Source organism: Homarus americanus, unplaced genomic scaffold (genome assembly GCF_018991925.1).
Source record: "Homarus americanus isolate GMGI-L3 unplaced genomic scaffold, GMGI_Hamer_2.0 scaffold31037, whole genome shotgun sequence".
Taxonomy (NCBI): domain Eukaryota; kingdom Metazoa; phylum Arthropoda; class Malacostraca; order Decapoda; family Nephropidae; genus Homarus; species Homarus americanus.
Window position 1 is genome coordinate 17,051,537 of NW_024722227.1, and position 58,056 is coordinate 17,109,592.

Consider the following 58,056-nt stretch of genomic DNA (forward strand, 5'->3'; position numbering starts at 1 on the left):
AATTGAGTGTATAAGCATCTCAAGGGCACTACTCAGTCAGTGTCCTTACTTGGAGCTGGCGGACGATCACCCCTGAGGGTCACAGCTCAAGATTGAAGAAGTCGCAAGTTCAGAAAACTTTAGCCGAGGGCAAACTTTTTCGGAGTGAGAGTTGTGAACTCTTGGAACAATCTACCAGAAAGTGTTGTGATGGCACCGAGTGTGAACTCTTTCAAGACAAGACTTGACCAACACTGGAGCGGGTTCAGGTACATTCAGGGCTGGTGCATGCCCAGTACTTGCCAGGTACGTAACAGAGACGTGACCGATCGCCCAAGCGGCTAACAGGCCGATCAGTGTTGAAGGATAAAAGTAAAAAGTAACTCGGTTGCTGTACATTTAACTATGAAACTCAGTACCATGGATCAGGTGAATTCCTTGCGTCTATTTTTATAGTCTAATCAGAGATTGAGCTTGCCAGGAAAAAGTGAAAATTGACATCAAATACACACGCTGTTAACACTAATTTTACAAACTCAGCAAGGCTGCGAACAAGGAACTAATCACAGGGATATGTTAGATTTTGGAGATTATACAGGTTGACAGAATAGTTCAGGAGATTAATGACTTTCTTAAATAGACAACTGCAGTGCCGGATTAACCATGAGGCACTTGAGGCACTTGAGGCACTGGCCTCATGCCCCCCGACTCTAAGGGGCCCCCAAATCCAAACATTCTCGAAGTTGAAGCATATAAAACATGGACTTCGTTCAGCGATGTCCTAGCAATGTCTCAATTTTCTGTCTCTTATGAACATTGAATGTGTTATTTTGCAGAAGCTTAATATTGATGAAATCATTTATAAATTTTGGTATATTTTGTTATTGCTATATTATACCTTGAGGGTAGGGGGCCCCAAGTTGATTTGTGCCTCAGGCCCCTATTAAGCTTAATCCAGCCCTGGACAACTGACACTAACTAAACTACAAATATCAGATTCTCTGATGTTTATGCATCAAAATAATCTAACTTCAGTAGCAATTGGAAATTCATTGCTATTGTAGTGGATATTTCCCCTACAACTGCAACTGCAGTTTGTCGCTGACCAGCCGATCCCTTGTTGAGTTCCCCAGCCAATGCCTCGTGGTCTAACAAAGCGGAGTCGGCTATCAAGCCGATCCCTTGTTGAGTTCCCCAGCCAATGCCTCGTGGTCTAACAAAGTGAGTTTACACAAGCCACGCCTACCTCGCTATATAAGCTCTCAACTCGCTGTGAGCACCCCTGTGGATAAGTGGGATGTTTGGGTTCACACTCAGGATGGGATGGAGAAAGGAAACTCACAATGTGCTCTCTGTATACATATTGTATTGGATGTACAATGCAGCTTGGTGCTGGGAAGTGGCAGCGTGGTTACAAGCGTGATGTAGAGAGAGCTGGTTGGTGAGGATGCTCAGAGGAGGACAGCTTGTGGGTCGCCATGCTCGCTGGCGGTAGCGAGGGCTGCCAGGCAGCGGCGGAGGAGGTGGTGTTGCTTGGTTACGGCTGTAGCTTGAAGAAGAGAGAGGTCGATACGATATGATACGGAGTCTTTAGTTATGAGGTGAAAGAAGATTATTAGGGGTTGAAGGAAAAGTGGTGAAACTGAAATACAGTAGGAGTAGAAAGAATCTGGGCTCAACCAGATCGCTTCATCTTTCTTATTGGTGTTTTATCTTTGTTCTGCTCCCTTGGGTCGTCAGACCTTTGTATTAATATTGGTTTATTTATATAATGCTGCTTAATATTATTTTTTATTATTGTTGGAGTTAGTGAGCCCGCCCAGGTCCTTGTGTAACTGGGAGGGTAGTCACATTTTTTTTTTGAGGTGTTAGTTAAGTGTTAGTTGTGTTAGTCTAAAGGTACACTGTATGGAGAGGCCTGCCAGGTTCTTAGTGGAGCTGGTAGGTCACTCTCATCTTTTATTTTCTCTATTAATGTTTTATGTGTATACGTGTATATTGGGGCAGGAGGTGGTTCAATTACTTCTTCCTGGCTGATGTAGCTGGGAGAGTAATCACATTATTATTAATATTATTATTATTATTTTTTTTTTTTGAGTTAGTGAGCCCTAGGTCCTGTGTAGCTGGGAGGTAGTCACTTTTTTTTTTTTTACTAAGATGTTAGTTCAATGTTAAATGTTAAATGTTAAATATTAGTTATGTTAGTCTAAAGGTACACTGTATGGAGGCCTGCCAGGTTCTTTGTGGAGCTGGTAGGTCACTCTCATCTTTATTTCTCTATTAATGTTTTTATATGTATATTAGCAGGAGATGGTTCAATTACTTTCTTCCTGGCTGATTTAAACCAACTGTGTTCTTGGAATTCTTCGTTGTCTATATTATTTATCCAGGCCTTAAATAGCGGGGGTAGGCGTGGCTTAGTAGTTGACCTCCATGATGTATGGCGGCGCTGGTTGACCCAGACCACGAGGCATACACTGGGGAATTCGCGGGGTCGGCTACTCAGCGACAAACAGCGTTTGTAGGGGAGAAATCCACTACACCCCCTTCTACCTAGAGTCAAGTAGCACGCAACACCTCCTCTGAGCAAGGTCCTCACCAACCAGCTCTCTCTACTCCACGCTCCCGCACCAACAAGTCCTCTCAACGAGTTCCTCATCCAACACCTCCTCTCAGCAAGCTCCTAACCACGCAGCAACTTCCCAGCATCAAACTGCACTGTACATTCAATATATTTATATACAGAAAAAGCATTGTGAGTTTCCTTTCTCCAACCCATCCTGAGTGTGAGACCACATCACGAAACCCCACACTATCCCCCCCCATAGACAATATCATGGGATGCCATTTGTACTGGCAAACTCGACACTCACTTACTTAACAAGTGTTACGGACAATAAAGACATTTAAAGCTTTCAACATCACTCACAAAGGATCTTGTATTATTTAACTGTAATCAAACATCTCTAAGTTGACTAAAAATAATGGTGTTCTCTCCCACATTCAAATTCACTTTATAGAGAGGTTGGTTTCAGGAAGTCTGAGAAAATGGACGGCAACCAAGCTTGGGAGCGATGAGAAAACGGTCGCCTCAGATGGGAGACTCAATAAAGAAGGCATAGCTGCATGTTTTGTGGGCTAAAGGCTATTGAGCATAATGTGAATCGTCTCATTTTACGTTAATTAACATGCACGACTGTGGTCATTACAGCACAACAATTATCTTTAGTTGTTACTAGGCTTCTGCTTCACCTTATATACATCATCAGATGATCCTAGAACACCCTAACACAACCCAGGCAAGTCTGGGAAGTTCTAGTAAGGTCTACTCTGATAAAAGTTTACAATATGAAGTAAATCATAAAAAAATTATTCAATATTTTCAAGAAAATTATTTCTTAGGTAATACATTAATATACTGTATATAAGAAAATCTCTCTAAACTTGCCAAAATAACTGGTGCTTGCAATAGAAAATAATCAAAACACCTAGTTTACAAACGTTATAATACCAAATTGTGCCTCGGCATAACAATATGTTCAATTTCTTAGCTTTAGCTATGATGAAAAGAGTTACTCGTGAAACTATAATCATTTTCTATGATTAACATTTTTTTTTTACCCCAAACCGTTCTCTATAAGAGCTCTCTGAGTAGTACACTCACTCAGTAACAGGTGATATTGTAGTAAAATTCTGGGACCTTTCAGAAATAATGGGAATGCGTGTCAGTTGAGCTTCCTTACTAGATATTCCTTGGTTTTCATGAGTTCTGTCGGGGGGGGGGTCGTCTGTCTTTACGAAACGCAATCGCCTATGGATGCAGCGATTTGTGGTTATTTGGGAACTTTTTCACTTTATTCTTAGGCTATATTAGCTCTTGCTTCTATATACTTTCACTTTCAACTGTCTATATGTCATTTTAAAATTTCAATATATTCTAAATAGCTGTAATAAGGATCATTACTGGCTGTTGTTGGACACTGACTAAGTTTGATGAAGGTCTTGAGGACCTCATGACACATGTTCCATGTCTGCCATGCAGATTTCTTCCCTTTACCACATCACATTCAGTGAATACATAAGAGAATGGCATCCCAATGGCTTTCTCTGGTCCTGTTACATCAATTATCTTATGAACTGGGATCCATTGAGTATTGGCTCGGCCAAAGGCAATCTACATTTCCTTCAGAGCCCAGAGAGAGGATCATGGCAACCACAATCAGTGTCATTGGCTTTTATTAAGAGTGTCTTTTTTCCCTCCCCTGTGGCATGTTTGGCATGTACGCTCGGTAAAAAAACTATTTTTACAAATCTTGTTCGAAACAAAATGACACCACGAGATAAAGTTTTTGATGAAGACCCATGAGGAATACTTCGCATCGGTAGCCCTCATGAAATATATATATTTTTTACGAAGTGTACCAATAGCTGTGTCTCTTTCTCTTCATTAGAAACCACCCCTGGTTACTAATGACGCCTCCTCCCTGTGTTCATTGTATGTGCTTCACACCTTTTGTCTGCAAGGAAATGGAATAGTTCAGTTTTGTTTTCATCTTACAGGAAGCTTATCCAATTTGACGGAGGAGAATTTGGCAGCCAAGTTGAAAATTGGCCGCCATGATGGATTTTCAAATGCCCAATCGGATAGATCTGAAAAGGGACCTATAGAGACTAGCCATGCCAAATTTCATGGAAGATGCTTACAAGTACAGTTATCTGCTCCACTATGATTCTGTGACGTGAACTCCACAAAACGGGTACGTCACAGAACTCCTGCCACTAAAAGTATAAGAGCGGGCAACAACAGTTGCCACCCTTTAAGGGCTTGGCACTCTTATGACAACTTTTACTTTAATACTTCAACCTTTGGTAGAGTGACATGAGAGTGACCCGAAATTAGGGTAATAAGACCCCCTTTAGGATAGTGTTTAAGGTAATGCACATTCTAGGGTAATCAAGGTCTCGTTTTATTTAATTTCCAAATATTTCACAATATCTGTTTAAAGTACTGTACAAGATCAAGAATAATATCTTATTCTTCCCTAAAAACAAAGAAATGTAAAATAAAATAGATTAAAAAGCCACACTTTTAAAAATATAGGAAACAGAACACAAACAACGTTCAAATGCCCCGCCATTCCGCCAAGAGGGGTGTGGTTATCTATGCTAGGCAAGACCTTAGAGCCAGCCATGCGAGGATACAGGGAGAAGATGTTTTTGAAGAATCAAAGTGGTGTAAAATTAAGTTTAAGGGAAGAGATGTACTTATTGTCGGGTGCATCTACAGATACCCAAACTGCAGCTTAACAAACTAAAGGAACTTAAGAGCCTTAATTGACAACTCAGTGAGGCTCAACCCAAGCCACCTCCTTATCATGGGGGACTTTAACTTTAACTATGGCGACATCGACTGGAGAAATGAGCATACACCAAATGACCTAAATAACCCTGCTACTCTTTTTGTAGAAACTCTGAGAGAAAATTTTCTGTTCCAGCATGTGAAAGACCCGACGCATTACAGAGGGAAGTAATCACCCAAGCCACTGGACCTCATTATAACAAACGAGGAGGGTATGGTGGCCAAACTGGAACATCTAGCCCCAGTTGGGACCAGCCACCATGTAATGCTGTCTTTCAGGTTCAATTGTTATTCGGTGCACGACATAACCAAGCCAAGGTGCAAATATTACAAGGGTAATTATGAAGGGATGCGGGAGGAGGTGAGGGGTATCCACTGGCCTGACTCATTAAGGTATAAGGACGCAGACACTACACTAAATATCATAGCCAGTAAAGTAAATCATTTGATCGAGAAATACATACCCAAGACCAAACCCAGTGTCTCTAGAAATACAAGGAGACCGCTTCACAGGAACCATGCGGCGATCGACAAAGTTAAGAAGAAAACCCAGAAATTCAAGACATGGGTCAGGTCGAACGATGAGCTGGACAGGAGGATGCATGCAAGAGCCAGGAACTAAGCAAAGGCAGAGTGTAGAAGGGCTGAAAAGGAGTTCCAGAGGCGGGTTGCAAGCGAGGTCAGGACAAACCCAAAGCCGTTTTACTGCTATGCAAAGTCAAAATTAAAAACATGAGTAGGAGTATCGGACCTGAGGCTTGAAGATGGTAGGTACGCAGAGTTTGATCAGGACAAAGCCGAGGCATTGGACAGCTTCTTTTCCTCGGTGATCACAAGAGAGGATGCGAATAATCTTCCTGTGTTTGAGGATGGGATGTACGACACAGCACTGACCCACATTGTGTTCACATAAGAAATTATAAGAAATAGACTGTCAACGCTAAAGGTTCATAAGAGTCCCGGACCAGACATGGCGCATCCCAGAGAGCTAAGAGAGTTGTGCAACGAGCGAGCTGAACCCCTGAAGATCCTGTTCAGTAAATGCCTGGATGAACAAAAAGTCCCCAGTGATTGGAAATGGCTTTTGAGAGTCCTATCGTCAAGAAAGGCGATCGTCACTCCTCAAATAACTATAGACCAGTGAGCCTAGCTGTCATGGTCACAATGGTACTGTTGGTCTGTTTGAAACCTGATGATTCATATTATGCTCCACGCCTGCAAAACATGTGGATAACTGGTGAGTTATCCCTAGGAAGAAACGTGTTTTTTCTGGTTTAGGTGCTGTCCATTTTCTCTGACTTCCTGAAACCGACCTCTCTGTAAAGTAAATTTGAATGTGAGAGAGAACACCATTGCTTTGAGTCAACTTAGATATGTTTGATTACGGTTAAAGCATTCAAGATCCTTTGTGATTAATGTTGAAAGCTTCAACTGTCTTTTTTGTAAGTGAGTGTCGAGTCTGCCAGTACGAATGGCATCCCATGATATTGTCCCTGGGTGGATAGCAATGAATTTCCAATTGTTACTGAAGTTAGATTATTTTGATGCTTAAACATCAGAGAATCTTATATTTGTAGTTTAGTTAGTGTCAGTTGTCTATTTAAGCAAGTCATTAATCTTCTGAACTCAGTGTTGTACGTTGACGCCATTAATTTAACGCTGTCAATGGACGGCGGCAACTTTTTGTTAACGCTGACGCTGACGCCCTCAATTTTTGAGCAGGTGACGCTACAGGTGACGCAGTCAACTTTTCACCCGAGCGAAGCGTCAAGCGTCAATTTGTTCGTCAACTTCTAAAATTTTCGATTTTTTCAAGTTCGATTTTCAATTATCTTGTTATAAAGACGACCGGGAAAAAGTTTGCCCGGCCTGCCGCCCGCGCACTCTGCGCAGCTTTCTACAGATTTCAATTTTCAAGACAGGAAAAAGGCCACTAACCAGCTGTCCAGGTTGGTGGAGAAGTCCATGCACGAGACTGAGAACAGCAGCAGCAGTGAGGGAGACGACAAAAACCTTGACGTGGAGGACGAACTGTTCCAGGCCCTGTACGAGACTGTAGCATACTGTATGTGGCCAGTTGTCAAGTTTCTCTATGTTTGTCTATTTTCTCTTTGATAGGCTCATATACATACGTACACGTAGGAGATCTAGCACTGAGGATGGAAGTAAGAAGTGAAACTCACAATGCGTTCTCCGTACACACACACACATATATATATATATATATATATATGCTGATAACCACAAGGAAAGAAGAAAACACGAAGTTCCCAAGCGCTTTCGTGTAATTCACACGAAAGCGCTTGGGACCTTCGTGTTTTCTTCTTTCCTTGTGGTTATCAGCATATACCTAGATCACGCGCACCTACAGTGATTTACTTGCATATATATATATATATATATATATATATATATATATATATATATATATATATATATATATATATATATATATATATATATATCTTGATAAAATCACACGGGAAAATGGAAACAACGGAGTACCTTAGCTTTCGTCTTTATTCAAGACATCTTCAGAGGCAACTGGATTACATGGACAGAGAGAGGCTTAAATATACAGGGTGACCTAAAAACATGAGGTCAGGTCATAATGATGACATCCACTAATCCCCACACCAACACACACGTAGAGGAGCTTAAGAGAAGGGTGGTGACGTGACTCGCCAGGTCAGGTCAGAAAAAAGGGACCCACAAAATAACTATCATACATCTAGATCAAAGGTTTTCAAAGCATTTTTAACCTTGGGCCATGATATGCTTATCATGAGAAATGGCCAAAACTATAAATTTAAGGTATATAGAAAGCCCACACAGGTAGACAGTTTCATTCACTTTTTATCGAATCACCTTGAGTCTACCAAAATGTCAGTTTTTTCTGCTATGTTCCTAAGATGTCTGCGTATTTGTGACTCTGAATTTATCAAGAAATGGAAGGGATTCATTTATTTCTCTTTCAATTTTGAAAGAGAAATAAATGAATCCCTTCCATTTCTTGATATGCTTATCATGAGAAATGGCCAAAACTATAAATTTAAGGTATATAGAAAGCCCACACAGGTAGACAGTTTCATTCACTTTTTATCCAATCACCTTGAGTCTACCAAAATGTCAGTTTTTTCTGCTATGTTCCTACGATGTCTGCGTATTTGTGACTCTGAATTTATTGACGATGAATTGAAACACATTCGTTCTATTGCACAGAAACTTGGGTACCCTTCTGTGTTTGTTGATCGTTGTTTTAAAAGGGCTAAAAAATCCTTTCGTTCCTCTCAAACCAGACAAGTTCCTACACTTAAGAATATTTTGACTCTGCCCTATCGTAATGAATTTGTCCCGTTAGTTCGGTCCCTCAAGCTTCTAAATATTAATGTTGTTTTCAAGTATGACTCAACCATTACCAATATGTTAATAAGGAATAGCCCAAGTTTGAATGTAAATGGAAGTGTTTATTGTATTCCATGTAGCAAATGTAATTGTAATTATGTAGGTCAGACAGGAAAAACACTGCAGCTCAGAATCAAACAACATAAGTATAATATCAGAACTGCATCTGAAAGCAGTGCCTTGTTCGTTCATGCTAGGAATAATAATCACCCCATTGCTTGGGAAAAAAGCTTAGAAGTATTCAAATCATCTTGTGTCACAGAAAGACTTCTGGTTGAAGCTAGTTTGATTAAGGAATTAAAATCAATAAACCTCAGTGATGGTCAGTTCAAAACTGATAATATGTTACATAAATTTATTTGTCAGTGGCCCAAGGTTAAAAATGCTTTGAAAACCTTTGATCTAGATGTATGATAGTTATTTTGTGGGTCCCTTTTTTCTGACCTGACCTGGCTAATCACGTCACCACCCTTCTCTTAAGCTCCTCTACGTGTGTGTTGGTGTGGGGATTAGTGGATGTCATCATTATGACCTGACCTCATGTTTTTAGGTCACCCTGTATATTTAAGCCTCTCTCTGTCCATGTAATCCAGTTGCCTCTGAAGATGTCTTGAATAAAGACGAAAGCTAAGGTACTCCGTTGTTTCCATTTTCCCGTGTCAAGATCTTTATCAAGATATATATATATATATATATATATATATATATATATATATATATATATATATATATATATATATATATATATATATATATATATATATATATATATATATATTGTTACGAGTTGGGGATTTAGAACATAGTTAAAAGTCTACCCAGATCCCAACAGGCAACAACAATAAAAAAACAAAGACAATCTGACTATAAAAGGGTAGACAAAGGATGCGAGTTTTTGTTGTGTATAATAAAGTACCATCAATTCCTTAACAAAATATTCAGCTTCTTATAAATTCCCCTTAACCATACTTAACCTAAACATATGCAACATTGGCTTAACAGTATATACATATTTATACAACATTCGGAAGCAAGTGGACGTGGGGAGGCAATATAAGATTACAAAATACTCAAGTGCAGTGCTGGGATGGCTGACGAGTAAGGCTGAGTATTGAAGAAGATGGTAGGTAGTCACTGTGCCGTAGGTTTCCAGGATGGGTGATCCTAGTGTGGTCACTTCCCAGAGTGAACTGAACTCTCCTCGAACTGGAGCTGATGAGGAAGACTTGGAGGAGGTGACTCAACAACCAGGATATGGAGAAAGGAAACCCCGGAGTGGTAACTAAGACTAGTCATACTCGGGTTTCGTCCCTAGATGGCTTTGCTAGGGGTGCTGGGTAGGTAGATCAGGACAATAGATGGCGTGGTTCGTAGTGCTGGGTAGGTAGATCAGGACAATAGATGGCGTGGTTCGTAGTGCTGGGTAGGTAGATCATGACAATTGATGGCGTGGTTCGTAGTGCTGGGTAGGTAGATCATGACAATTGATGGCGTGGTTCGTAACAATATATATATATATATATACACATATATATATATGCAGGTAAATCACTGTAGGTGCGCGTGATCTAGGTATATCCTTGTGTTTATCAGCATATACATATATATATATATATATATATATATATATATATATATATATATATATATATATATATATATATATATATATATATATATATATATATATATATATATATATATATATATATATATATATATATATATATATATATATATATATATATATATATATATATATATATATATATATATATATATATATATATATATATATATATATATACACACTAGCAGAAACTCCGCCCTCCGGGCGGCTCATTCACTAGGGCACGGTAGGACGCCACCCTCCGGGAGGCTCCACATTGTCTCACTGTTCGGTCCCCAAAACTTCTTCTTCCATCAATAGTTCATTAACAGTGTATGTAAGTTCCACCATGTTTTTCCCTACAACGGTACAGCAAAATATATTTGTTTAGCATTAAACTGCTATTATTTTATTGTCTAATCATCACTACATAGAACACCACCCATCATCACTACATATAACACCATCCATCATCACTACATATAACACCATCCATCATCACTACATATAACACCACCCGTCATCACTACATATAACAACATCCATCATCACTACAGTACATATAACATCATCCATCATCACTACATATAACACCATCCATCATCACTACATATAACAACATCCATAATCACTACATATAACATCATCCATCATCACTACATATAACACCATCCATCATCACTACATATAACACCACCCATCATCACTACATATAACACCATCCATCATCACTACATATAACAACATCCATCATCACTACAGTACATATAACATCATCCATCATCACTACATATAACACCATCCATCATCACTACATATAACAACATCCATAATCACTACATATAACATCATCCATCATCACTACATATAACACCATCCATCATCACTACATATAACACCATCCATCATCACTACATATAACACCATCCATCATCACTACATATAACAACATCCATCATCACTACAGTACATATAACATCATCCATCATCACTACATATAACACCATCCATCATCACTACATATAACAACATCCATAATCACTACATATAACATCATCCATCATCACTACATATGACACCATCCATCATCACTACATATAACACCATCCATCATCACTATATATAACACCATCCATCATCACTACATATAACAACATCCATCATCACTACAGTACATATAACATCATCCATCATCACTACATATAACACCATCCATCATCACTACATATAACACCATCCATCATCACTACATATAACACCACCCATCATCACTACATATAACAACATCCATCATCACTACAGTACATATAACACCATCCATGGTTCTGTTTCTTTGGGGTATTTAACATAGCCGTAGGATTTAATTTTCGTTAGGTTAGGTTAGGGTACCGAAGTGCATCACGATGGATCTGAGTTATCTCCCTTGTTCACGAACTCTTTGGAATTTAGCGTCCGCCAATACTGAAAGTTTTTCGCTGTTTATTATTTCATCTTACAAATTATTTTTACAAAATTACACTAAAAATATTATTAGACATGTTTTGTGTATGTATAACAGATATTCGCTAAGATTTTACCCTGATTTAATATACTTTTGGGTACTTTTGGGTACATTTTGGTACTTTTGGGTAATTCCTTGGACCCGCACCAAGAGGTCGCCCGAGCTCAAAGGGGACAGGAGGGGGGCTAAGCTAGCTAGCAAGGAGTTGTTTGTTATTGTGTTCGTTGGAGAGGTCTACTAGGTCCTTGTGTAACTAGTAGAATACTCTCATCTTGTATTTTTAATATTATGGTCGAAAATAAGGTGTCACTGGCGTCAAGAAGTTATTTATGCTGTAGTGTATAATAAGTCTGGCTCTAGGGTGCTTGTTAGTGTTGGTCAAAAGGAGGTGTAGATAAGGATGTGTTATTTGTTTACTGTTTAGTGTACAGTAGTTCTCGTTCTTGAGGGTTATTGAGAAGGTTTTTAGGCCACCAGTTGTGTGATCTTGTGGTGTCCTCTGTTTTTAGTTGAGTATATATTTCGTCTTCCATGACTTCTAGTTTGTACCATACTGCCTGTGCTTGTCTGTATGTTCTTATGTTCAGTGGTAAGATGTTGTATTTTTCGTGAAGCTCTTTAATTTTGGTTATGTATGGGGGACGTTCTTTGGAGGCTCTGCAGATGGCTTTGTTTTGTGTTGCCTGGAGTTTTAATTGGTAGGTACGGCTGATCGTGTTTAATGGTATTGGCGGGTATTCAAGATGGGGGCGGACAAGTGCTTTAAATAGGTGTAGTTGTATTTTCTCTTCCATTTTACCGAATCATCTTAGTTTTGTAAGCTTTATTTGGGCTAGTCTATTACGTTCTGTTATGTGTTTATTTATTCCTGTTCTTGTTATTGTTAGCCCCAGTATTTTTCCTTCGTTTGAGTATTGTATTTCTTCGTTGTTTACTGTGATTGGTGCTGGGTTTATCCTTGAAAGTGTATGATTTTCAGTTTCTGTGTATTAGTTTTTATTTTCCATTTCTTCTCGTAATTATTGATTTGTATTATGGCGCGAGCTGTTTTTATTGACATCATCTGTTTGGCCTTGCCTGGATGGCGGATGATCTGGGTGACATCATCAGCATATGCAATGTATTCACCGTGAAATGGTGGCGGCATGTCTGAAGTGTAGATTGTGTAAAGAATTGGGGATAAGTTACTTCCTTGTGGTACTCCACTATAAAGTCTGAAGCTTGGGCCTTTGTGATTGCCTATTATAATGTGTGCTTCTCTATGGTCTAAGAAATTACAAAAAAGAGAGGTGAAGTTGTTAGGGAGTTCTTGATTGGTTATTTTATATTTAAGTCCTAGGTGCCAGACCTTATCGAACGCTTTTGCCACGTCACTTAAAACTACGTTGCACTGTTCTTTATTATGCATTGCGTGTTTGCAATACTTTCGTATGTAAGGGCTATGGCTGTGTTTGTTCCACTGTGTTTCCTAAATCTGTGTTGTCTAGGGTTGTATATGTATTCTAGTTCCAGGTGTGTCCTTAATCGGTGGTTAATTATTTTTTTTTCCCGGAGTTTCTAATAGAGAGGTTGGTATGTAGTTTGCTACTGCTGTGGGGGCTTTTCCTGGTTTTGGCATCAGTCTGATAATTGCTGTCTTAAATTTCTTTGGGTAGTGGCCTGAAGCTATGGATGCATTGAATATATTTCTTGGTAGAAGTACCATGTTGTTTGGTAATTGCTGTAAAATGAGTTTATTTTTTACGGACTCCAGGAGCCTTGTTCTTAAAACTGTTGATTGTTCTCACTATTTCATCCACTGTGATTGGTTTGATTAGTGGGGACATGTCATGCTATGTATTCAGGTCGATCGTGGGGCTCGGTTGCCAAATATGGGTTATTTGCGACATATGGTTGGATACTTCCCTCTCTGTGGTCATGCAAAAGTTTAAGTTTTCTTCGTTGGTTATTTGAAAATCTAACTCCAGAAAGATCTAAATTCCGGTTCTTGTTCGGTTGGATCTGTTAATTTGACTTGATTTCTGTTTATTATATAGTTTGACTCGTTGCTTGAGGTTACCATTAAGTGCTTTATTTTCTGCCAGAACTGGTTCGGTTTATGGTAGTTTCCTTCCGTTTCTGAAATCAGCTTCTGCATGTTCCTGTTGTATGCTTCTTTTGAAATGTTTTTTTTAGCTGTTCGTGTATTATGTTGTATATCCGTCTGCGTTCTGGTGTCCATCCTTGTAGTGTGATTAGTTTAATTAGGTTGCTAAATTGTGTCAGTATGATTCTTGATTGGTGTTAGTATTGAGGGTGTGGTAATAGGGTGTGTCATAGGAGGGAAGATCAGCTAAAACTAATGGCCCATCACTTTTTTGGTAGATTTTAGTGTATATAAACAGAAAATAATTTCAGTTTCAATATTTTGCAACCTTTTGCTAGGTAAATTTTAGCGTGAAATTTATCGAAAATCTAAAGTACAGCTGCATTAGTGCATTACAATTAAATAGTGAACATTGCTTTCTGACTTCATTCTTTAACAACCCAACTAACAATATGTTTTTCTGTTTCAGATTCTGATGCATTTATAAGTTGATAATATTTGCGATGGCTGCTTGTGTCAGGACGAGGAACCAAAAATCCAGCCATCTCAGTCACTATCTTGGGTCTGGGAGAGAGCTCCTGAAGTCGGAGTTGCCTACATTGAGAGATGCTTTGAGATACGGTGTTTTAATCAGGCAAATCAGTGAAAAGAACCAAAGAACTTACACAAACAAAGACATTGCCAGTGATATGACCAAAGCTGTCTTAGCACAGTACACTCTGGCTAACGCTCAGTTCAAGCCTCCAGTCATAACAAGTCAGAAGAAGATTAGTGAGAGACTGCTAGCCAGTTGGGAAAAGGCAAGAGATATCTCTCTTGGGAGAGGAAAACTTGCAGTTAAGGACAGCTTTGCCAAGCAACTGGACCAGTTATTTGACATAATTACTTGCAAGTGCCCAATTGTTCTCTGTCCTGAGTTTGGATGCGATCGTGACTGTAAATCCGAGGCCCACATCTCCTGTATTTGCAAGCGTGAACTGAAGATTCCTGTGATCGAACTGGCATTTGTCAAAGCACAGAGAGAGAAGACTGGCAGTATAGGGGCTCTCATGATTTCTAGCCAAGATATTCCGGAGTCCAAGAGACAGGAGGCTGCCACAGAGAGACAGAAGAGGAGAAGAGTTGCCGAGGAAAAGAGACTTGAGAAGGCCCAGGGTGAGGTAAAAAAGGCCGATGATTGGAGTCAAGCTGATTCAGAGTTTAATGACTTCCCCATGGCTGATCCGAGTGCTGACCAGGAGAATGGTGACTTTGTCCCTAACCCAGAAAATAATGATCCCAAACCTTCCAGGCATAAGATTCGAAATAGGAAAGATATCCCGAGCATAGCTCTGGCCAGCATGCGACACCACACTGGTCTCAGAGAAACTGCAGAGATAGCAACAGCTGCCTGGATTGACGGTGGTTTGATAACACCTGATGATGTTCACCTGGTGATAGATCATAACAAAGTAAGGAGAGCTCAGGAGAAACTTGTCAGTAACCTAGAAGAGGAGTTTGATAAGGGGATAAGAGAAAATGGAATCAATTGTTTGTTCTTTGATGGGAGAAGGGATGACACTAAAGTGTTCATGAAAGTTGGAGATTCTGACAAGTTGTTCCCTGCCATGGTGAAGGAGGAACACTACTCCTGCTGCAGTGAACCAGGAGGGAAGTATTTGTGGCATTTCACTTCAGAGAAAGATGACATCAGAAAACCAGCTGAGATAGTGGCAGATAACATTGTGAACTGGCTCACAGAGAGGAACGTAGACCAGACCCTCCAGGCCATTGGAGGGGACAGCACCAACACGAACACAGGGTGGCAAGGGGGGGGTCATACAGTGGATAGAACGGAAGATTGGGAGGAAGCTGGTCTGGATTGTTTGTGACCTCCACACCAACAGGTGCCGCTCCAGACATGATCCAGGAGCTGGGATGGCCAGGAACTCTCTTTCAAACAGAATGGTCTGGTCCTCTTGGCAAGATGCTGGACTCTGCCACCTAGTTAGAAATAAATCTCAGAGCTTTAGAAAAAATCACAGTTGGCCCTCCACTCGTTGAGCTTGCACATACTGTCATTGACGACCTGAGTACTGACCAGTACTATGGTTACATGATTTGCAGTGCCATCAAAACTGGGGTCATGCCTGATAGACTTGCTTACCTGCAGATAGGTTCAGTCTCACATTCTAGGTGGCTCACAACGGCTCTCAGGTTCTGCAGAATTTGGGTCGCTCATCATAAACTGAAATGGAACCAGCTTCACAACCTGAGACTTATTGTCCAATTCATCGTGAGTGTCTACTTGCCAAATTGGTTCAACACCAAGGTCAAGTCATCGTTCTCCGAAGGTCCGAGGCATGTTCTCTTCCAGCTTGAGCTCCTGAGGAGTCAGCCAAGGAAGGTTGTTCAGATTGTGGCGCAGACTGTGAGGAGATCTTCTTGGTATGCTCATCCCGAGGCAGTTCTGCAGACAATGCTCTGCAGTAAGGATGAGGAGGAGAGAAGAGTGGCAGTCAAAAATATCTTGGATATGAGACTTATGAGAGGATCTGGGCATGACAGATCAATTTGGTGACAGTTCCTTCCGGGTCCAGGAAGACTCCTAAAGTCAATCAGGTGCCAAGACCCTCACTGATCTCATAGATCTGGATAACATCAGGCTGGCAGTGAGCCCCCCTCTTACCTGCGACTCACCATGTTCAGTCAGAGCTTTCTGGACAACACCATGCATATCCTGCCTGGCCTCGCACACCCAGGTATGGGCGTTGTGTACAGCAAGTGACAGGGCCAGCAGTCACGTGTACAGCCAGGAGAGGAGGGAAGGCTACATTCGAGCTCAGGTGGTCAGCAGGGAGGTGATGAGTAGAAACAGAAGCAAGAAAGACATGTTCTCTATGGTGTGCAGCAACACCGGGTCGTAGTAGTAAAACCGGTTTTTGTATTTGATGATTTTGTTTTCTAAAGGAATATTAAATTTAATAAATGTGTCAAGATCATTCGTTTCACTATTCTGGATCATTTTCATCATAATAAATTAACCTGATACATTTACTTTACTTTAAATAAGCTATTTAGTGGTGTTGGCAAAAGGGTGGGAATACTGAATTTTCATAAGATTTCAAGTTAAAATTTACCTAGCAAAAAATAAAAACTTTTCAAATCTGAAGATATCACATGATTCTGCACATAGAACTACATCATTAATACCATGGGCCGATTTTTCAAACTCAAAAAAAAAAAATTCGCCTCCGTATGACACACCCTAGTGTGGTAATGTTCGGTTTGTGGTCTTGGGTATGTTGTGTTCCATGGCCTGGCTAACGTGCTCGTACCGTGTGTCCAGTGATTGGTCTATTAGAGAAGTGTGCCTGTTGTGTAATTGTATGGGTTGCGGGTTGTTTAATTCTTGTTTGAAGTTTTCCCAGTTAGCCCGGTTATAGTTGAATCTTAGCCTGGCCGGGATGTGTATTGGGGCTGTGGAGAGTGAGACTATGATAAGGAGATGATCACTTGTGGATATTGGGCCGGGTTCGAGTAATATGTTTAAGTGGTGGTGTTGATTTGTTAAAACGATATCTGGGTATCCTGTGTGGCCTGCTCTAATGTACGTGGGGAATTCCGGTCCGAGGTGTACCACGTTGCCATGGCTCACTAGTGTGTTCAGGACCTGGCCTACTGCGTTGTTGGTATGGTGTCCTAGTATGCGGTGTCTAGCGTTGAGATCGCCCAGAAAGTATGCAGGTATGTTCCTCCTCATCAATCTGAGCATGTCTGCTTTTGGAAAGATAGGTCGTCTTGGAGGGAGGTAGCAGGTGCCGATTATGATTGGACCTGTGGTGCTGTTAATTTCAATTGCCAGAAAGTTTTCTTGAAATGTATCATGGATTTTATGTTTCATACTTTTTTTTAATTGTTATGGTTATTCCATCTTGTAACGGATTTTGGCAGTTTTTTTTGATATACTGTGTAATTGAATATCTTGATATTTGGATTGCTCCACCTTTTCTATTGTTATATTTGGTCAGGATTCTTCCACTCTTTATTAATGTTTCTATGTGGTGATCTTCCAGATTCTTATCCGTATATGTATATTTTACTTTTCTTTCCCTTATCTCTGTCAGTAGTCTCTCGGTTGAGACTATTTGGGGGGCTGAGCAGGTGTAAATCCTAATATCGGTTTCCTCACCGAGTTCCTGATTCTCAGTCATTTTTCTTTGTGACGGTGGTGGTGCCACGTTTCCCATTTTGTTCTTTTTAGGGGTGCAATATATGATCGCTTGTTCAGGTTGTCCTGTTCCTCTTCGTCTTCTTCCATCCCCTCTTCACTACTTTCTGGTTGTGGGGGTTTGTCGGAAGTGGCTTGAGATTGGGTGGCATGCGCCCGACTGGTGGTTTCCGCTGGTTTGTAGATCAGGTTGAAGATTTCCGAGGAGGGAACGTCGTTGGGGAATTCCATGTCTGGGAGGTTATTTGCCGCGAACATTTCCTTTACCCTTTTAGCAAAACATCCTGGTTTGGCTATATTCAAGAGGTGGGCGTGTATTATTGCCGTCATGATTTTAACCGACAGGTTGAGCACTATAGGTTGTTGGGCTGGGGATTGTGAGGCTACCTTTTCAAGGACTTAATTTGTTTCCTTTGTTAATTTGGATACAGCCGAATAGGTCCTGTTTTGCTTTTCCTGTGCTCTTTCCTTTTCAATTTCCCTCCTTTCTTTTACTATCTCTCTCCTTACTGGACAGCGTGCTGCCAGTGTTCTGTGGTCTCCTTGGCAGTTCAGGCACCTAGGAATTTCTCTACTCTTGCACTCCCAGAATGTATGTCCCACTTCCTCACGTTCGAAGCAATATTTAGTGTTTTTGTTAGGGCAGTCCTTGGCTAAGTGGGTATATTTGTAACAGTTCCAGCAAGGCGTGATGGGAAAAAATTCTTCCTGTTCAACTTGATTGCTACCTATATGGTAGTAGGAGAGACAGAATCCTTCCCGTATTGCTTTTTGTGCCATTCCTATGTCCTGAAACCTAATTATCAGCATAGATGGTAGTTTAGGTAGTTTAACTACCTCCTCTACTTTGTCCAATTGGTTTCTTTGTTCCAGGTCTAATTTCAGTTGTTGTTCACTAGTTTCTTCTGTGATGGTCCTGTCCAGTCTTTCAACTACTACTGTCTTCCTGGCTCTTAGTTGTGGTCGGATTACGACTTCGAATCGCTGCTTCTTCAGATGCTTTATGCTGTCGGTAGATAACAGGGTGTCAACGTCTTCTTCAGTCAGGCAGAGGGAGATGAATGAATCCTTGGTAGTAATGAGGCTCGTAATCTTTATGAGTAGTTGTGCCCCGAGCAGTTCGGCTAGTGAGTTTTTCCGTGGTTCGGCTACATCCCCGTCAAGGGAGCGTATCCTTACCCTATGTGCCCTCATTGTAGAGGGGGTAAGGTGGACAAGCCACCTTTTGAAATACAATAGGTAGCCTACCTAGTCTGGGTGAGTTAACCTACCACAGGAATTACAACACCTACCACCGCCTCTTGTCGGTCGAGTGGTCGAAAGGTGGTTCCTGTGTCTCTCTCCCAGAGCCCCGTCAGGGGAGCCTACTTCCCTAGTGCTCATATAATCTGCTCACTTATAAACGTGAGCCCGAGTGTGCCTACTGGGATGGGAGGGGGATGCGAGATATGCGACCCCCTTGCCGGGTGGACCCGCACGATCACGGTTACCCAGGAAGGCTCGGCGGAGGGATGGGTTCCGCTTCTTCTCCCTTTCGTGTTCACAAACTCCTGGGAGGGAGGTGAACAGTTACAGGGAGGACCCAAGGGCGAATACACCTCTAGGATGCAGGTCCCTAGGCCAGAGCGAAATAGAAGGAAGATTAAAGGAAGAATAGCCACTGGTGCAAGAAACACCAGTGGGATCGCGGCACAACTCCGCTGCAGGAAGCTGTTAAAGAGCACCCAATCTGGGCCGCCCCTGAACAGGAGACACCCCTGATCAGTGGGGGAGACACAGAGAGGGCGTTGTCTGGAGCGAGCTTCCCGGATGTTTGGGTGGTGGTTAGTGGCGTCAAGTAATGATCATTTGCGTTCCAACGGTAGTCAACAGTTTTGGACAAAGGCTGGCTGGCTGGCTGGCTTTGGCAGTGAAGGGTCTTGAGAGAGGTCCGTTCACGGCGAAGGCTGGCTGGCGAATGAGTGAGCGAGTGTAAAATTAGTGAGTGACCTCCACGGCTGTTGTTGTTGTTGAGATTATCGGACCGTAGTCCGACAGGGGCCTTTGCCTGTAGGCGGCCCGTTTGGTGGTTCCGACTGGAGCTCCTGGAGCAGCCAGACCGGATTTGGGATTGGAGGTTGTCCTACCTGCAGATATGGAAGGATACTGCAGGTTGCAAGTGTGAGCGGACCCTCGGTCAGTGAACGCTTACCACCAACTCCCACTCTTGGACGTGGTCAGTTTCGGAGTGGCGCGCCCCCCGAACTGGGGTCATCACTTGCTGGGGGAGGATACTTCCTGAGCTATCTAGGTGGTGGGTATCGTGGAATGACCCGTAGAAGGTGGTGAATGTGGTTTGTTTGGGCCTCTCGGGTTAGAGTGGCCGCTGGTGTTGTGTGTTCTTGGAAGTTGCGAATTTTGTTTCGGAGACCTTGTGTGACTTTGCAGTCGAGGAGATAGTGTTCCAGTGGGTTGGCTGCTGGCTCCTGACAGTAAATGCATTCCCTGACGACATTTCCGATCGTCTGCCAAGTGCACTTGTACCCTAGTCGTAGTCGATGAAGGCTAACTTGGATTTGTCTTGATGTTTTCTTGTCCGCGAAAGGTGGTTCCCCTTCTGTAGCCGCCAGGTATCATTTGGCTGATTGGGAACCAGCGTTGAATGCGTGAAGGAAGCTCTTTTGGATGTGGAGCTTGGTAGTCTTTCTGAGATGATTCTTGATATGTTGCATGCTTGCTGGAACTTAAATGTGTACGCTTCTAGAACGTGTGGCTGCCTTGGCTGCTTCGTCTGCCACGTCGTTTCCTCCGATCCCTACATGACTGAGAATCCAGTATAAGACGACTGGGCGATTTTGTCTTTGGAAGTCTTGTAGTTGTGCGAGGATCGAGGTTATGATGTGGACGTTGTCTCTTGGTTGACTGTGTTGCAGCGCCTGCATGGCCGTTTTCGAGTCCGTGTGAATTATGATGGGCTTGTTGTGTTGTGTTGCAGCGTGTTGTAGGGCCTTTGAGATTGCTACCAACTCTGTTTGTAGGGTGGAGCAGTCATTAGAAAGTCTCCATCGGAGGGTCTGACCGTGGGTGTAGAAGGCTGCTCTGGATGTATGATGTTTTGGGTCCACCGAGCCGTCTGTGAAGTATGATGCTGCATCAGCCGGTGTCTCGGTGGCTATGGCTTCTAGAGTTATTCTTTTGAGGTCCTCACTCTGGAGGTTGGCTTTTGCTATCACCCAGTTCGGTAATTTTGAATGTGGTTGGTGGAGGGCTCCATGGTGGAGGAACTACGTAATTATTGTTTCGTATGTCTTGGTTGTTCTTGACGAGTGTTTCTGCTTGCAGGTGCCTGATGACCTCGCTTGCCTCGTGCGACCAGGTGGCCCCTCGCACTCTGTGGTCAAGGTGGAGGGAGGCACTGATTCGCGTTTTGGCAGCTGTGGGCTTATCTGATCTACAGATTTTGGCGAGGAGACCGGCTGCCATCTGCTTGACTCGTACTGCCAGGGGTGGTAGTTCAGTTTCCATTTGCAAATTGCAAATTCTGGTCCACATGGGTGCTCCAAGCATGGTCCTGAGAGCATTATTTTGGATAACTTCTAGCTTAGCTATCTGGTCTTCTCTCAGTCCAATGAGTGCTGGAGCACTGTAATCTACCAGCGATCTGATGGCTTTGAGCACGTGTATGTTCGCTCCTGCGGTTGTGCTGGTGAGAGACCTCATTATATTGTGTCTGCTCTTCGTCCTGTGCCTGAGATACTCGAGATGCGGCTTGAAAGTGAGTTTCTGGTCGAACCAGATTCCAAGACACTGGTGGGTGTTGGTCCAGACTACCGGCGTGTTTTGTAAGGAGAGCATCATGTCTGGTGTGTCTGTGCAGATGGCCATCGCTTTCGACTTGGCTGGATTTATCTTGAGTCCAAGTCTGTTACACTCCTCTTCTATAATTTGGAGTGCGTGTTGCGTGTTGGCTAGTCTGTTTGCTCCTCTTACTATGAGCTGTAAGTCGTCTGCATAGCAGAGGAGCTTGGCTGTTTGTCTGAAAGGAAGTTTGACTAGATTTTCCATTAGGACATTGAACAGCGTTGGACTAAGGATGCCTCCTTGTGGGGTTCCGTTTTCATGGACCCTGTAGCTTGAGGTTGCTCCCTGAAAGCGTACTCTTGCTTCTCTCTGTGTGAGGTAGTTCTGGATCCACCCCAGCAACCTTTCTTTGACGCCTTCTATGAGTATGAATCATACGCATCATCCGGTGTGGTGCTTACGCGCCGTCGGCTATATCAAGAGTATTTGAATGTGATAAATTGTAGATGATGTGATATCATACTGTATGATATCACTTCATCTACAATTTATCACATTCAAATACTCTTGATATAGCCGACGGCGCGTAAGCACCACACCGGATGATGCGTATGATTCATACTCATAGAGACTACATTTTGTATTCATTGTTTTTTCCAGAAACTTTATTGTGTAGAAGAATTTGAATTAATTAAACATGGCCTCCTTGTTTTCCCAAGAAACAAGTTTTGTGACAGTGAGTGAACTTCAACAACTTAAATTTTCACAGTTGTCTCTTCATGAGAAAGTTGCTATTAAGACAAGAAGCCGTACCACACCTGATATTCAAATATCTCAGCCAGGAATAAGCAACAGTAAGAGGTATATTCGTATCTTTCATTCAGAATGGTACCAAAGGAAAATTTGGCTCTGTGGTTGTGAAGTAAAAAATACATTATTTTGTTTTCCGTGTTTGTTGTTTGGAATTGGAAGCGATGTAACTTGGACAAAAGACGGCTTTAAAAATATAAACAAAATGAAAGAAAAAACTGAAAAATATGAAAAGTCAAAGAAGCATATTGAAAGCGTGGTTTCACTATCACCTTTAGGAAGCGTAAATATTAAAGAAAAACTTAGTTAAGCCTATAGACTTTCGACCAATGAGCATAACAGGAAGGTTACCAAGAACCGTGAAATTTTAACCAAGATAATAGACTGCATTACATTTTGTGGAAACTTTGAAATTCCTTTACGTGGACATGATGAAAAAGATGATTCAGTAAATCCATGTGTATTTAGGGGATTAATAAATTTTGCATCTAAATTAGACCCAGATTTAAAGAACCATTTATAAACAAGTACAGTCTTCACAGGTGTTTCTAAGACTATTCAGAATGAGATACTTGACTGCCTGCTGCAGATATACCATGATGAGATAAAGAAAGAGATTAAAGAAGCTTCATTTGTAGCTGTCATGGCTGATGACACAACAGATGTTTCAGAACACACTCAAATGGTAATTGTTCTACGGTACGTGCTGAATGAAGAAATATTTGAGCGTTTTTGGGGATTCTTTATTCCAGAAAATCAAACTGAATGGCATATCAAACTGCAGGTGGCATATCAAAATGTATTTTAGAGCAGTTAGATATAATCCTTCAAGGAAATAGACAAAGACTGGTAGCTCAGACATTTGATGGTGCAAATGTCATGAAAGGCAAAAAAGGGGGCGTTCAGGCAAAAATAAAAGCAGTTTATAATAATGCACATGGCATTCACTGTTATGCGCACCAACTGAATCTGATAATGAGAAATGCAGCAAGTATTACGCGGGACTCAAGAATATTTTTCTCTAACGTTTTGGCTACACCAACATTGCAACCTTTAAAAAGCTGCCTTGCTGAAATCCAGTCGACGGTAAATGCAAATCGAACCATTTCAGAAGCAACGGGAATTTTGCACTACCTGAATAATGAAAAATTCATGTTCTGGTTGGAGCTTTTTCATCAGATCATGCCTCATGTTGAAGTAATTTACAACCAAATGCAGTCTCGAGAAATTGATGTGTTTAAAGTACATGAATATATAACAAATTTAAAAACTGCTATTTTAGAAATAAGAAACTCGAAGTACTGTATGAATCCTTCAAAGACGCTCATGGCTGAAGCAAAGGAAGTATGTGACTGCATATGTGTTGATATAGTGGAGAGATATTCTTTCACTAAACAATTATTAGCTGCTAAATTATTCAACAAGAAAAGCTTCACTAGTTTTAAGAATAAACTGCCTACAGAAGAGATAGGATTGACCACTGAAGCATATCCCATGATTGACAAAGAAAAATTTGAAACTGAACTTAGAGTATTCTACAGTAGGTCCGATATGCATGAATATTACGAAGCTGATAAAAATCCTCTTGACAATTCCCATGACTACATGAGAGCCTGAACGCTGCTTTTCAACATTAAAAAGAATAAAAACTTTTCTGAGGAGCACTATGAATCAGGAAAGGCTAAATGCACTTGCAATGATTTCAACGGAGAAAATTTTCTTTAACAGTCATCCAAACATCAATGAGAAAGTTGTTGACCTTTTCGCTCAAAAGAACATAAGAAGAATGGATTTTAGTTTTAAATAAACTTGGATCAAGCTAGACTGGAGTATTTTATCTGTAAGTGTTAAATGTTTTTTTTAGTATTTTTACCATTACTTTTAGTATTTTATTATTTTTATCATTATATATATATATATATATATATATATATATATATATATATATATATATATATATATATATATATATATATATATATATATATATATATATATATATATATATATATATATATACTTCATGTAGATCTTGATAAAATCACACGGGAAAAGGAAAACAACGGAGCACCTTAGCTTTCGTCTTTATTCAAGACATCTTCAGAGACAACTGGATTACATGACTAGACTAGTATTACTGGCCACTTCGCCTTTGGGCCGGAGCTGATGTCTTCTTTCTTCTTCTTGAGGTTTCTTCTTCTAATCTTGGTCTTCTTTCTTGCTACAACTAATCTGATGTTCTTGTTTCTTCTTTTCTTGTTATTCTTGTGTTCTTCTTGTTCTTGGTATTTTGGTTTCTTCTTTCTTCTTCTTGTTTTATTTGGGATGAATTATGGTATGAGTGAGTGATATGATAGTGAGTTACTGACAGACCAGATGAAATGGCCGGTCAGGTGACTAGTTTCTCTGTGATTTTTTTTTTTTTAAATGCCTTTTGTAGCCCGTGTCTTTTTGTTTGAATATGTGTTGGTAGGTGTCAGTTTTACTTGGTATATGTGCGTGTTGTATGTAATGGAAAGGTTTGTGATATGTCTCTCATGTTGTATGTTTAATTTTTGTTTTATTCATTTTTATTTGCTTTAGGGCATGGTTACATACATATATATAAAAAGAGTTCATGCGTGTGTCATTCACAACATGCCGATAAGACGGGTCTCCTTGAGGAAGATTATTACAGCGTCACTTATGGTGACATCATCTTGCAATATATTGGGTACAGTCAGCACGAAGCCTCGCTTGGCAGCTAGCATCACCAGCTGCCGGCGTTCTGGTTCGTACTGGCTGCACTCCGTCAGAATGTGTCGAATGGAAAGAATTTTGTTGCACGTGGCACAGATAGGTGGAAAGGAGTTGTCTAAATAAGCTTTTAGGTGGGTCAAATAGGTACAATTTAACCTTAGTCTGGCGAGAACCACCTCTTCCCTCCTATTCTTTCGGTATGCTGAAAGCCAGTTTCCTATGTTAGTCTTCCAGTTGTTGCGAAGATCTAACCTCGTCCAATCAAGTTGCCACTTCCCTGTTGTATATGTCTTCCCCAAGGAGAGACACGACTGACGCTCCCAGGGTACATTGGTTGTCTCCCTGAGACCCACAGTCGCTTTTGCTAGTTTGTCTGCCTGTTCATTGCCCCAAATGTTGCAATGCCCAGGGACCCATATCAGCACAATATTCTTGGCACACTCATGTAGTTTATTAATAATGTTGCCCTGTATCTCATTGCTGGTAGTGTCACCACATTGAATTGCTTTAAGAGCTGACTTAGAATCTGAAATGATAGCAACATCATTGACATCGCTTGTTATTGCAATGTCAATGGCTCTACTTATTGCGAACATTTCTGCAGAGAATATGGTTGTATGCCGCGGCAGGCGGGAGCTCCACTCCCCGTCTCTGCTCCAGATACCGGCTCCAACGTTGTCGTCAGTCTTGGACCCGTCGGTGTACACGTGAGTATAGGCGCTATATCCTTCTAGAAATTGATAGAAAAGTTGCCTCAGGAGCTCAGGATGTAGGTCATTCTTCCCTCCTGGAAGCCACGATGTTTCCACATGGAAGTTGGGGTTCTCCCATGGCGAACACAACTGTGGAACGTATCTATCAACGTCTTCGAAGTGGATACCAGCACCCTGGCACAAGGTCTGGAGGCGGACAACCGAGGACGGGGACCTACGCAGCTGCAGGAAACGGAATTTAGCAACAGCACACCAACCTGGGTGGCCCGTGCCGCGCCTCCTAGCCGCACTCAACCCGTACCTTAGCGTCAACATGTCCCTCCTGATGTGGAGTGGAGGGACATGGGCCTCAACCTCTAGTTTTCCTACACGTGTACACCTGTAAGCACCCAGACATAGACGAAGGCATCGGTTCTGTATTCTGGTCAGCTTTGCGAGTGTGGTGTCGCATGCAGAAGCATACAACTGGCATCCATAATCAAGTTTCGATCTGATCAGGGTCTTATACACCATTAATGAAGATTTCCTATCGGCTCCCCATGTAGTACCTGATAAAACTTTCAGGATGTTTGGGACTTTAAGACATCTACTTTCAAGCTCGTTAATGTGGTTTTTCCACGTTAATTTCCGGTCAAAATGAACACCGAGAAATTTTACTGAAGTCTGAAATTTAATAGGAGTATCATTTAATTTTAATACTGGATTATTAATGTTACGTTTCTTCGTGAAGACTACTCCTACTGTCTTCTCAACTGAAAACCTAAATCCCCATTGTATTGCCCACTGTTCAGCGGCTTTTAGGCCGGCTTGCACCCTTTGTGCAGATTGTCTCTCGACCCGAGAGGAGCGCCAGATTGCGCAATCGTCAGCAAACAAGGAGAATTTGAGGTCACTTAAGCTGGGTGCTGGTGATAGGAAATCATTAATCATTATGAGAAATAATATTGGGCCCAAAACGCTGCCTTGTAGAACTCCGTTTTCTAGGACAAATGTGTCTGACTTTACGTTACCTTTTAATTTGACGGAAAAGTTCTGTCTTGCAAACAATTTCTAATGAAAATTGGCAAATTACCTCTCAGACCCAAGGCCTGGAGCTTCATCATGAGGCCAGTCCGCCATGTCATGTCGAAAGCTTTTTCTATGTCTAGGAATACTGCAATTAGTGTTTCAAGACTTATTAAATGATCTAGTGTGCTTCTATCTTGGCGGAAACCACACTGTCGATCACTCAATAAGTTGTTACTTTCCAAAAAATACATTAGCCTACGTTTTATCATACGTTCCATGACCTTACACAGATAGTTTGTGAGTGAAATCGGACGGAATGAGTTGGTGTTAGTAGGGCATTTGTCCCTCTTCGGGATCGGTACGACATGGGCAAAGTGCCATGAGTTTGGAAACTTTCTGGACGTCCAGATCTCATTGTACACTTCTAGCAATTTGTCCAGGTTTCCCTGGTCAAGGTGTTTAATCATCTCGTACCGTATACCGTCAGGTCCAGGAGTAGAGCCCTTGCCTTTTTTTTAAAGCAAAAGAAAGTTCCTCTGGGGGAAAATGCTCGGTTGAAGTCTTGTTCGTCCCCGTTCTCGAAGTCGAGATGCACGAGCTCGGCACGATCACGGAACACGCCGAAGCGTGGATCATGATTGGTGGAGCTACTGGCATCTGCGAACTTCTGGCCTAGGGCGTTGGCAATGGCCTGGGGTTCATCGAGAAGCCGCCCTCCACTACTCACCTGTGGGATAAAAGTCCTTCCTCTGTTTGATCTGACCCGGTTTATAGCCGACCATACCTCAGAGGAAGGAGTATCCTTGTTAATACAGGAGACGAATGCCCGCCAAGACTCTCTCTTGCACTCCCTGATAACCTTCCTAGTCTTAGCTCTAGCTTTTTTTATATTCTATGAGGTTTTCAATAGATGGAGCTCTGTTGAATAAACGGCATCGCCTATTGCGCTCACAAACCACTCGTCGGCAGTCTGGTGTCCACCATGGAACTCCAGGCCCGTGGGTAGTTGCATAAGTCTTAGGAATTGTTAAATCTGCTGCGTGTATTATGGCTTGTTCTATGTGTGACATTTTGGTGTTGATATCTTCTCCAATGGTGTCTATACGAACGGCTCTTGAGTATGCCCCCCAGTCTGCTTTCCTAAGGTTGTAGCGCACCTCGGGAGTAGCCGTTGGGGCGTCACACTCATAAGAAATGCAGATCGGAAAATGGTCGCTTCCCAGGGAGTCGTCGTATGTAGAAAATTTACAGTCTAATAACAAGGAAGCATCAACTATAGAGAGATCTATAGCTGTCGCTGAGCCAATTCGTTCGTCCACTCGAGTCGCACTACCGTCATTCAGAAGAGACAAGTTGGAGTTGAATATAGTTGCAGCCACCTGCTGTCCCCTCCCGTCATTCCGGACACCGCCCCACCGCAAATGGTGAGCATTGAGGTCTCCGAGGATCATTTTTTTCCTGGTAGTTGGTTAAATAGCTCCTCAAGCTCACCCGCGGCAATGAGCCCGTCCGGCGGACAGTATAGTGAGCAGACGGCCATATAGTCAGACCGAAACTTGACTCTGTACGCCACAGCCTGCAGGTTCACGCTCAGGTTGACTCTCTGTTGAGCGAATTCACTCCTAATATATAGGGCTACCCCCCTTAGATTGTCTCCTCTGTACGACGTGTAGTTGTCAAATACAGGTGGGTCGTCCTGACCCGCAAGTAGCGTCTCTTGTTGGCAAAAAACGTCTGGCCGAAATAATGACTTTAGTAAATGAAATTGAGCATTTTTATTCCTAGCACCTCTGCAATTCCACTGGATGATATTGAATTTTAAGTCTGAGAGTTGATATGGTCAGCGTTTTGGGTTTTGTTTTTCTTTGCTCTTGTTTCTGGGGGGGAATTGTGTGCCGGGGTATGTCCCCTCGTATTTCGTGAGCAGTCCGGTGGCTCCATAAAGCCAGTTCTCTGCTCGGCAGGGGCTCCCAGCCCCCGGTGTGTTTCAACAATGCGAAACAATGGTTGTGGTGAAGAGTCTCTTGTCATGCTTTCGACAGATAGCGACCTTCTCCTTACTTGGGGGTAGACAAGGTCGACAGTCTGCTTAAGTTTTGTGGTCTCGTTTAAGTTGTTTGTAGTTTTAGTCTCGTTAGTAGTCATAGTTGTCTTTGAGTTTTCGTCGTTGGCGTCTGTGGTTGGTCGGTGAGCGTGGAGTCAGTTTGTGTTGCAATGGACCTGGTCTCAGTCTGTGTTCCAGTGGTGCACATTTTGGGAGGTGAGGTGTTTTTGGTTACAGCGGATGCGAAGGACATTCCAGGTGTTGGTGTCTGCAAGGACATCTCCACCTGCTTCCTAGCCTCCCTGTAGTCCAAATTAGTCTCTGCTCTCACCCTACTGATTTCATACTCCCTCAGGTAGGAAGGGCACTTCTTGTCTGAGGCAGCATGTTGACCCGAACAGTGGTAGCATTTTCCTCAGTTTGTGTGCAGTCATCTTCCCTGTGTCCGCTTTGAGCACATTTACAGCATACCTGGGTGTTACGGCAGGCCTTACCAGTGTGTCCAAACCTTTGGTAGTTGAAGCATCGCATGGGAAATGGAATGTATGTTTTTGTTTGGACTCTCTCATATCCTACCAATACATGGGTGACCTAACAAGTCCAACAAAGTCAGTACAGCTGTGGTTGAACACGTTTCCTTTCTCCTCTACGGTCCCCTATTAAGACAGAAGGCATCGACATCCTTGATCTTTCAGTGGTACACGATATCGTCATTACTCATTTCCTGGAATTCGTAGCTGTTAACTACAGCCTTACAGGTATTGAGAAATGCTGGGATATACGGTTCCACTTTGGTTGTATGGAAGATTTTCAGATTCAAGGCGTCTCTCATTTGCTTTTCATCTTTAACAATAACATGGAGTTGGCCATTTCTTGTCTTTCGGACTTTCTCCACGTCCCCTATTTGATCTTTAATGGCCTTCTGGATAATGAAGCCATTAATTTTGTCAAACGAGGTGGACGTGTCAACAATCCGAAAGTGGATTACTCTGGCATTATCTGGTGTAATTTCAATAATTCGTCTTTGTGGATTGCTGCTGTCATTGGTCGATTCCTGGTCTTTGTCTGTCAGTGGTCTTGGCTTTCTTAGGTCATCTTGTTTCATCTCCCGCCTCTGCTTGTCCCTGCCTGAACGAGTAAGGGGGTTTGTTCAACCCCTCCCAGGAGGGAACTTCATGGTTGGGAGCTGGGAACCACACCTTAGGAACAGGTGATTTCCTTTGTACATGTACTGTATGTTATATGGTGTGCCTAAGGTTATTGTAGGCCCTTAGTACCTTAAAAAACCTCTTTCTAAGGGGCGACCGCCTTGCAGTGGTGTGTCTGCACTCTCACGGACATCACTGCTGGGTGGCCCAGGTTTTTCCCCGACCCCCTGGTCACACACATCCCACTCTGTGAGGTGTGCACCTCTGGGGGCTCTAGCACGAATACTGAAGTATTAAAAATCAGCAAGTGCCTCGGCCAGGGTAAGTAATGGAAAAATAATAAAATAATGTGAAAAGAGAAAGCCCTCTTACCACGTCAGGAAGGACAACAGTTAGCGCTTCCTCCGCTTCCTCCGCAGTTGTGTGGGTCACTTACACTGTCTGGCAGTGAAGGAAGGCTAGCGTCCTGTGCGTTCGTGAGGTGTCAAAAATATATGGAAAGTGAGCTGTGTCACATTTATATATATATATATATATATATATATATATATATGCTCATATATATATGCTTAATAACGCCGCGCCGCCGCCGCCTGCTATACTCTTTCTGCCGCCGCCTTGCGCCTTACTTGCTGCCTGCCGCCCTGCCGCCGCCGCCTGCTGCTATACTGCTGCTGCCTGCCCTGCAATGCTGTTTAACAGCCTTTCTGGGAGTGGTTTGGTTGAGAATTCAAGTTTGGTATCTCCGGGAATCAGTGCATGTGTACAGGGATCCGGGAAGATAGTGGCGTTTTGGCCGCTCGCTGTTTGAACGGTGGAATGTGTAACGGTCCACCCTTACGGGTCAGTTGCTGTTCCCGTTAGTTGGTCCATCCCCTCCGGTGTTCAGTCGGCGTCTCATGTCTCGGAATGAATGAATGAATGAATAAAAGCTAGTGACAGGGGGGGAAAGAGATTCAGGGGAAGGATAAAGGGAGGATTGAAGTGAATTTTAGAAGGAGAGAATAGGTGCAGGGGCTAAACTCCGCTTGCGTGAGGGGGTAGGCAATGTGCCAGGATGGTGTAACAGTCACAATCAGGACGAAGCAGAGGGGGGGGGGGCGGGAGCAGGATCGGGCAGGCAAAGGGCCAACGCGGGTGCTCTGGTTGTCGTCTTAGCTCAGGCAGTGTTGGCAAAGCGGAGGAAGAACCGCCCCGCCACGGCAGCGGCGCAAGCAGAGAAGCGCAGGTGGACGGACACACAGGCACACTCGGTCAAAGTAACAGGGAAGATGAAAATGGAAATGTAGCTAGTCGTAGGGTTGTTTGGAGAAAGATGAAGGTAAAGTGTTTGAGCTATGTCAAAGAGGAACGGAGCGAGTTGGAGGAAGAATTTTGAATCTTTGAGCTTGAAATGTCAGAGTATTCGTACTAAGGAAGGATGAGCGAATCGTAGAAGAGTTTTTTAGTAATAGCAGGAGACAGATTTGAGCTTTTTTGTCAAATTATGAACGGAGATGAGAATGAGATATAGGTTGGTTGGTTTCAGTCTTGAGTTAGGTAGATTTTATTGAGAGTGGTTGTCACAGAGGTTGGGTATGTTTGATTTGGTTCTAGAGAGTTGTAGTATTTATGTAAGGCTTTGTCTGGGGGTGAGGGGGGTGTTTGGAGATTGGTTGTGGGGAGGTGGTATGTTGATTTGTGCTGAATTAGGATTGCTAAGGGGGGTTGTTGTGTATGTGTGTGTGTGTGTGTGTGTGTGTGTGTGTGAGTCGATATAGTAAGGGTGTTGGGGGGGGGAGGATATTGTTAGTAAGGTCAGGTATGGTGAGTTGTTGAGAGGATTTGGGTGTTTTTTTGGGGGGAGGGGGGGCTTTGGAGGTACTTAAGTTGATTTATGGTATAGTAGGATTTCAGGGGGGATTTGATTTGTGTGTTATTGAATAGTTGTATTGAGTTAAATGTACATATATATTTTTCATATATATATATATATATATATATATATATATATATATATATATATATATATATATATATATATATATATATATATATATATATATATATATATATATATATATATATATATATATATTTTTTTTTTTTTATAGGGGGTGGAAGGGGTTGTTAGAAAGGTCGTGTATATTAAGTTTTTGTTTGGGAGGATTATGGAGTTGATTAGTGGCTGGATAAGTTGAGTTAATTTTTTTTGGGGGGATTGCGGCGTAAGATTGGGTGGATTAAGTTTTTGTTTTGGGAGGATTGTAGGTTTTGTTAGTGGTTGGCATTATTATTGCTTTTTTTTTTCTTTTTTTTTTGGCTTATAAAGGTCTTCTGCAATTTGCATGGAGGGCTTTTGCAGGTATTGTGCATTCCTGGTCCCATTTTTTGAGGGAGAGGGTTTGTGTACAGGTACTATGCACCCCTCCCCGACCTTATTGGATAAGGGAGGCGTCCACATCATCTGTATGTTAGTATCATTCTTTGTAAGGCACCCCTCCCCGACCTTATTGGCTAAGGGAGGCGTCCATGTCAACAGTGTGTTAGTATCATTCTTTGAGGGAAAGGGCTTGTGTACAGGTGCTATGCACCCCTCCCCGACCTTATTGGCTAAGGGAGGCGTACACGTCATCTGTGTTAGTATGGGATAGGTAAGTTAGGTTTTTGTTTTGAGAGGAATGGTAGGGTGTGGTTAGTGAATGGTTGAATTGGGTTGTTTTTTATTTTGGGTGGGATTGCTAGTAAAGGCTGGGTTTGTTAGGTTCTTATTTTGGGGGGAATGTTAGGGGTTTTTTTGTGGGGGGGTGTTAGGTCAGGTTGAGTGAGTTAGTTTTTTTCTTTTTTTTTTTTAGATTGGATGAGTAGGGCTTTACTCGGGTGTGATGTCTGGGTGTGAGTTTGGGGGCGTGGGGTTTTGATTGAGGGGGGTGAGGAGGGAGGTGGTTATTCTGTATAGCTGGGGCAGGGTCAGGTTAATGAATAGTTGTATGAGTTAGATTTACTTATATACAATTTTTTTTTAACAGAGGTTGGGTAAGTGAGGTAAGGCTATGTTAGGTTAGGTTAGGTTAGGTTAGGTTAGGTTAGGTTAGGTTAGGTTAGGGTAGGTTAGGTTAGGTTAGGTTAAGTTAGGTTAGGGAGAAGTTGTTGGGTATGGTTACAGGGAAGTTGGAGTTTGACTAATATAAGGGAGGTGGGAGGGGTGTGTTTGGTCTGTTTAGTATGGAGGGATTCCTGTTTCTGAATCTGTGTGGGCGTATGATGTTGTCGAAGTATTCCTGCCATTGAGGGTAAGTAGTGAGGATAGATTTTATTTGCTTGTCTCCTAGTTGTCTCCAGTAGATGTTGAGTGGGGGGAGGAAGCTGAGTTCGTGTAGATGTCTATTTGGGGTGAAGGATGACCAGTGTTTGTTATGGATGAATATTAGTGCTTTGTTTTGTATGAATTGAAGTTTCTTGGCATTTGGTGGTGTTGCTAGCTGGAGTGTGTTAGGTGCAAAAGTCAATAGTGGGCGTATGAGGGCTTTGAATAGGTGTGTTTTGGTTTTGATTGATGCGGTTCTGAATCTGTGTATATTTCCGAGTGCTTTGTTTGCGATCAATGACTTCATCTTGGCGTGGATTGTCATGGTGAGGGTGTCGTTAAATGTGACTCCTAGGATTGTGTTTGTTCGTTTGACAGTTATGGGTGTAGGGTTGTCGATGTAAGGGTTTAGGTAAATGTGACGTGGTTGGCGTCTTTTGGTGCCGAAGTAGGTGATTAGTGCTTTGTTAGGGTTGGTTTGTATTCGCCAAAGGAGTTCCCATTGGGTAACTTGTTCTAGCTCCCTGTGTACTTTGTCTGTTAGATGGTCAAGATTTGTGTAGTGTCTGACATAAGAACATAAGAATGGAGGAAACTGCAGCGGGCCTATTGGCCCATACTGGGCAGTCCCGTTTACACCCAACCCCTATTGCTCATATGAGCATCCAACCTATGTTTGAAGCAATTCAGCGTATTCTAGTTAATGATGATATTTGGTAACTTGTTCCATTCATCCACTACTCTGTTTCCAAACCAGTGTTTACCTATTTCACGCCTAAATCTAAATTTGTCTAATTTAAAACCATTGTTATGAGTTCGCTCCTGGTTGGATAGTTTGAGTACCTTTGTAATGTCCCCTTTGTTTAGCCCTGCCTTCCACTTATACACCTCTATCAGGTCGCCCCTCGCTCTACGTCTCTCAAGGGAGTGCAAATTAAGATGCTTTAACCTGTCTCTATACTCAAGGTTCCAAATGCCCGGGATTAGTCTTGTCATTCTCCTCTGAATTCTTTCCAAGGATTCTATATCCATCTGTAATACGGTGACCAGAACTGAACTGCGTAATCCAAGTGTGGTCTCACAAGAGCAAGATACAGTTTTAGGATGACCTCGCTAGTCTTGTAACTAACACTCCTTTGTATGAACCCAAGTACTTTATTAGCCTTGTTACGAGCAAAAACACATTGTTTACTTGGCTTAAGGTTCCTACTTATCATTACTCCTAAATCTCTCTCGCAGTCGGATTTCTCTATGGCATCGTTGTTCATCTGGTATCTGGTTTCCCTGTTTACATCTCCTATACTGAGTACTTTACATTTGTTGACGTTGAATTTCATCTGCCATTTTTCAGACCATTCGAAAAATTTGTTTAGATCTTCCTGTAGTTTTGCCGAGTCCTCGTCAGATTTGATAACACGTCTTATTTTAGTGTCATCAGCAAATTTACTTATGTTGCTGTCAATGCCGATATCTATGTCGTTTATGTATATAATAAATAATAATGGTCCAAGTACTGAGCCTTGGGGAACTCCACTTGTGACGTTGCTCCAATGGGACTTAGTGCCGTTAATGCTCACTCGCTGTTTCCTGTCCTGTAACCACGCCTAATCCATTTAAGGATGTCACCTTTGATGCCATGAGCTTCTACCTTTCTAATTAGTCTTTCGTGGGGGACTCTGTCGAAGGCTTTGCTAAAGTCGAGATATACCACATCATAATTGTGCCCCTCGTCCACCGATTCGAAAACTGATGAAAAGAATGCTTGTGAAGCCATGCTGGGAATCATTGATCAATCGGTGCTTCTCCAGGTGATTTCGAATAGAGTTTGAAATGATTGCTTCCAGTAATTTGCCTACTATTGATGTTAGACTGATTGGGCGGTAGTTAGAGGATAGTGATCTATCCCCCTTCTTGAAAATCGGTATTACATTCGCTATCCTCCAGGATTCTGGTACTACACCTGTTTTTAAGGACATATTAAACAACTTTGCTAAGGGCATACTAAGCTCTTCCTTACATTCCTTTAATACTCTGGCAAATATCTCATCGGGACCAGGTGACTTATTAGGCTTTAGTTTGTCTATTTGCTTACTAACATCGTTACTAGTCACTACTATCTCACTTAATTTGTTTTCTTCACTATCTCTGAATAGAGTCGGTGCCTCGGGTATCATGTTTAAATTTTCGGTGGTGAAAACTGTTGAAAAATAATTATTCAAATTATTGCTCATTTCTCCGTCGTTATCAGTGAGCTCGCCGGAGTCTGACCGTATTGGTCCAATCTTTTCTCGTGTTTTAGTTTGATACATTTGGTAGAATCCTTTGGGGTTTGTCTTCGCCTCCCTTGCTATCCTTACCTCATTATTCCTCTTTGCTTTCCTTATCTCGGTTTTAACCCTACTCGCCAATACCCTATAATAGTCCCGGAGGTGAATTTCGCCACGATTTATCCTTCTACCTATAGCCTTAACAGGGGGGAGGAGGATAATGTAACGTGTTAACAGGGGAAGGAGGATAATGTAACGTGTTAACAGGGGAAGGAGGATAATGTACGTGTTAACAGGGGACGGAGGATAATATACAGTACGTGTTAACAGGGGGAAGGAGGATAATGTAACGCCAATACCCTATAATAGTCCCGGAGGTGAATTTCGCCACGATTTATCCTTCTACCTATAGCCTTCCTTTGGCCAATGATGCTCTTTAAATAATTATTTACCCATTTAGGGTCATTGTTGTCTGATCTGAGTTTTTTGTATGGTATGTTCTGCCTTTGTGCATTAAGTAACTCACTATTTAAATTGTCGTGGAACTCGGCAATCTCAGATCTCGTTATCAGGTCGGTGTCATCTGTCAGGTTCACAGCCAAGCGCGACACCCCCTCTCTCAGCTGCCTCTTTAAACTGTCAAAGTTTGCCCTTCTGAAATCTGGTACTTTAGTGGAATTTTCCTTACGTCTGCCCTGAAAATCTAACTGGAATCGAATTTCTTTGTGATCCCTGTTTGCAAGTTCGTTCCCTACCTCGACATTGCTAATTAGGTTTTCTTTGTTTGACAGAACTAAGTCCAGTATATTATTACCCCGTGTGGGTTCGGTTATATGTTGACTTAGGAAACAGTCCTGGATGGTCTCGAGAAAATCCTGAGATTCTGAGTTACCGGTAAGGTCAGTCCAATCTATTTGGCCAAGGTTAAAGTCGCCTACTATACAGACTTTGTTGTGTATGGAAGCCCTGCGTATTTCATCCCAGATAAGTCGCTCATTGACGCTATCAAGATTGGGGGGTCTTTATATTACTCCTGTGATTAATTTTTCCCGACCATCGCTTAATTCTATCCAAATTGTTTCTGTATTCCTCTCAGTTTTTATTTCCTTATTTATTTCACACTTCAGATTATCCCTAACATAGATTGCTACTCCGCCTCCTTTCCTGGTCTGCCTATCGGTATGGAACAGTTTGTAACCCGCAATTTGGTATTCGACTGGTAACTCACGTGTGTCTAGGTTGATCCATGCTTCAGTGAATGTCGGCGTACTGTATTGTCAGAGAGTGGATGTGTAAGGGGTCAGGTAAGTCATTTTTGTAAAGAATGTATAGAGTTGGGAACAGGACTGATCCTTGTGGGACTCCTGCTTGCAGTGTGAAGTGGTCAGAGTAGGCAGGTGTGAATTTTATCCTCATTTTTCTGTCTGTTAGGAAGTTGCATAGTAATTGTTGTGATTTTTGAGGGAGGATAAAATTGGTGCATATCTTATACTTTAGTCCGTCGTGCCAAACTGTGTCGAAGGCTTTTTGTACGTCTTTTGTGATGAGTGCTGTCTTGTATGCTCCTTTGTTCATGTGAAGGTAGTTTGTCATTATGTTGAGTGCGTCTTGAGTTGAGTGGTGTGCCCTGAATCCGAACTGCTTGTAGGACAGTAGTTGTTCATCTTCAAGGTGGTATCTAAGGCGAGTGTTGTATAGTCTTTCAAAAGTTTTGCCTTAGACTTCTAGTATGCTGATCGGTCTGTAGTTTTGTAGGTCTGTTGGGTTTTTGTTTGGTTTAGGTATCATGATGGCTGTGGCTGTTTTAAAGAGTTTTGGGAAGTATCCTGTAGCCAGTTGGGTGTTGTAGAGGTATGTAATGGCTGTGATTGTTTCTGGGGGCAGGTGCTTAAGGATTGCTTGACCTATATTGCTGTCGCCTGGTGTTTTCTTTTTGATTCTGTCTAGTGCTTGTTTGATTTCTGTTGGAGTGAAAGGAGCAGTGAGGATGTGGTTCCGTGTAAGTGTGGAGGTATCTATTGTGTTGTCAGGAGTTGTTCTGTCATGTAGTGTTTGCATTTGTGTGGTGATGTTGTTTATGTGGTTTAAGTTGTGCCTTTGTTGTGTGGGGGGGGGTGTGGGTGGAAAATGTGTTCCCAGTGTTGTTTTAGTGTTTGCGCTACGACAGCTGGCTCATTGATTTTCCTACCGTTTACTAGTAGGTGATCGAAGGGGGGTTTTGTTGTTCCTCTCAGCTTGGCGATCCTTTGCCAAAATTCTCGGGGGTTATGTGTTCTGTGTTCCTGGGCAGCCTCTTCGAGTTTTGCCCAGTGAACGTCATAGTCTTGTCGGAGGCTGTGGATGATGTGTGTTCTTAGTGTGGAGATGTCTGCGTAAACTGGTGCTAGGTTAAGTTTGTTTAGTTCGAATCATGACCTGTAGCAGTGAAGTTGGCGTTGAGTTCTTATGGAGGGTGTGAAGGAGTATTTTCTCTTGAACTGGTGTTTTGGAATGTGGGTATCTGCTATGGCGGTGATAGTGTTGAAGAGGTGTGTCCAGGTGACTGTGAGCGTGGTCTGTGTGTGGTATATGTAGGTGAGGGATGGGCTGTTACGTAATTGTGTGTGGGGGAGTTGGGGGAGTGTGCTAGGTTCGTGTCGGGGTTGTTTCCTGTTTCCTTTGAGGTAGTGCCGAATAGATTTAGTTTGATTATAGATTTTGTTGGATGTGTGTATTGTATAATTCTTTTGCTGTCAGGTGTGTAGGAAGAAAGGGGAGAGGTGTTCTTCCTCTTTGGTCTCGGGGTCTTTACTACTAGTTCTGTGGGGGAATGGGCTGCCATTTTCTTTTTGGGTGTCTGAGGTGGTCCGGAAGTTCATGGTAGTCATGTGAGAACAGTCAGGTGTAGGCAAGGTCGAGGAGGAGGGGCCGGGAGGTTTTGGACTGTGTGGGCATGGCAGAAGTGGAGGGGCGGAGGGGGATTGTAGTGGTTTCTCTGGGGGTGGGGGGGCATGATGGTCTCGGGGTTGGGGGGTGGAAAAAGTCAGGTCGGAGATGGGGGCAGTGGGGAAGGTGAGGTCGGGTCCGGTTCTGAAGGAATCAGGAATGTGTATGGTAGGGAGGCCGTTGGCCTTCAAACCTTCAATTGCTAGTTTCAGAAAAAGCGACCTGTTTCCGTTGCTTAGGGTGTGTGACAAATGTATGATGGTAGTGATTTTAGCGTCAGTGTCGGGGGAGGGTTGGGGGGCGGTCAGGTTGTTGGTCCAGCAAGTGCGGGTTGGGTGGGTAGTGGGTGTAGGGAGTGAGTGGTGGGGAGGTGGAGGTGGTGCTGTGGGAGGTGAAGGTCGGCGGGGAGGGAGTGGTGTTGTGCTGTTGTCTAGTCTGATTTGACATTTATTGCTGATGGCAGAGTGTGGGCCTTTACAGTTGCTGCATTTTGTTTCAGTGGACGTGCAGTTTCGGTGGGAGTGGCCTTTGTTGGCTCACTTGGAGCAAGTTTGTGTGTTATTGCACCGGTTAGTGTTGTGTCCGAATTGATAACATTTGCAACATTGGTGAACTTTGTTGAAGTGTTGAAATTCTATGTCCCGTGAGGGGAAGATGTTGTTGCTGATTTTTATGCCATTTGATTTTAATGCAATGGCATCTGTTTGTGTAGCTGTGGTGATTTTAAACATGGAAAGGGTTCCCATCCTGGTTGCTGATGTCATTTGGTTAGTGTTGTGAGAGTTCAGTTCAGTGAGGAGATTAGGGTTTTCTAGGATGGGAGGGATGACTTTCCTGCATATCAGGCGTGCATTTTGCACTGTACTCAGCTGAGCTGAGGACCGTGAAGCCATTGTCTTTGAGTTTCTTAATCACTGCTGGGGAGTGGAATTTGTCAGCATCTTCGTCAGTCTGTACAAAGATTTTGATTATATCGTCATTCATGAAAGATCGGATCTGAAAAATCAAGGTTAGCTGGAAGATGAGTGAGGCCAGGTCTGAGCATAGATGGAGGGTGCGGTCTACTTTAACTTTTATGGAGAGCATGTTTATTACTTTAGAGTGGATATTTATGGGGATCTCCCCTGACAATGTCCCTAATTTCCTGCGCCCCTCACTTAGGGGAGACTTTGCACTATCAAAGAGGTCCCCAGGTGAATCGGCAGGCTGTGCTGACCCTCTACACGTCACACTAACACGCTCTAGCGAGGTGTGGGGACAGAGGGCGTTTCCAGACGAATACTCCCCTGTGCGTCAACTGACAGGGGAGTAGGTCCTTTCACGGCACGGAAGAGAAGAATTAGAGTGGTAGAAAAAGGTCTGAAAACTCACTGATGATTCTCTCTTCACACCAGGCCCCTCAGCAGCATTCGGGTTCCTAAGGGAGGTCCGATACTGTAGGAGAGGCCCAATATGTCGATTGAACCAACAGATTTGTCAGATGTAGAGACTGGAATGTCAGATGTGTGTTTTTCAGGGGCAGTGTGACAGTGGAAGAGGTCCAGGGTCTAGCTTTATCAGCTGTGTCTGTTCCCTCGTCCGTTGTCCCCGTCAGCTGGTCCGTCCCCTCCGGTGTCCGGTCAGCGTCTGATGATGATGTCTCGAATCGATTCGATGGGTGAAGTAAAGTATGAAGAGATCTTGATGCTGGTGCGTAGATTGGCGGTGCGGGAACTGGACTTGAAGAACGATGGTGGAATTTGGAGGGACTTGGGGTTGGTGGATAGTGCAAGAAGAAAAGCGAGGAAATTGGAAAATAGTAGTAGAATGCTAGGTCTTGGGGCTCAACCCAAGTGCTTCTGTTTTCTCATTTTTGTGTTTCTGCTAATTTTCGTCATAGGTGTTATATTCATGTCAGGTGTTCGTATGTTTAGCAAATATTGCAATTTTATGCCTTACATTTTCGGGTCTTGTGTCCTAGCCAATGGTGGGTAGTCTAGTGCAGGTACTTGTGTTGTAAGTGGTAGGGCTGCCAAGGTTGTCACTGGGGTAACGTTGCATTTTTCAATAGAGTGGAGTTGGTGTGGGTTCTAGGGCTCTTCTTTTACTGCGAGGGAACCACGAGTGTTCTCTTTTTCCTTCTTCTGTCTCTTCCATCCATTCTATGATTGGTCCTGCCTCGTTTTCTTCTAAATTTCTCCATGTTCTTTTTGATTGTTGGTGTAGGTAAACGTTTAGGGGTTGTATTTGCGCTCGTTGGTGTAGTTGACAGTTGGTGACTATGTCGGGATATCTGATGTTGTATACATCCCTCAGGGCTAAGTTTTGAATTGTCTGCAGTTTCTTTATGTTTGTTTGTTTTATTGCATGTAGGGGAATTGGTGGATATACTAGTCGGGATTGGACAAAGGCTCTATATAACTTTAACTTATTTTTTGGTTTTTTGGTTTTTGCAAGTTTTTCGGTGATGAATGTTCTGTAGCCTTTTGTTGTTATCTTCAGCCCTAGGACAGTGCCTTCCATGGCATATGGAATTACTTTGTTGTCTACTATAATGGGGTCTTTTTTCCTTTTAGCGATTGGTATTATTTTGAACTTGTTGGTGTTCGTTTGTATCTTCCACTTTTTTCGTACTGGTTGATGTTCTCTATTGCGTTGGCAGTATGTTGTGCCATTATTGCTGTTGATTTGCCGGGGTATGTGATGATTTGTGCGATATCGTCTGTGGTATGTTCTGGTAGGTCTGCAGAGATATACAATTCATGGATCAGATCTGGGGCAAAGTAGCGAGGTGACCAATCACAGCGGCTCCAGCGTAAGGTGTGAAACGCTCTGATCCTGAACTGGAGGTTGATGGTCGAGACTAGGTCGGCGATCGTACCCCTACGTCCTCTGCATAGACCTAGTCTCTCGGCGTAGCTGACCTGCCCCAGATGGAAGGAGGAATGCAGGGTAGCCAAGGGGCTCGTCTTTGAGAAAAAACTGAGCTACAAAGAGGCCCTCCTTGCTGTACGCTCCCAAGAAAAGAAAACCAGCAGCAAAGAAAACCAAGAAAAAGAAAAACTCAACAGAAGCAGCCCAACACATAGGAACTGGTGAACACGATGGCCCAAAGAAGTTCTGATGGTGTGGTGCTGAAGGCTCACGTGGTCAACCTCTCTCTCTGGAATTTTCCACACCATAGAGGACTTAAATACGAGGAGGAAGACGAACAAGAGAATCTGCAAACACAAACGAATGGACAATCTAAGAGGAGCAAGAAGAGAAGGAGAGAGAGAAGAAAATCGACATCAAGCTAAGAAGACCAAGACATCCCTCCACACAAGAAACCAAAACACAATCAAGCCGACCAAGCACTGAACATCCATTGCCCAACCCAACACGCACCTGACGCCTGACCTGACGCCACCGACGCTGACCTTTATCGCCAGCCTGGCCTGGTCTTGTCGCCCAGCGCCGGGTTGTTGCTGCTGCCCCCATCTTATAATCCTCACGCAAGCGGTGCTGAGCAACAATGATCTGTTCTTCCTAAAATTCACTTCAATCCTCCCTTATTTTCCCGAACTCTTCTTGCCAGTATTTTTGTCACGTTTCCCATGACACTCTCCTCAATTATGAACGGTTACGAGTTTGTTAACGCGGCGCGGATACGTCCGGACACGCCGGACCTGCCCCAAGAAAACTAAACCTCCTAGTTCTCCAGAAGTTTTTTCGAAGCTACCGGGATCGTGGGGTCACCAAGGTGGAGCGTCTAAAGCCCATGGTGACATCAAGATCACCTTCGCCGAGAGAAGGGCATGCCTGCTCAACCTGCGGAGATCCCAGACATCAACGGCATTCCTTTTAAAAATGCTTGCCTCATGTGGGACAACTTGAAGCTGGGTACACCTCCCCACGCCGAAATTGCCCACATGGACAAAGCAGAGCTGAGTGAGCTCCTCAAGGAGCAGCAGCTCCAAGTTGTGAAGAAGCTAAACTGGACACCACTGTTCCCTCATATCGGACACCACTCCACCCCTACCTATGAAGCTCAACTGGCGGGTAACTATGCCAGTCAAGTCTCTACTGCAGACCGAAACGGTGTTACAAATGCCAGCACTATGGACACACACACTGTAAACAGCGTGAGGCGCCATATCTGCCCCATGTGTGGCAGCCCTGACACCGCCACGGCTTCCTAAACCAGAGAAAAAAATGCGTTGCTTGTAGGCCTACACCTCCAAGCGACTGACCTGGCCCTAGATGGAAGGAGGAATGCAGGGTGGTGCCAAGGCCTGCCTTGAGAAAAACTGAGCTACAAAGAGGCCCCTCCTCAGGCCACCCCAAGAAAAGAAAAAACCAGCAGTAAAGAAAACCAAGAAAAGAAAACTCAACAGAAGCAGCCCACCACACAGAACCAAGAACGACTGATGGGCCCGTGGTGCCAGCCCACGCGGGCCAGTGGTGCTGAAGCCCACGTGGTCAACTCCTCTCCCTCTCTGGAATTCTTCCACACCCTAAGAGGACTAAAACATGAGGAGGAAGACGAACAAGAAGACCCAAACACAAACGAATGGACAATTCAAGAGAGCAAGAAGAGGAGGAGAGGAGAAGAAAATCGACATCAAGCTAAGAAGACCAAGACATCCCTCCACACAAGAAACCAAAACACATCAAGCCGACTAAGCACTGAACATCCATTGCCCAACCCAACACGCACCACGCCTGACCTGACGCCGACCGACCGCTTGACCTGACGCTAGCCTGGCCTTTGTTCCTTGTCGCCTCCCTGCCGCGTCCAGCCGGGGTTGCTGCTGCTGCCCCCATCTTATAATCCTCACGCAAGCGGTGCTTAGCCACTGCATCTTTCCTCCAAATTCACTTCTAACCTCCCTTTATTCTTCTCCTGAACCTCTCTTCCCCCTGTCACAGGCATTGACGATCACCACAGATACTCTCCCTCACCATGAACGGTTGTATGAGTTTGTTAACGTGGCGCGATACGTCCGGACACGCCGACCTGCCCCAAGAAAACCAAACTCCTAGTTCTCCAGAAGTTTTCAGCTAATGGGATCGTGGGGTCACCAAGGTGGGAGCGTCTGAAGCTCCATGGTGACATCAAGATCACCTTCGCCGAAGGGCATGCCCGCCAACTCGCGGAGACCCAGACTCAACGGCATTCCTTTTTAAAACAGTTTGGCTCACATGTGGGACAACTTGAAGCTGGGTGTAATTCTCCCACGGAAATTGCCCATACATGGACAAAGCAGAGCTGAGGAGTCTCTCAAGGAGCAGAGCCCCAAGCCAGAAGAAGCTGTCCGACACCACTGCCCCCATCGGACACCACTCCACCCTACTCCAAGGAAGCTCAACTGCGGGGTAACTATGCCAGTCAAGCCCACTGCAGACCCTAAATGGTTACAAATGCAGTACTGAGACACATTGTAAACAAGTGTGGAGGCGCAGGAAGACACCTTGCCCATGTGGGTAGCCCTGGGACACTGCCACACGGCCTGCCCCAACACAGAGGAAAAACAGGTTACCTGTGGTGGCCCACACTCCTCCGCCGACCTGGACCTGCCCAGATGGGAGGAATGCAGGGCAGCCAAGGCTCGTCTCGAGAAAAAACTGAGCCACAAAGAGCCCCTCTTGCTGAAAGAAAACCAGCAGCAAAGAAAAAACCAAGAAAAGAAAACTCAACAGAAGCAGCCCACCACACAGAACCAAGAACACCACGTGGCCTGTGATGCTGAAGCCCACGAGGCCTGTGGGTGCTGAAGCCCACGGGTCAACTCTCTCCCCCCTCTGGAATTCTTCCACACCTATGAGGACTTAAAACACGAGGAAGACGAAGAAGAAGAAGACCCCAAACAAACGAATGAATAAATTCAAGAGATACAGTGGAAGGAGGAGAGGAGAAGAAAATCTACATCAAGCTAAGAAGACCAAGACATCCCTCCACACAAGAAACCAAAACACAATCAAGCCGACCAAGCACGAAACATCCATTGCCCAACCGCAACACGCACCCCACGCTTGACCTGACGCTTGACCTGACGCTAGCCTGGCCTTGTCTTGTCGCTCTCCCCTGCCGTCCAGCCAAGGGTTGCCTCATCTATAATCCTCGCCAAGTTGTGTTTAGCCACTGCACTTGTTCTCCTCCTGCAAATTCACTTCAACTCTCCCTTTATTCTCTTTTCTCCTGAACCTCCTCCCTGTCACTAGCATTTTTCGATTCGGCTGCTCTCTCCCTTCAAAATTTCCATCTCATTTATTCTTCTGGAACTCTCTCTGTCACTAGTATTTTCATTCTATTCTAGCCGCACGACGGCTGGGTCAGAGTGCGGCCGGAGCTCAGTTGGAAGTTGTAGGGGAGAGCCACTACAAGTGATTCGACATAATGAAGTTAACCGAACCACTTTTTCCGGTTTGGCATAATGGGTAACACCAGACCCCTGATAAGAGCCCCCCAATTTCACTGTCAACCTCAGTACACAACATCAGGCGTTGCAGTAAACACGGCCCGGTCTCTATCATTGCCAGCGTTCCTATATAATTCACTGAGGATTTAGAGTCCGCCTCTTACAATCATCCACACTGAGCTTCAGTCATTCTTGGAGGTACAGTACAGTGTATAATTACATACAACTACAACAGGTGCTGATCAAATGAAAGTTATATCATGTCCTGTTTCTGGTCGGCGGTCGTCTTCATCTTTATATATCTGCTTCATGACTTGTACAAGTCATTAAACAGTATATATATATATGGAAACCAGCACCAAAAACAAAGTGACGGACTCATCAAGTGTGTGGTAAAATGGATCAGTTTGCGGTGAGCTGTGGAATTGTGCGCTAAATACTGGTCCTGTGAGCGGTAGCGTAAAAAGGACTACAGAGTAGAGGCCACTAAGGGTGTTTATCAGACCCCAGTGACCGTGATTATTATAGCACTAAATGTAACAGAGTATTTCCAGTACATTGTTTGTTTAAGTCGGTACATTGAAGTTTGATCAGGTGCTAAATGCCAAGTGTGGATACAGCCTCGGTATATTAGCTATCTTGCCATCAGATATAAAGTTCGGACATTGCCTACACCAGTGGTCCTCAGCCTGTAGTTCGTCACATTATGGAGCCCTCAAGGGTTTATTAGAAATTTGTGAAATATTTGAGAATTTTTTGTCAGAGTGAAATAAATGAAAATGTGATAAATTCATGCGAAATTATAGAGGGGGGGTGGCGGAAGAGATGAACGTTTGTCCCGAGTCTTTTGTGTATATGACGTATTTCTCACAGACCGGGCCCAGAGATAGAGGGAGTCAGCCTTCTCACTAAAGGGAAACACTTTATATATATATATATATATATATATATATATATATAGCAAGAGGTATATATATATATATATATATATATATATATATATATATATATATATATATATATATATATATATATATATATATATATATATATAATTTTGTTCACATATGCCTGAGGGGCATACTGCCAGAGGTACTTATATTCTAAGCTTAGTCTAGCGGTTACATCTTGTAATCTAGTCATCTTGTTACTTGCCCCATATACATGTTTCACTTGATACATCTCATCATGGTAAACAATGGATTGACTAGTACCTGTTTGTACTTGTCTACTGGCTTCAAATTCATCAAGTTTTTTTCTCGATTACAGTTTGTAATGTTCTGTTTGACACAACTAGATGGTATAAACATTTGTTATTGTTGGCATCAACTTTATCATGTTGACTAATGCCTGAGAGAGGTAGAGGTGCTGTGGCCAGTGGCGGCGCGCTGGGGTCAGTCAATGTGTCAACTCTGGCAATCTGTGTGTGTGTGACCCCCACAGGTGATGGCTGGCCGCTTCCTCAGGTGTGTGCACGGGAAGGAGTTGCTGGCGCTGAAGGAGAGACTAGCAGCCCATCTGCCCAACTCTGCCATTGTGAGTTATCGCCTCTTACCATGTTCTAAAATTACCACAAACATTACACAGCCTATGATGCTAAACCATTGATAAAAATGTGATGGCACGAACCAACCAAATCTAACTTTACCGTCTAGACCTGACCTGACCTAACCTGACCTAACCTAAACTGATACAAAACACACTAAACCCGAGGTGCCAAACTGACAAAGCCCGGGGACAACATTTATACTTTGTGAAAGTCAGAAATTAATTATTTATAAAATAGACATTCGGTCAAGAGAACAAACGATGGACCAGTAGTTGGTCAAATGTACTGAAACTTTAATAGATCTTCTGTGGGGAAAAATGGAGAAGATTTCAATCTAGAAAACGAGAGAAGGTGTTGAAGGTGAAGACTCTGTCATAAGTAGCGTTTGGGGGAGCACCATCACTCCTACAGTAGGGTGTGTCATAGGAGGGAAGATCAGCTAAAACTAATGGCCCATCACTTTTTTGGTAGATTTTAGTGTATATAAACAGAAAATAATTTCAGTTTCAATATTTTGCAACCTTTTGCTAGGTAAATTTTAGCGTGAAATTTATCGAAAATCTAACGTACAGCTGCATTAATACAATTAAATAATAGTGAACATTGCTTTCTTGACTTCATTCTTAACAACCCAACTAACAATATTTTTTCTGTTTCAGATTCTGATGCATTTATAAGTTGATAATATTTGCGATGGCTGCTTGTGTCAGGACGAGGAACCAAAAATCCAGCCATCTCAGTCACTATCTTGGGTCTGGGAGAGAGCTCCTGAAGTCGGAGTTGCCTACATTGAGAGATGCTTTGAGATACGGTGTTTTAATCAGGCTAATCAGTGAAAAGAACCAAAGAACTTATACAAACAAAGACATTGCCAGTGATATGACCAAAGCTGTCTTGGCACAGTACACTCTGGCTAACGCTCAGTTCAAGCCTCCAGTCATAACAAGTCAGAAGAAGATTAGTGAGATCATAGCCAGTTGGGGGAAAAGGCAAGAGATATTCTCTTGGGAGAGGAAAACTGCAGTTAAGGACAGCTTTGCTGCTAACTGGACCAGTTATTTGACATAATTACTTGTGTAAGTGCCCAATTGTTTCGTCCTGAGTTTGATGCGATCGACTAAAACTGAGGCCCACATCTCCTGTATTTGCAAGCGTGAACTGAAGATTCCTGTGATCGAACTGTATTTGTCAAAGCACAGAGAGAGAAGATTGGCATAGGGGCTCTCATGATTTCTAGCCAAGATATTCCGGAGTCCAAGAGACAGGAGGCCACAGAGAGACAGAAGAGGAGAAGAGTTGTTGAGGAAAAGAGGACTTGAGAAGGCCCAGGGTGAGGTAAAAAAGGCCGATGATTGGAGTCAAGCTGATTCAGAGTCAATGATTCTCCCCATGGCTGATCCTGGAAAAGGACCAGGAAGAATGGTGACTTTGTCCCTAACCCAGAAAATAATGATCCCAAACCCAGGCATAAGATTCGAAATAGGAAAGATATCCTGAGCATAGCTCTGGCCAGCATGCGACACCACACTGGTCTCAGAGAAACTGCAGAGATAGCAACAGCTGCCTGGATTGACGGTGGTTTGGTAACACCTGATGATGTTCACCTGGTGATAGATCATAACAAAGTAAGGAGAGCTCAGGAGAAACTTGTCAGTAACCTAGAAGAGGAGTTTGATAAGGGGATAAGAGAAAATGGAATCAATTGTTTGTTCTTTGATGGGAGAAGGATGACACTAAAGTGTTCATGAAAAGTTGGAGATCGACGTTGTTCCCTCGCCATGGTGAAGGAGGAATACTACTCCTGCTGCAGTGAACCAGGAGGGAAGTATTTGTGGCATTTCACCCAGAGAAAGATGACATCAGGAAACCAGCTGGAGATAGTGGCAGATAACATTGTGAACTGGCTCAGAGAGAGGAACGTAGACCAGACCCTGCAGGCCATTGGAGGACAGCACCAACACGAACACAGGGTGGCAAGGGGGGGTCATACAGTGGATAGAGCGAAGATTGGGGAGGAAGCTGGTCTGGATTGTTTGTGACCTCCACACCAAACGAGTTGCCACTCAGACATCTGATCCAGAGCTGATGGCAAGACTCTTTCAAACAAACAGATGGTCTGGTCCTCTTGGCAAGATGCCGGACTCCTGCCACTGAGCGGAAATAAATCCGAGCTTTGAAAAAATCACAGTTGGCCCTCCACTCGTTGAGCTTGCACATACTGTCATTGACGACCTGAGTAATGACCAGTACTATGGTTACATGATTTGCAGTGCCATCAAAACTGGGGTCATGCCTGATAGACTTGCTTACCTGCAGATAGGTCCAGTCTCACATTCTAGGTGGCTCACAACGGCTCTCAGGTTCTGCAGAATTTGGGTCGCTCATCATAAACTGAAAGGGAACCAGCTTCACAACCTGAGACCTATTGTCCAATTCATCGTGAGTGTCTACTTGCCAAATTGGTTCAACACCAAGGTCAAGTCACTGTTCTCCGAAGGTCCGAGGCATGTTCTCTTCCAGCTTGAGCTCCTGAGGAGCCGGTAGCTGGCGAAGGGGTTGTCTAGATTGTGGAGCAGAGACTGTGAGGAGATCTTCCCGGTATGTCATCCTTAGATTCCACCCAGAGTATAGAGCGTTGTGTACAGCAAGTGAGCGAGGCCAGCAGTCACGTGTACAGCCAGGAGAGGAGGGAAGGCTACATCCGAGCTCAGGTGGTCAGCAGGGAGGTGATGAGTAGAAACAGAAGCAAGAAAGACATGTTCTCTATGGTGTGCAGCAACACCGGGTCGTAGTAGTAAAACCGGTTTTTGTATTTGATGATTTTGTTTTCTAAAGGAATATTAAATTTAATAAATGTGTCAAGATCATTCGTTTCACTATTCTGGATCATTTTCATCCTAATAAATTAACCTGATACATTTACTTTACTTTAAATAAGCTATTTAGTGGTGTTGGTAAAAGGGTGGGAATACTGAATTTTCATAAGATTTCAAGTTAAAATTTACCTAGCAAAAAATGAAAACTTTTCAAATCTGAAGATATCACATGATTCTGCACATAGAACTACATCATGGGCCGATTTTTCAAACTCAAAAAAAAAAAATTCGCCTCCGTATGACACACCCTACTCCTACACTATACCACTCATTGTGGCTGCGACTCTCACCACACCATTCACCTTAATGTCTGGGGAAAACATCAGAGGAGACCAAGTCCCGGTAAATACACAACTACTGATTGTGGAAGTGTCTTGTGTTGTGATGACCAAGACAACAATTAAAAGTAGGTGCCTAGACACACTTTTATGTCGATTTTATGTTTTATTCTTCAACCCCGGCAGCTGCACGGGACGGTCGAGACAGGAATACGTTATGGACTAATGGAGAATTTAGGAATAAAGTTGTTTGTCCCAAAACACAGTGGCAGTCTGGTGGTGGCTACCCCAGCCTTCACTACGGTAAGTCTGGTGTGGATATGTTGCCCTCTTATTGTGTATCCATCTGCATGAATATCTGTCTTGATTATGTAAATATATTTCAATGCAAGAGAATGATTCTTGGAAATGCTTTCATACTGAACAGTCCATAACCTCTGTAATTTACTGTACCTCTCCCCTCCACTTATCTTGTATGTATAATAATATTTTAGTCTGTACTGTACTTAAGTCGTGTGTAGCCGCTCTTCTTGTATTTCCATACCAGTTTGCATAATTTGTACATGAAACTTTGTTCCATAGGATCATGGGGGTATGTGTTTCTCATACATTTGGTATTGTGGTGTCCAGAAAAAGGTGCAGAGTTTGTCAGTGTTCTGGAACCCGGAGGAGGAAGACGAGGAGGAGGTGGCGCAGATGATCGGATCGTTGCCTGGCATCGACTGGAGGAAACCTGTGTTCTTCAGTACCAGTTCCAAGACCATCTCCAGCAAGGTAAGTCACCTGTAGCCTTCACTACTCCACAGTCACTCTGCTGTACAGCATGGTAAAAAGCCCGTTCTGTTAGCTGTCTCTACCAAGCCCATTCATACACACACACACACACACACTATACTGTATATACTTTACAGGTGACGAGTATAGGGAATAACCAGCTGGTCGGCGACGGAAACATAGAGGCTCATACGGTCGAAGGTTCATCTATGTACGAAATCCCTCCACAAAAGTCGCATATCCAGTAAGTGACTTAATCCTTGAAACATTCAACTTAATTCATTCTTCTCAGCACGGGTTCACCCAGGGACGTTCTTGTCTCACAAACTTGCTTAGCTCTTTCTCAGAAGTATATGAAGCGGTAGATAATGATAAGTCATATGATATAATTTATTTAGATTTTAGTAAAGCATTCGATAGAGTCCCTCATGAGAGATTGATAAGGAAGGTAGAAGCACATGGAATAGGTGGATCATTATTAAAATGGATTAGGTCATGGTTAACTGGTAGGAACAAAGAGTCAGCATAAATGGATTAAAGTCAGACTGGGGTGCGGTCAAAAGCGGAGTTCCCCAGGGATCTGTATTAGGCCCTCTGCTGTTTGTTATATTCATTAATGATCTTGATTTAGGTATAACTAGTAGGATTAGTAAATTTGCAGATGATACCAAAATGGGGAGAGTGACAAATTCAGACAGTGACTTTGAACACCTTCAAAGAGATCTAGATACCTTACATGAGTGGTCAGTAGATTGGCAAATGAATTTTAATACTGATAAATGCAAGGTACTACAGATAGGGAAGATGAATACAAACGTTAAGTATAAACTAGGTAACACGGAAATAGAAAACTCGGATTGTGAAAAAGATCTAGGTGTATTTGTTAGCAACTACTTGAAACCTAGAAAACAATGTATTAGCGTTCGCAACAAGGCAAACAGGATTCTTGGGTTCATATCTAGGAGTGTGAGTAACAGAACTGCTGACGTTATCTTGAAACTTTACCTAGCATTAGTGAGGCCACACATGGATTATGCGGTTCAATTCTGGTGTCCTTATTATAGAATGGACATAGATTCTTTGGAGAGAGTACAAAGAAGAATGACAAAAATGATCCATAATATTAGAAACCTTCCATATGAAGAAAGACTGAAAAGCTTAGGCTTACATTCATTAGAGAGGCGTAGAGTTAGGGGAGATATGATAGAGGTGTTCAAGTGGGTAAGTGGGATTAACAAGGGTAAAATGGAAGATGTTCTGAAGCTCGGTAATAACGAAATAACTAGAACAAATGGCTTTAAATTAGATAAATTCAGATTCAGAAAAGATATAGGCAAGCACTGGTTTGGTAATAGAGTTGTGGATATGTGGAATAGGCTACCGAGTGCTATAGTAGGATCGGGGACGCTAGGGAGCTTCAAGACGAAGTTGGATAGGCACATGGAAGTGCTGGGATGGGTGTGAAAGGGATCTGCCCTGTATGGGCCAGTCGGCCTCCTGCAGTATCCCACTTTCTTATGTTCTTATGTTCTTTCGTCTTTATTCAAGACATCTTCAGAGGCAACTAAATTACATGGACCGAGAGAGGCTTAAGTACACAGGGTGACCTTACTAAACATGAGGTCAGGTCATAAACATGACATCCTCTAATCCGCACACCAACAACACCACACACGCAGAGGAGCTAAAGAGAAAGGGCGACGTGACAGGTCAAAATATGGGACCCACTAATCATCTATCCTACATCTAACTCCAATACTTTCAAAGCATTTTCAACCTTGGGCCACTGACAAATAAATTTGTGTAACATATTATCAGTTTTGTACTGACCATCACTAAGGTTTAGGAAATTTAATTCCCTAATCAAACTAGCTTCAACCAGAAGTCTTTCTGTGACACATGATGATTTGTACACTTCTAAGCTGTTTTCCCAATCACTGGGATGATTATTGTTCCTAACATGAACGAACAGTGCACTGCTTTCAGATGCTGTTCTGATAATGTACTTGTGCTGTTTGATTCTGAGTTGCAATGCTTTCCCAGTCTGTCCTCAATAGTTTCCATTACAGCCGCTACATGGAATGCAGTAAACACTTCCATTTACATTCAAGGTTGGGCTATTCTTGATTAATATATAGTAATAGTTGAGTCATACTTAAAAACAACATTAATATTTAATAATTTAAGGGACTGAACTAACGGGACAAATTCATTGCAATAAGGTAGTCAAAATATTCCTAAATGTAGGAATTTGCCACCTGGTTTGAGTAGAATGAAAGGATTTTTTAGCCCAAGTTTTTGTGCAATGGATTGAATGTGTTTCAGTTCTTCATCAATAAATTCTGGGTCACAAATATGCAAACATCTCAAAAACATAGCAGAAAAAACTGACATTTTGGTAGATTCCAGGTGACTCGATAAAGAATGTATGAAACTGTCTACCTGTGTAGGCTTTCTGTACACCTTAAATTTATAGTTCTGACCATTTATAATGATAAGCATATCAAGAAATGGAAGGGATCCATTTATTTCTCTTTCAAACTTGAATGTAATACTAGGGATAAGCTCATTAAGCTTGTCTAAAAATTCCAGTGGGTCACTGTTTCTAGGCCAAAGACAAAGAACATCATCTACATATCTATACCATGGAGGAATAAAGTCCCCTATATTGGGTAGTAATCTAGCCTCAAAAAACTCCATATAAATACAGGCTAAAGGAGCAGAAAGACAATTACCCATGCTCATGCCAAATATTTGCATGTAAAACTTCCCATTTGACCTAAACACATTGTCAGTGTTATTTATTTATATATTTTTTATTTTATTTTTTTTATTGGGCACTCCCCTACATCCTCGTGTAAGGTGAAGCGCAGAAGCGTTTACAGCGCCCAACAGGGAAGCATGCTAAGTTCATGCTTGCCTTTATGTCTCACGAGTTACGGGCGTAGAAGCCTGAAGAGTCAGTGGTTTATGTCATGAAGTTATTGGAAGCTCCAACAACTTTCCCTTAATACTAATTCGCAGCTTTCGACTTACAACAGGTACCTACTTTACTGCTAGGTGAACAGGGACTAATGAGGGCTAGGAAGTAAGTCCAAACAACTTCCACCGGCCCGGGAGGGTCTAGGACAACTGGCCGCAGCCCATGAAGTACCTAACCTAACCTAACCTAACCTGCCTTGAGAGCGCAAAATTAGGCGTTTGCAGTTTACCCCCAGTCCGCGGCGGCCAGATGGCGGCGGCCAGTTGTCCCATTCCCGGCCCGGGATATTGCCACGCACAAATTGTGGGCACCGGCCACATGTTAAGTGAAGAAACTGTTTACACCTCAGAATAGCGAGATGAAGCTGGTAGCAGCTATGTGACAGCCTGAGGGACAGACTATCGCCTTCTACTGTACATCTTGATTCTCGTCAGCCAACATCTTCCTGCAGGACATTAGATTTGCTCTCGTTGGTCTAACCCTAGACCCCAAAACGTGTGTGTGATTGTGAACTGTTGAATCCTCTGAGAACTCTAAATGACTTTAATAAGTGTAATTATTTACTGTTTATTGATCGTATCATTCAAACTGTGTCCTAATGTACCAGCAGTTGTTATATGTGAATTGTATTCAACAGGTTTTGACCGAATTATACTCATCGCGTCAACGACAAGGGTCTTATTGTCCTGCACAAACCAAAATCGCTCTAGTGAGCGATTACAGTCATTAACGCATAACTCTATCAATTTGAGAAAAGTATCATGTTCAATAGTCATATCTAACGGTTGTAATTTATCTTTAAGAAATGAAAGTAGGCCTTTCACTGGTACTCTATTGAAAAGTGAATTTACATCAAAACTTATATATTATATATAAATATATTGTTTTCCATTACTAATGTATTTATCGTTCGTTTTATTGTACAGTATTCTTGTTGCTTCCTTTCAAAAAATATTTATTTCCCCTTTTTCTATGCACGTGCAGCCCTCCTGAAGGATTCTACCTGGACAGTCTCAGGCCTGAGGAGGTGGCCTTGGTGATGCCCTTCTGGATGTATCAGTGGACTGAAACTTGTAGCGGCCTCGAGACTTTACTCCGGAGCGTCCCGTCGGTGGCTATTCGCAAAAGGGGAGATGGTGACCCCACCTCCAAGGACCAGCTGGTGGGTTGGAGCCATCTGTACAACAACGGGATGTTGGGCAACGGTTTCGTCTTGCCAGAGTACCGTGGTCAAGGCCTGAGTAAAGTCATTTTATACGAGCTTGCCTGGAAGGCACATAAGGATGGCCTCTTTACCTACGGTATTTTTGACGCCCACATGAAAAAGTGCGGGGAGAATACTAAGAAATATGGCACCGTCAGGCATATGGACATGGAGGCTGTGTTTTACCTGGCCAAGGGCGACACTGTTGACGGCTTCATGAAAACCTTGTTATAACGTGACGAAGGAACTTAAAATGTTTTCTCTAAGTACTAATGACACCTACAGTAATAATCGTGATACCATTCGCATACGTATTTAATCACACCATATTAAGTCTGCTACGAATACAAATGATACTAAATGTTATAAAATCATTCCTTCAGATAAATGTCCAGTATATTATATCAGGTGCCACTAATAAAACTCAGGCTCTCAATTGACTCATCCATGTCACTATTATTATCCACTCTGTATCTGTATTTTTCTTGCTAAATAAACTGTGTCAATATCAATTCAATATCAGTCTCTCGGTCAGAAGTCCTGTTGCCTCGCCTCCTGAACTGCGAACCCCGAGATCCAAACTCATGAATCAGAAGCATTTTTTTTTTACGGGCATTAGCCCACCCGGGCACAGGTAATGACCCACATCAGGGCCTGGGGGGCGAAAATATAATAATAAATAATAATTATAATAATAATAACAATAATATCTATTATGATTCTTATTATTATTATTATTATTATTATTATTATTATTATTATTATTATTATTATTATTATTACAACAATAAATAAAATTAATAGAAATTAATACAAATAAAATAATAGAAATATTAAAAATAATAACCATAAATAAATACAAAATTGAAAAAATAAATCAAGAGTGAGAAAATATATACATTATATATGTTGTGTTGTCCAAGTAAGTGAAACAATTGAGACCCTGCAATTGTATGTAAATGAGGCAGAAAGTCAGATCAGCAACTGGTGACAATTTTCGTGATGCCATGTGGCAGCAGGGTCTACCATTAGACAACACATGAGGCTTACAATATCTTCCCAGGCGGTAGTTCCTCCGTGCTTGGTAGCTGCCTACTACCTACGACCTGTAGGTCTACTACTTCGGGTTCACGAGTTTGCACACTTCACATAATAATAATAACATAATGATGATGATGATGATAATGATGATGAAGACGACACAGGGACTTGGTAGGCGGCATAGACGGAAGGGAATACCATCATGGAGGCGATCACAATGGACATCCCAAGACCTTCTGAAGTAAGACGCCCCCAGGTCATCACCACCTCTCTCTCTTTCTCATGTGACAGTTTCTTGCATAATTTTTTTTAGTTTAACAAATTTATTGACAAAGTTTGGAGTACAGTTTGCCTATTCTGAGTAATTCAGTCAGGTCTTGACACTGAGGGTGGTATCACTTCTCACTGAAACGTAGAACAGAGGTTCATACACAAAGAAATACATCATATTCATAAGCAGTATATATAGGCCAGAGTCATGTGGGTGATGTCACTGTTCACTGCCATGCAGGACAGAGGTTCGTACACAAAGAAATACATCATATTCATAAGCAGTATATATAGGCCAGAGTCATGTGGGTGATGTTACTGTTCACTGCCATGCAGGACAGAGGTTCATATACATTGGACGTCATATTCTAATTGAAGACTAATCAGTGTGGGCTAGCAAATTTGGGATAAACAGCAAGAATGTCCTCAATGTAGTAATTACAAAGTCCATGATACAATAAGCCAGGTGGCTTGAAGTCTTTGACAGTGTCACATTCAATAATACAGTGTTTAAGTGCATGCTTTAAAGGTTTATCCGGTACCTCGTCACAAAATTTGTCATATTTATTAATGTTGGTAACTGCCAAGTCTCTCTCTGCATTTTCAGTTCTTCTAGATCAGAGTTCATGATTCTGACTTGAATGTTTTAAGTACAGCACACAGGCCAAGGCCAAAGTCAAAAATTTTCTTCTAGCGCCTCATTGGCCTCATTTTATCAGCATATGATACCTAATCTCAACATGGGACGAATCCACACAAATTGATACGAGAGTTGTTCTCATAAGTGTTATCACATTTTTTTATATCACATACAACTTTAGGACATAGAACCGGACGGCCCATTGATTTCAAAAGCACTTGAGTCAAGAGAATATCACCCCACCTCCATTTTCTTTTTAAGGTAGTCTGTAGCCAAAGAGATTCCAGTTAGTTCAGTTTGTAGATTCCAATAGTTCATTTGTGTTGTGTTGCCCAGTTGTTCAGCCTTGCTTGTCATACAATAGCCTGTTCCTACCTGTGTTTGTCTGCAATAGAACCATCAGTAAAAGCATAACATTCACTTGATTTCTAATACTCTCATCTGTGTGTATATAGTTTCTAGTGCAGGCAGCCATGAGTGAATGGCATTACTGGTTCGTCTGGGGTGATTAGACATTGTTTCAGAGAACACTAGATCAGCTTGAAACATTTCAAAATCTTTGGACACAAACATGGTATACATAAGTAGAGCTATCCTCTCAGATAGGGAGTGGCAAATGAGCTCTTTCCTCATATTTAAGCAATTGCTGATTTTCAGTAACCTAGAATGATACGCGATGGTTTATTTTCCTTATAATACAAGGAGTTGTTTAGAAATAGTAGTCACAAGATGGGAGAGTATGATAGTCAAATTAAGGAGAACGAATAGAAGTGAAATATAGAAGTTATTTACATAGGTGATATTAATTCCACAGCCCTGCAGCACCAAGCGGTTCTGGAGGGCTTTAATGCGCTGCATTAGTTTGGCAATGAAGGTTGCTGACAGTTTGCATCATTCATGCAAATTCCAAGATATTTATAAGAGCCATAATTCCAAGCAAGGCTGTTAATGTTAAAGTCAAGAGGCAGAGGGTATGGTGACGAGGATTGAGGACCCTCGTAATATGGTCAGTCGCCAGACATGATAAGAACCGGCCGATTTACAAAACGCACACACACACACACCCACACCATTACTACTACTAGCATTTGCTGTCACTCGAATTTATGACACAGGAGATCATCCAGCTAAGAGTACAATGATATGAGCATAGGGATGTCCTAGATTAGTGAGTTTTCAGGTGACTAAAGAG

At 42.7% G+C, this 58,056-nt stretch overlaps 1 protein-coding gene across 1 annotated transcript; it reads left to right on the forward strand.

Moving 5' to 3' along the window:
* Positions 1 to 45,407: 45,407 nt before the first annotated feature.
* On the forward strand, positions 45,408 to 55,425 carry LOC121862398. Its single transcript, XM_042360663.1, has 6 exons — positions 45,408 to 45,447; positions 46,693 to 46,785; positions 50,139 to 50,255; positions 50,583 to 50,726; positions 50,864 to 50,970; positions 54,694 to 55,425. The coding sequence occupies exons 2-6, from the start codon at positions 46,696 to 46,698 to the stop codon at positions 55,145 to 55,147; spliced, it is 912 nt and encodes a 303-aa protein (XP_042216597.1). The 5' UTR covers positions 45,408 to 45,447; positions 46,693 to 46,695; the 3' UTR covers positions 55,148 to 55,425.
* The last annotated feature ends 2,631 nt before the right edge of the window (positions 55,426 to 58,056 follow it).

Coding starts and splice junctions, on each gene's coding strand:
- LOC121862398 (XM_042360663.1), top strand. CDS start 46,696: ATGGCTGGCCGCTTCCTCAGGTGTGTGCACGGGAAGGAGTTGCTGGCG. Junction 50,256..50,582: donor CTACCCCAGCCTTCACTACG/GTAAGTCTGGTG, acceptor TGTGGTGTCCAG/AAAAAGGTGCAGAGTTTGTC. Junction 50,971..54,693: donor CCACAAAAGTCGCATATCCA/GTAAGTGACTTA, acceptor ATGCACGTGCAG/CCCTCCTGAAGGATTCTACC.